Source organism: Saccopteryx bilineata, chromosome 5, assembly GCF_036850765.1.
Source record: "Saccopteryx bilineata isolate mSacBil1 chromosome 5, mSacBil1_pri_phased_curated, whole genome shotgun sequence".
Classification (NCBI taxonomy): Eukaryota; Metazoa; Chordata; class Mammalia; order Chiroptera; family Emballonuridae; genus Saccopteryx; species Saccopteryx bilineata.
In genome coordinates, this window is record NC_089494.1 from 20,074,787 (window position 1) to 20,133,202 (window position 58,416).

General features: G+C 50.2%; 1 protein-coding gene across 2 annotated transcripts; it reads right to left on the bottom strand.

Annotated features, from left to right (window-relative positions):
* Positions 1–9,920: 9,920 nt before the first annotated feature.
* RPL37A (ribosomal protein L37a) lies at positions 9,921–56,389 on the bottom strand. 2 transcript variants are annotated; one of them, XM_066233833.1, is made up of 4 exons: positions 56,329–56,389; positions 55,810–55,938; positions 55,186–55,268; positions 9,921–9,999 (listed from the first exon to the last, which is right to left on the bottom strand). In XM_066233833.1, exons 1-4 carry the CDS (start codon positions 56,329–56,331, stop codon positions 9,942–9,944), a joined length of 273 nt encoding a protein of 90 aa, XP_066089930.1. In that variant the 5' UTR covers positions 56,332–56,389; the 3' UTR covers positions 9,921–9,941. The 2 variants fall into 2 exon arrangements, with proteins under 2 accessions (XP_066089930.1, XP_066089929.1); XM_066233832.1 differs by lacking the exon at positions 9,921–9,999 and adding an exon at positions 53,666–53,801.
* Between the last annotated feature and the right edge of the window lie 2,027 nt (positions 56,390–58,416).

The window sequence follows — 58,416 nt, forward strand, 5'->3', positions numbered from 1 at the left end:
CTACTATTACATCTGTTCGTTGAGTTTTAAATTTGAATGAGTATTTTCTAAATTTCTAATTATTTGTTTTATTTTTAAAATCTGCTGTATTCTGTTCACTTTCCAGATAGTATGTTTTTTGAAGCCTTCTTCTATGCTAGTTGTCATTGTAACATACCTAGTTCATGTTCTCCCCTGATGGCTCTATAATCTAACATTCTAGGAGAAGTCCTATTGTTTGATGGGTCTCTGGGCTCCTGCTCATGGTTTTTCTTTGTGTATTGTGTGATTTCAGATTGCGAGCTCATCATCCTCAGGATGACTTTCACCTGGAGAAACCAGTATAAGCAAGTGTTTGCTTCTAACACAGTATCACTGGCCCAGACCGAATTTTATGTTATTTCTTAACTTAGGGGTTTCTAGGTTGTACAAGAGCTGTTTATTAAAACCCCAAGCCCACTAAGGACTCATGCCAGTGGTTTTGAATTCTTAAGGGAGACATTTCTCCCTCCTGACCCAGAGCTTAGTTCAAGAAAAACAAGCTTTCTCTCCGTTTTTCTCTGCTAGAGATCGACTATTTCTGGTCTAGGATTGTTTAAAGGATATTGTCCTTCCACAGTCTTGGCTTTCTGTGGAAGTCTCAGTGCCAACGCTTCACCTCCCAGAGGCTCCAGATCTTGTTTCTGTCCCTGAACAGTATTAAATCCAAACCCCCATGTAAATAATACTAGCTCTGACACTGGCTCCACTCCTCCACCCCCACGGACGCTCAAAGGACAGCCATACACGTACTTTCCTAGTTCTCAGTTCCCTCTTGGTTTCTGGTTCCTGGAGGCTTTATACACTCAAATTTGTTAATAACAGGTCCATGTCTCATTTGTAAGCACTCTGCACCACACCAAGTACTCATACGTATTAATTAACTCAGTTAACTCCAGTGACACACCTTGAGGTAGTGCTATTATCATCTATGTCGTTTCAATAAGAAAATTGAGGCACAGAGAGGTAAAGTAACTTGCCCAAGGTCTCATGGCTAGTAAATGAAAAAACTCAGCAACTTAGGTAAACTGGCTTCACAGCCTGTGCTCTTAATTAATACCCTACAGTGCTTTCATATCTAGGGTATTTAGGTGTTTTTGCAATGGGAAACTATTTAGACCCAATGATTGACTCTACAATCTTCATGCAACATCAGGGTGGTTAACTCTTTCTTGGACCAGCACAAAATTCCTGGAGGGCCAGTCCACAGACTGGTGGTTGAAAAGCCACTGCTTTAGACTCCATACTGCAGTTTCATGGTGTTCCTCCCCAAACAACCGCGCCATAAAAAGCTGCATGAATAGCCTGTGTATTCTGTCAGACAGACAGACAGACAGCCCAGTAACTCTTACTAGCTAAATCTTGTAAAGTAGAAGCTCCAGACTCTATCCTGGGCACTCTGGCTTGCTCAAAGCAAAGGACTTCTTACACTGGGAGAAATATTAGTACGTTAGAGTCACCAAGGACTGTGAGACAGTCTTTTCCAAAGCATGGTCCACGCGCCATCAGAATTAACCCCGACACTGCTTTAAAACGCAGGTGGTGAGGCACTCCTGCAAACCCAATGAACCAAAATTCCTGGGCTTGGGCCCAGGAATCTGCCTTTTCAACGTAAACCTCGATCAGGTTCTCGTTCTAATGCACATTAGCCTCTGAGAGCTGCCGCTCAGCATCTGCTTTGGAGCCTAATCTGGGTCCAGTTTCTCCTCAAGATGGTGACTATAACAGGTACATCAGAGCCCCCTTAACTTTCTTTCGTTCTCTGGTACCACGCACTCAATGCACAGATGAGGACCCATGGCACAAAGACAGCCTTTGGCTGGGTCCATTGCACTAGTTTCCTCCCGGTACACCAAATACGACCTGGTGGTGTAATTGTCTTAACTGCTTGGCTGCCTCCCCGTCCAGTCTGTGAAGACAGAAAATATTCTTTGGTGAGCTTCCTGTCCCCGATGCATTACCTGGGGCCTTAGATGTGGTAATCAGCCAATGTTTGTTGAATGAATGGATAAATTGAATTGAATTGCTCAAGAGAGCCACAGGCTAATCAGTGATGCTAGGAGGGCGAGAGCCCAGGTTTCCATTCCCCTGAGAGGCCTTTACACCTTCCAAGGCTGCCATTCCAGCAGTCATCTCCCTCACATTCTTTTCAGAGGCAGATGGAATTTCCTTTTCTGCCAAAAGGAGGTCTGAATGTGGGGTGGAAAGTCGTTCCTTCTCACCCCAAAGAGTCCCACTGCGACACAGGGACTCCTAGCCAGGTCCCTGGCTAGAGGGAGTGAGGGCAGGAAGGGGGCAGACCATCTCAAAGCTGTGGTGTGGGAATCACGTGGGAACACCGTAGCTGGACAGTGACTGGAAGGCCCCCGGCACCCTGCAGACAGAAAGTTCAGGCTTGTTGGTGTTTGAGGCAGGGGAGCTGGGCCGAGACGCCGGTCGGCTCCGACTCATCTTCCTCCTCCATACAGAACCCTTTAACTTAAAGGCTTGTTCCCTGTCTCTGCCGTTCCCGTGAAGCCTGGCAAGGAGACTCCGTGTCAGAGAATGGACCCCAGTTCCTGGTCAACACTCCCAGCCAGCCTGACCAGGTGGTGGCGCAGTGGATAGAGCATCGGACTGGGATGTGGAGGACCTGGGTTCGAGACCCCGAGGTCACTAGCTTAGCGCGGGCTCATCTGGTTTGAGCAAAGCTCACCAGCTTGGACCCAAGGTCGCTGGCTCGAGCAAGGGGTTACTCGGTCTGCTGAAGGTCCACGGTCAAGGCACATATGAGAAAGCAATCAATGAACAACTAATGTGTCGCAACGAAAAACTGATGATTGATGCTTCTCATCTCTTCATTCCTGTCTGTCTGTCCCTGTCTATCCCTCTCTCTGACTCTCTCTCTGCAAACACACACACACACACACACACACACACACACACACTCCCAGCCAGCTGATGTCTCCCTAAGACTTCTCAGTCCCCCTCCTCCCTCCCACCTTCGTGTGCCCCAGCATCTCAGTCCCGGGACTAGCCGGCTTGCTCAGGGTTGCTCCCCGAGAAGAGAAGGAGTCTGCTGACGTCTTTCGCATTGTTCTTATGCACCAGACCCTGTCTGGGTTCCTGGGCAGGTCACTGAGTTGAATAGGCCTGGACCCCACCCTGGCTGTGGAGAAGAAAGATATTCACACACACGCTCTACACCCCTTGCCAGGTCAGCATTCAGGGCAGTTTCAGGCCTCACCTTCTCTTGCCCGAACCACCTTCAACCTTTTAATGTCTTCATGCAGGTGCCATGTCTTGGGTGGTGTTGTTTTAGGGCTCACAGGGCCTACGTGATGAAGAGCAGCGACTCGGCGGCGGTGACCTGCACGCTTCAGTGGGGTGGAGGCCCAGCCTCCCGCAGCGCCCTGCTCCCCTGCTCGGACATCTGGAAGCAGCGCCCTGCCCCCACCTCCCCGGCTCCGACTCGGCGGTCCCTCCTGCTCTCTGTCCCACCTCTGACTCATGCTCGCCTGTGTGTCTAACTTGTCGCTCATCTAAAGCCTCCGTGGTTCTGTCTCAGAGGTGTTACAGGTAAAAATGCTACTGCCCAACCCCACAGAATCCCCAGGGGACTGAAGAAACTGGTGAGTCCCAGGACACTGGGACACCAAACCTCAAGTGGCCTGCTTAGCGATTTTTGTTCTCTGTCCCCAGATGCCTGCAATGTGTTCCTTGCGCTCAAGTGCATTTATTTAAGACAGAAGGGAATGTGCTGGCTCTGGTACAAGCTGAACGCTCTGGTCATGGAGCTGAGGCGTGATGCCGGGACATCATTTCCCCAGGGCCCTGACATCTGTCTCTTCATTGCTCAGCTCTGCTGACCCTGGCTGGCCCGTGTCAGACCTGCCGCCCCTGAGGTGACAGGATGGCCACAGTGGTCCAGGCTCCACCTCACCTCCATCCCAATTCCAGTGGGAGTGCCAGGGCTGATCTCATTGGCCAAAGTGGTCTGGAGTGGGTCATCTGAGCACCCTTTAACCTGTGACTGTTACCAGGAAGACGTGATTGACCCCCATGGCCACACCTGAGCTTCCTGCTGCTCCCTCTTGGGAGGACACAGGACCACACAGACTAGAAGAAAAATGGAAGAAGAGGGAATGAATGCCGATAACCAAAAATAGAAAATGTCTGTAACAACTAACGTTTTGACAAGGACAGACATTCCACGCGCATTATTTTATTTGCATCTATTTTTACTCTATATTTATATTTAATGATAAGAATTCCCAGTTTTTCCCCAACTAGTGAAGAAGGCGTGAGAACTCAGGTCTCCCTGATTTCAGAGCCATTCTCGTTCCATTTTGCCTATAAATCACTCCAGCTTACAAACCACTCAATCTTGAAAATAGTCTTCTTCCACCTCTCTTTGTCCCCTAGTCCCCCACATCCAACTGTCACCAGATCCTGTAGTTCCCACCCCACCCTTACTCACACACAGTCTCGCTCTACCCGTCCTCGCCCTGCCTTCCTGCGGCCCCCCAGCTTAGGTGGCCCTCTTCACTTTTCTCCCAAATAAAATCAGTCGCTTAGTGAAGGATCCTGGAGTCCCTACCACAGTATTCCACGCTGAGGAGCCCAGACTGGATGAGGCTCACCAATCTGCTTCATTTAGCATGGGTTGTTTCTTTTAAGCCAACATCTTAATATTGGAGCATTCCTCAAACATATCATTATTCCCAGCTTCTCTTAGAAAATGGGAAGATCTGACACTATTAAACCTGCATCTCCCCGTGCCGATAATGGATAAAACCGGAGACCGCTGCCTGCCGTAGAAAGGGGCTCACGCTCCGCACCACCCCTCCCCCACCCTTTGTCGTCTTTTAAAGTAAAATGTAACATTTGAAGATGTGCTTTATCCATAGCCAAATAGTTCCCCTCTCTTGTCGTCTTCAGAGATATTTCGTACATTAACAACCAAATAAACACGTGCGCACGCACACACACGCACTCTTTTCTCTTTCTTTTATTTTTTTTTTACAAAAATCATAACGCACTAAACTCCCAGCTCCTTACCTGCTGCTTTTTCTCAACAAGGTGTCTTGGAGATTAGTTCGTGTCTGTACAAAAAGAGCTTCTTTGTTGATTTTTTGTTTTGTTTTTAACAGCTGAATAGCATTTCATTATCTGGATATACCACAGTGTATTAATCAATAGTATTAATTAATGTAGTATATTATAGTAATATAATAATCCCCCCTTACCCAAGACCTCCAGTGGATGCCTGAAACCTTGGATAGTACCAAACCCTATATATATATATGCTACGTTTTTTTCCTATGCTTACATGTCTATACTTTAATTTATAAATTAGGCACAGGAAGAGATTAACAACAATAACTGATAATAACATAAGACGATTATAACAATATGCTGTGACAAATGTTATGTGAATGCGGCGTGACTGAGTGAAATACAGGTGACCTGACCACGAACACTGTGATACCACAACCGTCCACCTCACAACTGAGGCGGTTCCCAAGCGACTCACGGGCTAAGTGTGTGTACAGTGCGCAGAGACCGGACGGACGGACGTGGAGCTGAGTCACGTCCCAGCAGGAGCTCTCATCACACTACCCCGAATGGCAAGGAACTTAAAATTTATGAATTGTTTATTTCTGGAAATTTCCCCTTAATTATTTTTTAGACCGCAGTTGACAGTGGGTGACAGAAACCATGGGAAGCAAAACCACAGATGGGGGGAGGGGGGACTACTGTACCGCGTTTCTCATCATTTACTACGATAAGCATTCCTATAACAAGTGATTGCAGGCAGGTACTGTTTCACATGTGAGTAAGAACACATTCTAGAAACGGAATCGCAGGGTCAAAGAGGAGACACTAAAATGAAACCTGTAATTGCCAGGGACACAGGCTGGGGTCAGAAAGATGAAAGAGGGCTATTGCTACACTATACCGGCTAACCCATGTCGCTGCCTTGGCTCTTTCTCTTCCACTAGAGAATCAGTTCCAAGCAAGGCAGGGATCTGTGTTATTCGTCACTGCAACCTGGACACCCAGCACCACGCCTAGAACATGTGTCAGTACACTCTAGTGTCAGTAAATAAAATTGCTAGAGGAAGAGAGAGAGGAAGGGAGGGGTATTTTAAATAGAGGCTGTGGCTTGGGTGCCATGACTCTGGAGAGGTCCTGCTCACGCAAAGGCCCTGGTTCTGGTTCTATGACCTAATAGAATAAGAAACCGTCAGGCCCTTTAAAAAGTCCCCAAAGTCCACCAGAGGAAAAACTAAGAGAGCTCAACACCAAGGTCAGGCCGTCGGAGAGCGAGCATGCTTCCTTCTGAGACAAGGAGCTGTGTTAGATGCTACTCTCCAAGTTGGCCTGAGAACAGCACTGTGGAAGCCAGCCTCTCACTACTCCAGAAAGGAAAAGTTGAGCTGGAGATAGAAAGATGATCCACTGAAGTAAACATAATGAACCCTCTGACCTCGCTTGGTTTTAACGAGGTCCACATTTGCTCGCCAGCTTGGCAGAACCATGTTGACAAATGCATCTCCTTTCCATCCAGATATTCCCTCAGATGGCTTCAGGAGTCCCTGAACAGTATGCTTTGACACAAATTTACCCATAGGGTCTTATCCTTAAGCAAATTCAAACAAACTAAAGGAGTCCCTGACATTAGCTAGATTTTTCTCCAAACCCAACATTGAGGCCTGATGCATTTTCTTAAAAATGGAAGTCGCCAGTAGGCCCTCTGTAAAATGTGTTGAATCCATAATTAAATGAAGACAGAGTGTTGAAGGTGTAGGAGGATTACACTAAGGGTTTGAGAACTTCTTCCTTCCCAACTCAGTGAAACCAAGTTTGGGAGGAAGAAGAAGGAAGGGGAGAGGAGTCAGAGAGCGCTGCTCCTGCCTGGAGAGAGGTGGGTGAGTCTGGACTGAGGCAGAAGTTGTTTACACCCTGGGACAGACACAGACAGCGAGGGGGGGTGGAGGAGAAGGGAGGGAGGGAGGTGTGAGGACGAGAGAGGAGAGTTGAGTTGGGGACACATGAAGACCTACAAGGCACCGAGAGCCTGTTCTCCCCAAGCTGGGAAGAAGGATTCCATCAACTCCCCGGAACGCTTGCATGGAAAAGGCAGGTCTTCCTAGAGGAAGGCCCTGAGAGTCCACTGGAGGCTTCCTCCTGGGACGTTATGGAAACGGGGGCTGCAGGCAAGCCAACCGGAGAGGCATTTTGGCAACAGTTTGCTCTGGTATGTGAAAAATTTTCCCTACTTAGATAGTTGGCAAACATTTTAGAGGCAAAATGGAATTTATTAACAGGAAATATTTGTCAAGGACTGCTCTCTCCCCCCCTTTCTGTCCTTTTCTTCCTTGTCTTTCCTCTATCTGTTTTACCTTCCTTTGCCCCCGGTGGAGGACTTCAGCCACAGGGCCTTCTCCACCCCACCCCTGCGGCTTGGATCTGGGAGCCTGGCTCAGAGGAGAGGAAGACGGCTTTGGGGACATGATTGGCCCTCCGCCCACGGGATGGCTGCTTCTCTCCACACAGGTGTCAGCTTTCTGTCCCCGGAAAACGCTTAAACTGAGACGGAATTGGTTCTGCAGCAGAATTCCCGCTGTTCACCCTGAATGGGCCTGGAGCCCCACAGACCTGGATCTGACTCTGTCACTTACTGTTAGTACTGTGGCCTCATCTTTCTAAGCCTCCTTTTCACAGGAGCGAAGTGGGGCGGGAATAATACTGACCTCCTGCCAGTATCGGGATGGTGAGATAAAACAGTGTGTGTTAAGCGTGTGATACCAGGTCTGGCCCAGAGTAAAACCTCAGTGAGCGTTAGTTCTGTTCCTGCTGATACCGGAGAGACCGTGCTAGTAACCTGCTCACAGGTTACTGAACTATGGTGGCTCAGAATATGGTGGCTTTGGGTATCAGTTAACAGAGGAGAGATAAGACCCAGCCTTTACAACACCTACACTTAACCAGAGGCAGCAAAAATATTATAGAAAATGCTGACTGAGAGTTTACTCAGGACCAAGTGTTCTAAACACTTTTCTGGTGTTAATCAACCCACACAACTATTTTATTATTATTCCGAGGCTAATAGTCATAGGGTGGTTGAACCAGCATTTGACCCCCACCATCTGGTTCCCCAACCTACTTCCTTGACCACAGCGAATGCTCCTTCACTGCAGCAGTGAAAGGGAAACACGGACTCTTGTTCTAGAAATTGAACGGGGCTGGAGAGCTCAGCTTTTCCAGACCTCAGTTTGCAAAGGGGAATTCTCACTCAAGGTCAGGTAGCTGGTGACAGTGCAGCCAGGACTACCAGCCTGGCTTCAGGAATTTCGGGGCAGTGTCCTGCCAAGAAAGAGAGGGGTGCTCAGATCCACTGGGGAAGGAGCCTGCTGGTCGACCACACTGCCTTTGAGAACCACGGGACTTCATTTAAATTCCCAAGTGAGAACTTAACCCACCCCCCAAAAAAACAAAAACAAAAATTGCAACTAATTTTTTTTTATTGGGTATTGGCTACCAGGGAAGCATCAGGGAGTTACATGCCCTGGGGGCAACTGAGATGAAGGACCCCTAGTTTGTGGAGTTGGGAGCGGGCTTTTGGCCATGTTAATCTCATCTCTGATGAGCTGGAATATGACGACTGCAGAAACATGACTCTGGAAACCATTGTTGGGCTGTGTAGAGATGCAGAGAAAGAGTGACCCGTGCATGTCTCTTGAGGAGTCAGAAAAGACTCATTTGCAAAAACCCTAAGAACCTGGGGGCAGAGTTTTATTTTTTCCCACCTAGGCATAGCCCAGCCAGATCTGTGCACACGGGTACAGCCATTTCGGTTCTTAAAATGTTGAAAAGCATCTGCACCACTTGGTAAATAGCCACTACCCACTACCCACTACCCTGAGCCTCAGTTCTGCCCCTGGTCACCCCATTCTCTCTCTCTAGTCACCTTCAGACCTCCCCCAGGCTGGCGACTAAAGAGTTAACACGTGCCCCTGAAGAAGGCCTTTGGAAGCATGCTCTTGCCATCAGAGCTGGCTGCCTCTTAAGACTGGTCTAGGACTAAAATCATTCTTACTGTTTTTAAATAGTTTGAATGTTGCCCCCAGATGAAGCTACCCAAATGGAATGAGGCATCTAAACAGAGCCACCTAGAGTCCGTCTGGGAAGCACCCCTTCCCACCCCAACCCAGGAGAAATCTTCCAAAGGTAATCTGATGGGGTTAGAGATGCAATTCAGTGGCCAGGAAAGCAAGGGTTAGGAGCAAGGCTCTGAGTAAGGGGCAATCCTCTTGCAGCATCCTGGGCTTTAAAGGCAGGGCTCAGGCGCCCTGCACATCCTTCTGCCCTTGGCTGCCCTCTGGGCCCCTCCCAGGATGGGTTGAGGGCAGGCCCAGCAGCCAGCGGCCACTTGACTGACACTGCTTGATCTGCTCGGCTCCGTGTGGTTTCCCTGCCAGCCGCGCCCTCCCTCCCCTCACTGCGCACGCTCAGGGCTTGTGCTCCTAGACAACGTGTGCTGGAGAATGCAGGTCAGCACGGTCACAGAGGGCTCCTCAGAAACCCAGGAAACCCTCTGCCTGCCAGGATCCTCTAAAGGTCATCCAGGCAGGGCTGAGGAAAGGAGGCTTCCACCCGGGTCCAGACATTTTGCAGGGAAACGGTTCAGTAACTTCCGGGGGATGGTGTCCCATATCTTGTGACAGTTAGAAAAGGGCTCCTTAGTCTTCATCTCAGTCCCTCCTATTCAAAGGGTGAAAGAGCAAATCGGGACAGAGAAGAAAGGAGAGGGGGTGGGGGGGGACAAAGCCCATCCTCCTTCCCCTGTATCGCTGTGGAGATGCTGGGGCCAGATGGCAGCTCACCTTCTGGCTCTGGTGCTGGACTGTCCCGGGTACACAGCCGGGCTCTCCTCCTCACCCGCTGTCTCGAGCTCCGCAGGTCATTGCACCGCTCAGAGCCCAGTTTCCTAGTCTATAAAAGAAGAAGAAGAACGACTCTGGGTCCCTGTAAGGACTCAATGAGTTAGTGGATGGAAATTTTCTGCCTGTTGTTAGTTCCCTCTCTCCTTGGTCAGGTTAACTTGGGCAAGAAAGCAAAAACTTATCTCTCTAGCCCAGGGGTCTCAAACTCGCGGCCTGCGGGCCACATGCGGCCCGCCGAACAATTTTGTGCAGCCCGCAGACTAATCCACGAAGTTCAAACAATTTTGTGCAGCCCGCAGACTAATCCACGAAGTTCAAAATATTTTGGATAAAATTAAGTAAGCCTAGGGGCCTACTTGTATTTTTCATTTCTCTAGCATCCTAGCTAGATATTAGCTTAGTTAACAGCAGTTGTGATGCGAACTACAGTTTCTGGTCGTTTTGTGACACTGAGTAAACTGCATGTACCATTGTGCTTGTTGTACTGATTTTTTTTTGTTTTCAACTGCAGTGAGGAAAGTGTTGCGTAACAGTTGCCTTTTGTAGACCTAGTGCGGCCCGCCGAACGGCTGTGATCTTGCTCTGCGGCCCACATGCTGAGTTGAGTTTGAGACCCCTAGCCACTCAAATAAGCAGAGTAAGTCGCTACAGTCTTTCTGCCTTATCTTTACCTGGTCTTTGCTCCCTTGGTTTCCCGTGTCTGGCCCTCCCCGGAGAATGAAGGCGTGAGCGATGCCCAGTCAGTCAGGAGACAGCTCCTAAAGCCAAGCAGACATTTCCGAAGGGATGGCTTCTGCCGCTCTGTACCCCTCCCAGGAGCCGCCCAGATGTTCGATGTTTACCCTGGCACTTCCACTTCCAGGAATCAAAGCAAAAACACTCAAAGGTTTAAAGGTCTATGTGCAAGGATATACACATATATAACTGACACATATTTATTTGACATTTAGGTTGTGGTATATGTACGATGTGTCAAATAAATTACGATGAACAAGTTAAACAGATAACTAAACAAATTATTTATTTATGCTAGGACACTATTCAGCTAATAAAAAAAATTAAGTTTGGGAAAATGCTGAGAAAGAGAGACTCTTAAAATATAAAGTGCACTGAAAAGTCAAGAGAACTGTGTTTATGGCTTGATCTCAAATATCCAACAGAATATGAGTTCTGGTCAGTTCTGAGTGTTGGAATTGGAAATGAGTTTTATTTTCTTCATTACAAAAGTAATCCATGTTCACTGCAGAAAATTTGAAAAATGCAAAATGGTATAACCAGAAAAGGCTGATTTTAATTTTAAAATCTCTTGGAAGAAGAACAGTTGGTTTCTGATCAGCCCACCAAAAGTACCAGCATTGAAATCAGCTTCTTTCCTGCTTGCTACCCACCTCCACCATTGGCAACACCATCCTCTCACCTAGCTGCACACGCACTCACACTGCATACACCATGAACATATACATACCCACATGCACACACATGGCACACCCCCAGACATCACCAAGCCACGTGGCCACGCCCCTGGGGGGTGTGGGAGCCCGAGGGGAGAAGCAGGTGCTGGAAAGGGAGAAGTGCAGAAGGGGGTGGGGAAGGGGGCTCCGAAGGAGGTGTGGAATGAGGACGGAGGAGAGAGGAGGAGCAACCAGGCTTTTCGGAATAAGTTCCTACTCATCGTCATCTTCCCTAACAGAGAAGAGCTGAGTCTTTCCCAGAGGAAGCAGGGGTCCCCAAACTTTTTACACAGGGGGCCAGTTCACTGTCCCTCAGACCGTTGGGGGGCCACCACATACAGTGCTCCTCTCACTGACCACCAGTGAAAGAGGTGCCCCTTCCGGGAGTGCAGCGGGAGCTGTATAAATGGTTTCAGGGGGCCACATGTGGCCCATGGGCCGTAGTTTGGGGATGCCTGGGTGGTGTGATGCTGTTTTCAGAAAAATACAAGCGCGTGTCCGCGAGGACTTGGGCACCCTGGGCCCCAGCAACAGGCATGCCCGTTGCCTGTTGCCCGATAACAAACAGCCCTAGGAGTTCGTTGCTTAATACAAGCACCATTATATCACACGTTCGTATCTGCATTTGGGCAGAGCTCGGTGGGGCAGCTCATCTCTGTTCACATGCTGTGGCTGGGGAGGCTGGGTCCAGGGTTCCAGGACGGCTCACTCACAGGGCGGGCACCTCGGCGCCGGACACTCAGCCGGGGCCAAGGGCTCCGAGGTCCGTTCCTCCCCACGTGGCTTCTCCTCCCCACAGGCTGCTCTGGCTTCCTCTCGGGGTGGTGGCTGCATTCCAAGGCAAGCATCCCAAGAGACAGGAAGTGCAAGTGCCAGTTTGTGAGAGCCTGGGCCAGATGTTGGCACAAAACCTTGTCTACTGTATTCATTCGTTAACTAGTCACAAGGCAGTCACAAGGGGAGGGGAGACGGATCCCACCTCTCAAGGGGAGGAGGCTCAAAGAGTTTGTGGGCCATGTTTTAAAACTGCCACAGAGGGGCACAGACAAAATCAATTCTTGGGGGCTCCTCCAAGCCGAGCTGGTGACGCACCGCAGCACTCACGAGGTTGGATGGGGGAGAGGTCTGTAGGTGAGCGTCACGCCCTCCCCATGAAGCAGCGTCCTGCACGGGCCTGGGACAGGAACGGCCAGTTTCTCTCTCGGGCCCACCCCCACCGCCAACCCGTCCCACAGCACAGCACAGACAATCCGGTCTCCGGGCTCTCTGTCCCTAATGACTCTGGACACCCTCCTCGCCTTGAGAGTGCCCAGGGTGCGTGTGAGCCAACGGAACGTGCTGTGACTCCTCAGAGCCAGCTCTCACAACCAGAAGGTGGCAGAAACCGCTCAGATGTCCCTGGCAGGAGGCTCAGGCCACTTTCTCTCCATGGAAATGACAAAGGGGAAGAGGGAGCTGGTCGTGCTTTGTGTAATCAGCGGGTGGCCCTGTGGGATTGGTCTTCTCATGAGCCTGTAACTCCCACAAGCCTCTAAGAAGGGACCCCAAGAATGGAGTCCAGCCCCCCGCACTCAGAGGCCTCTGAGATGCAGAGCAAGGAAGAGGCTGGTCTGAGGAAGCTGAGACTAGACCCCGGCTCTCCTGACCCCAAGCCCGTGCCCCTCTGCCAGCCCACTCCTCAGTGAGGCGCTTAAACATGTGGAGGAGCTCATTTTTGATGAGAAAATATTTCCAATCCAGCTCCTCCACAGAAACCCCCAGCAGGGCGTCTGGACTTCTCCTCTAACGGAGCCGGACGCTGCGGAGAGCCCGGGGAGCCCAGGCCATCTGGCCCCGTTCCCGAGCTCAGAACCCCCTCTCTCCCCCACCCAGCGTGAAACTTCTCCGAGGCCACCAGTGCCATCTGGTCTGAGGGTGAGGGCTATGCTTCCTGTGACGTGACACAGCCAAGGCTGACATGCCACAACGATGCTCCCAGAGAATCGCCATTCAGTGACAGGGACGACGTGGGAAGCTGTGACATGTTTGTGGGGCGGCCACTCGAGCCCTCTCCTCACACACATACCGCCCCACGTGCCCCACGCCAGGGTGAGCAGCGCAGCTCCCAGGCAGGGGAGGTTGCAAACTCACTTGAGCGTTGTGGCCGGTGTAGGGGTGGGTAGGAGGGTTGGCACCTGAATCCAGGTGTCTGGGCACAAGAGCCAAAAGCGTTCAAGTTCTCCCGCAACAGTAGAGCTCATCCCCCGGCCTCCCCACTGGGCTGCACAAGTCATAACCTGCCTCAGGGCACCCAGACGGAGGGGCAAGAGAAGGCTGACATTCTTCCTGGGACAGACTTGCCCAAACATGTCCCTGCATGCAGCAGGGACCCTGGGCTCCTCACCCGTCCCCAGTGGCAAGCAGAATCTCCTTTCCCCACACTCCTGCTTTATGACCGTTTAACTGACACCTATTTATTGAATATAGACTACAGTTAGCCCTCCATATCCCTGGGCCCCGCATCCATAGACTCAGTCAAACTCAGATTGAAAATACTTGATGGTAGAACATCAGCTCAGCATATGGAAGTCCCGGGTTCGATTCCTGCCCAGGGCACACAGGAGAAGCACTCATTTGCTTCTCCACTCTTCTTCTTCTACTTTCTCTCTGTCTCTCTCTTCCCCTCCCGCAGCCAAGGCTCCATTGGAGTAAAGTTGGCCTGGGCACTGAGGATGGCTCTGTGGCCTCTGCCTCAGGCAGGAGAATGGCTCCAGTTGCATTGAAGCAACGCCCCAGAGGGGCTGAGCATCGCCCCCTAGTGGGCGTGCCAGGTGGATCCTGGTCGGGTGCATGTGGGAGTCTGTCTCTCTGCCTCCCCCCGCTTCTCACTTCAAAAAAATACAAAAAAACCTTGAAAAAAATGTTGCATTGTTGCTAACCTGTACCATGTAAGCTAGGCCTATGATGGCTGCATCTGGACTGACCACGCATGGACATTTTTTCTTGTCCTTATTCTACAAAGAACATGGTATAACAACCATGAACATAGCATTTGTGCCTGGCCTACAGTCCTCGCTCTGCTTCCCCTGGTGCCTCATTTACATTGTAGTTGGTGTTATATGTAATCTAGGCGTGATGTGAAGTATACGGGAGGATGTGCCTAAGTGGAATGCAAATACTACGTGGCTTTGTATAAAGAACTGGAGCCTTGGAGGGGTTTGGTAGCCGCGGGGGTCCTGGAACCTGTGCTCCACAGATGCCGAGGGCCAGCTGCGCAGCGCGTGCCCAGAACTGCTACACGCACTAGAAAGAAAGTGAAACCCAGGCAGACAAAACGCCTGGCCCGTGAAGCTGCTCTCCTAGGAAGACACTATGATGTCAGGGGTGGTGAGGGCCATGCTGTCAAGGCCCATACAGGGACCTGAATGGAGGAAAGGAGCCGCGAGGAGACCAGGGGACAGCAAGGCCCAAGCCAGGAGACATCAAGCAGCAGTGCCCTCAGAACGGAGGGTCTTGGTACCTGAGTAGAAGGAGAGAGGGAGGAAAAGATTCGGCAGCAATAGCCAAGGCTCCCGCTCTCTCCACCCTGGGGAAGAGCCTGAGGAGAAAGATGTGCCAGGCCTTCGTGTAGTGGCCGCCAGGCGTTAGTGTCAGGCCTGCCTTACTTGGTTCTCAAAACCGCCCTAGGTTTGCGCGTAGGCTCAGAAAAGCTCCCGGTTGCACAATACTTGCAGTGAAATTGGGATGTGAACCCAGGAACATATGATTTCACAACCCATTTTGTTTCCATTGTGACATGGCTTCTGTGAAACAGGCTTTTCCCCTTAGAGAACCCAGGCACCTTTATCTCAGCAGTTACTGGACGGGACACAGTGACCTACCGTCTGAGCGCTGGACAAAGCCGTGGCGAATTCTTGCCCTTCGGGCTTCGATCCTGAGAAGTGCCAACAACAGAGACTGCTGCTGGCCTTAGCCCTCTCCCCAAGGAGGACTGTGGTCCGGGAGGCCGGGAGATGCCCAGAGGCCAGAACGGAGAGACTGGAGGCTGCTAACAGGTCTATGGCCTCACCTCCCCTAACAGGTCTACGGCCTCACCTCCCCTAACAGGTCTACGGCCTCACCTCCCCCGGGTTACTGAGAGGGCAGGCGAAGAGGTACCAGAGGCAGAGCCAGAGGGGCGGAGAGCACGTGCCATTTCTAGAAGTACAGAGGGCTCTGTGGCAATTCTATGGTGATGTCCCAGAAACCTTTGTTTTTTTAGAGTAACCTTTGTTTTTTGAGATTCAAGGTCAAGAAACGACCCAGTTCACCTCAATACATTCAATTTAATAAAAGAGAAAGAAAGGTAGAGGAAGGAAGGAGGGAAGGAAGGAAGGAAGGAAGGAAGGAAGGAAGGAAGGAAGGAAGGAAGGAGGAAGGGAGGAAGGGAGGAAGGGAGGAAGGGAGGAAGGGAGGAAGGGAGGAAGGGAGGAAGGGAGGGAGGAAGGGAGGAAGGAAGGACGGAGGGAGGAAGGGAGGAAGGGAGGAAGGGAGGAAGGGAGGAAGGGAGGAAGGAAGGAAGGAAGGATGGAGGGAGGGAGGGAGGAAGGGAGGGAAAGGAGGGAGGAAGGAGGGAAGGAAGGAACCACTGAGTGACTGAGATGAAATTAGTCAGCCATATCCTCTCTCTTCCCCCTCCTGTGGAAAGACCAAGGGATAGGCCAGAACAGCACTGGAGCTGCCAGGGAGCCCAGGTCTTGATCCATTGTTGGGCAAATAAGTTTGTAAAATGTAATTGTTATGCTCACTTTGTTAAAAATGGCCGCTGCTCACGTGATAATGCTGCCACGTGATACAGCTAATTACCTTCCTGCATGGGAGGGGGCTCTGTTGTGCTAGTGTGTGCTAGGGAAGGGTTTTCCTGCAAAAAGGTTTTAAGAAGAAGGAAGAAGGAGGAGCTAGGAGGCCTTTTTGGCAGAAACCGTGTTGTTGCAGAGGAGAAGCAGCCAAGATGGCCGAGTGCTGAAGGAAAAGCCAGCTTGTGCAGAGTTTGTGCAGAGAGAAGGAGATGGGGAACAGAGGTGAATAAGGCTAATGGGGCCTTTGATTCTAGAAAAACTAGGAGAAAGTCAGTGGCTTTGGGAGCCCTGAATGGAAAGGGAAGTGTTTTGCCACTGTGTGTATTTACTCACCCACTGGTGTGAGCTAGAATAAAGAAATGGCCCTCCAGTTTTGGGCTCTGTTGTTTTTTGTGGGTTTTTTTACCATCTACCCGAATTCAATGAGTACCTGCATGTATCTGGCGGCTGTGACAGCAGCCACAACTGCTGGCCCTACACCCATCTAGTCAGAACGTTTCAGAATGGCAGTGAGCAGCAAGCACAAGTTGAAACCAATTACTTTAACTCAGCCTAAAAATCTCCAACCCCCAGGCCCTGCTTCTGCTGTCGGGGGATGAAGAAGGATTTGGGGAGGGCTGTCGCTGAAGACGGAGTTGCTTCCTCCCCAGTTCTAAAGATGCACCGTGTATTTTCCATCCACTCAACAGGGAAAACATGCTACGCGCTTCTCTTTTTCTTTTCCTCAATCCCTCTTCTTCCTTTTTTTCTTCCTAATCCATGTTTGAGCAGGGTGCTCTCCTGCTCACCTCACCCCCTCTCCCTCTTCCTAACAATCCAGTGCAAATGAAGAGTTTGCTTTGGGGGCTCAGGAGGGGGTTTCTGCCCCCTGGGAACCTGGCTGAGGTGTGCGTGTCCATCATACCTGCGTTCATGGCCTCATCAGCCTGCGCCCTTGATGACAATCTAATCGTATGCAAGGGCCCAGCCTTCCGGGAGGGAGACCTGATACGGGCTACCACAGCCTCTCCCGCGGGTGTCTGATGTTGGTGACACCAAACATCCCAGGCCACTTCTTACCAAGCAAAAACATTAGAAGAACCATGCTTCCAGCATAATAAATAAGACATTTTTAAAAATGGACATCAATCATAAAACTTGCTCTTAGCTTCTTTTGGAAAAGGAAAAAAAAAAAATGAACATCTGAATAGACCAATCTGAGATTTGAGCGCTTAGAATGGGGCTGAAAGAAAGCCTATGAGCCCAACGCTAGCAGTGACTGAATCGAACGTCAGCTTCATGGGTCACATTGGTTTTCTGATCTGGTGTCTTTCTGAGCGCCCTGCGCCCCACCTTAGCACGGAGACCTGGGGCAGTGAAAGCTGTTTTGGTGTCAGGCCACCCTGGTTTTGAATTCTGACACAGCCACTTACCAGCTGTGGATGTAAAAATATCTCTCTGAGCTTCAGTTCCCTCTTCTACAAATCAGAGACAAAAATCTCCAACTCTCAGGATAGAGAGGACTCCAGATAATGTTTTAAAGCTCCTATAAATGTTCACTTTCCTATTTCCACACCACTGCCTTAGGTGCAGTAGAGAGATGATTCAAACAGGTATACGACACCCTTACCATCAGACAGATTCCAACCTTGTGGAAAAGACGCTGCTTAGTAATCTGCAATAAACTGCCAAATCAGTGCCTGGCTGGGAATAATCGACACACGACTAGTAAGGTGGTCCGGGGGGCTGGCCTGGTTGGGGACGCTTCGCGGAGGAGGGGGGCCTGGGAGGATTGGGTGCCGGGAGCAGAGCTCAGGCTGGTGTTCCAGCCCTGGTGTGGAGGGAGACTTGGGTGAGGAGGTGAGACGGGAGAGGAGAAGCTGTGGAAGGCTGCCGCACAGACCGGCAGGGCAGGGGGCCCGGGGCGCAGGGGCAGGGAGGGCATGGAGACAATGAACGACAGGGAGAGGCAGGTGCGGAGGATTTCACTAGAAGTGGGGTGAACTGCAGGTCCTGATGTCATGGGATCCGAGTTCTATGGAATGAAAAGCCGACGGGCGTGCAGGGGAGCGAGCGGAGAACTGACCCAGAAGGGAGAAAGGAGGCTGGGCGCTGGCGCGGACCGGAAGAGAGGAAAGATGGGTGGGTGACCCCTGGTTGGGGGCAGGACGGCGAGGGAAGTCAACTTTGGGGACAGAGGAGTTAAAAGGGGGCGCTGCCTGCAGAACAGGCCATTTGGTCAGTTTTGGACACGTTTAGGGAAAGTGGCTGAACAAGAGGCCTCTGTGTAGCTGTCTCCAGGGAGTGCGCACCTCTGGAGGGCGGGGCCTGGCTCTACTTCTGTGCGATTCCACTCCCTCTCACTCTATTCCAGTATCTGTCTCCTGAAGCCTCCCCCGCACTCCCACTCAGGTCAGCCAGGCGGCAGAGGTTGGGCAGGCTGTGCGGAGGAAGCCAGCCTGTGCTTCTCACCTGTGCCCCCCACATCTTAGATGGCCCTCTGAGGTAGCCAGCTTATGGTCCCCCAAATGTTGTGCTCAGACTCCCTCATCTTTTAGCAAACGAAAAATAGGAGTTTTGAAAAGAATATGACTCCCTATCAGGCCAAGTGTCATGTCTTAGGGACAGCCAATGCCACAAGGAATCTTAGAAGGCTAAGGTCACATGATGCTTTTTAGATGCTCTTCCTGAAAATGTCCTCCCTCAATTTGGTGTGTGCCAAATATCTCCTCTCCGAGGGTAAACTGTCTGTTCTCTTGCTTTATGGTACCCTCTGATGACCGGTCAGAGGCACCCAGGATGGATCCTCTTGCCCGTGCACTCTGCCTCCGGGAAGCCCGCTCTTACCCGCTGAGGTTGGCCATGGCTTCAGCCGGCGGGGCGATGTGGATTCTGGGAGCCAGCATGGCCCGCGGGCCCAGAGGCCACCAGCCCCATGGAGGAAGGAGTTCCAGAGGGAGGCCGTGGAGTGTGAAGATGTTTGACCGCAGGCCAGCCCCGGGGTGGGCTGCGGGGGCTCGGAAGGCCCTGAAAGGTCCCAGAGAGGGGAGCAAGGCAGTTAGGAAAGGCCAAGAGCATCAGCACGCAGACCCAGAGGGACATCTGGCACTCAGCACCTGTGTTAGTCAGACTGGGGAATTATAGACTCCCCAGGATTGCCATCCCCTCAGCCTAAGAGTCCTGTGTCGCCCTGCAGCTTCCGGCCGGCATCACCAAAGCAGTGTGTCGTGGACAGACATGGAAGTCCGCCACAGCTCCTGCGGCTGTGCATTCGAGAGCCCCTACGACCTCTATTGCCTTCGTGCAATGGCAAGAAATCCATCTTCAGATTTTTCTAGGCATCAAGGAGGAAAAGGAGCCACCCAGAGGCAATGATTTACATCAATGAAATGGATAAAAGTCAGGGAACAGAAAGAACTCCGGAGTCTGAGGGGATGGGAGGTACAGACTGCACTCTCAAAAGTGAGTCTCACTGGGCAACCACGCTGGGCCTCAGTTTCCTCATCTACAAAACGGGGAGACTGTTCTCTGCCTTGCCTTATTGATATCGCAGAGAGGAACGCCCTCCTGAGACCCTGACAACCTTGACAGAGTAGATGACCTTTCACCCCTAGATCTCCTTCTAGGAGCACGGGATGAGTGACTGTACCACTGAGTACAGAGCCCTGTGTAAGGGGCTCCCAGACAGCTTCATCTGCTCACGCGCACTCCCCTCCGTCTCTTCTCCACCCAAGTAAGCTAACGTCCCCCACGGCTGTTTCTCTTCTGGGTTACGGAGGGCAAACGCTGCGCTGCTCTGGAAGGGGAAAGCTGGGCAGATGAACTTGGGAACATTTAAGAAACTAGGTTGGCACTGGAGAGGAAACAGCCCGGATATGCAGCTATCCATCGCATGCGAAGGCCTTATTGAGACAGAAATAAGCACTGTAGGAGGAATCTCAAATATTTTTCTCAGCAGTCAGTTCTGGCTTTGCCCGAACCTGGATATAGAGCTAGCGCGAAGCCTAGGACGGAAGCTGAAGGGTTCTGTGTGGGCTCTGCCTCACCTTGGGTACAGCTGTTTGCAACGTAAAGCTGGTGACCCCGGGGGTAGGGGACTGTCCTACCTTCCATGGCCCAGAGAGCAGGACACCCTCTTTTTAGGCACTTTCCAGAATCCCCTACATTGGAGGGACTCATCCACACCTATTCTTTTTATTTTATTTTTTTTGTGTGTGATAGACAGAGAGCGACAGAGAAAGGGACAGATGGGGACAGAAAGACAGGAAGAGAGAGAGATGAGAAGCATCTAGTCCAGGGGTCCCCAAACTACGGCCCGCGGGCCACATGCGGCCCCCTGAGGCCATTTATCCGGCCCCCGCCGCACTTCTGGAAAGGGCACCTCTTTCATTGGTGGTCAGTGAGAGGAGCATAGTTCCCATTGAAATACTGGTCAGTTTGTTGATTTAAATTTACTTGTTCTTTATTTTAAATATTGTATTTGTTCCCGTTTTGGTTTTTTTTACTTTAAAATAAGGTAAGTGCAATGTGCATAGGGATTTGTTCATAGTTTTTTTATAGTCTGGCCCTCCAACGGTCTGAGGGACAGTGAACTGGCCCCCTGTGTAAAAAGTTTGGGGACCCCTGAATTCTAGTCTTTGTTGTAGCACCTTAGTTGTTCATTGATTGATTTCTCATATGTGCTTTGACCAGGGGACACAGCAGAGCAAGTGACCCCTTGCTCAAGCCAGAGACCTTGGGCTTAAGCTGGTGATCCTTGCTTAAACCAGATGAGCTCACGTTCAAGCTGGCGACCTAAGGGTTTCAAACCTGGGTCCTCCGGGTCCCAGTTCAACGCTCTATCCATTGCGCCATTGCCTTTTTCTTTTATTTTTACTTTTTTTCATCCACACCTATTCTTAAGTGCCACCATATGTCTGAAATATTCTTACCATGAGCTTCAAACAAACATTTCCATTCCATAATACTCTTTAAGAATCCTGCCTCGGCCCTGGTCGGTTGGCTCAGTGGTAGAGTGTCAGCCTGGCGTACGGAAGTCCTGGGTTCAATTCCCAGCCAGGGCACACAGGAGAGGCGCCCATCTGCTTCTCCACCCCTCCCCCTCTCCTTCTTCTCTGTCTCTCTCTTCCTCTCCTGCAGCCAAGGCTCCATTGGAGCAAAAGATGGCCCGGGCGCTGGGGATGGCTCCTTGGCCTCTGCCCCAGGTGCTAGAGTGGCTCTGGTCGCAACAGAGCGACGCCCTGGATGGGCAGAGCATCACCCCCTGGTGGGCGTGCCGGGTGGATCCCAGTCGGGCGCATGCGGGGGTCTGTCTGACTGCCTCCCCATTTCCAGCTTCAGAAAAATACAAAAAAAAAAAAGATACACAGCACTCCCCCCTACCCAGAGGCAGAGGGATGATCCCCCCACATTGACAGGGGTGTGAGAACCGGCTCTTCTGTCAGGCCAGGTGAGGATGAGAAGGGCACCTGGTGGTGGCATAGGTAATCCCTTACAGAAGCCAGAGCCATCCGCTCAGTGTACACGTGTGCGAATCACAGCAAACATCTTTCCTTTTCATATTTGAGGTCATACTGTTTTGAATACAGTTTTTTTCACTTAAAACCATATCATCAACATTTTCTCATGTCATTGAGTATGATTTTACAACGTGATTTTTCACATCCATAAAGCATGCTCTCATTTACAAGTCAGACTTTAGCTACCTCCAACTGTTAAGCATTTAGATCGCTTCCTGTTACTATAATGCTACAAGAACCCCCTCTGGGCGCAGCCTTGTGTCCGTTTCTAATAATTTCAAGAGGCAAGAAGGTCCGGTGGTTAAGAGCCAGGGCCTGGCAGCTGTTCTCACTAAATCTCAATCTCAGCATCACCACGTTTTAGTCGTTAGGTCTTACTCGAATGATATTACCTCTCTGGGCCTCATTTTATTTATTCGTAAAATAAAAACTTATTTATACAAGGTTTTAATACCACTGTACTTATAGGGTTGTCCTGAGGATTAAATAAATGATTAAATGTACAGTGCTGAAAACAGTGCCATCCTTGACACCATCATTGGTTGAGAAAGTACTCAATAAACTTTAATTATTGTCTTCAGGGTTATTACAGTCTTTGAAAAAGGATTTCTAGGTTAGTAATTTAATAAGACATTTTTAAGGACTTTGGAACATATCGCACAAAAAAGACATTCTAAGGAATTATGCCAATTTACTTTCCCATAAACAATTTATAAAGACAATGGGTTGTCTACAGTCTTCCTGATCTTTTCTTTTAAAATACCCTAGATGTTTGCTTCTACCAACCTGGATTTCTCCGCTGTGGTAGGATTTAGCACTATGGATCCTTTTTTCCTGAAACCCTCAATCTCCTGGTTCTCTCTCCAGTTAGGGGGTTATCCTTTGATACCTCTGATCTTTCCTGTTTATTTTGTCGCATGTCCTTTCCTGGGACCATGCAATGCAAGATGCTTCTTCAGGTCAAGGCCTCAGCAGTCTCCTCTTCTTTCTCCACATCCTCTTTCTCAAAGACCTCGTCCACGCCAGTCATCCCCTCAGCTTTCTAATGGACACCTCTGCTTCTCACTCAACACTGCCGTCCCAATCCTACATCTTCACGTGTGTGTCTCACCACTCAGATCTCCGGGTCTCACACCAACCCACCATGTCCCGTTCCCTCCCTCCCACCTCCCTCAGGCACTGACGCTGGAAACCTCCAAGGTCCCTTGGATTCCTCACCCTCCAACATATGCGCAGCCATCAGACCGACGCATTACTTTTCTCACTTCCCCCTGGAGAGTCTCTCCCTTTCCATTTCTAACACTATCCCAACGTTTATCAGAAGGAGATCCTCCCGCCAGCCAGCTCTCTGCTCCTGCACACAACTTCCTGTGATCAGCTTTAGGATGGCTCTCTCTAAAAGCCCAGCCAGGTCCCCATGCCCATGCTGCAGTTCTCTTGGCCTGAATAAAGCCCGCACTCCCCCACTGGGCATTCAAGGACTTCAAAGACCTGGCCCCACTCTGTATTTCTAGACTAGCCGGCGTCTTCTGGACGTCTTCTTCTGTAATTCCCTTTGCCTAGAATGCCCATTTGCCCTAAATCCTATCCATCCTTCAGATCATTCTCTTCCCTGAAGATTTTCTGATCACCTTAGCCCACAATAACAACCCTTTTTATTAGTTAGGACCTGAGCTACAGGTAACACTTTGAGAAACACTCAAACTGGCTTCAGCCCTAAGGATATTTGCTGCCTCTCATCAAAGAAAATCTACAGGAAGAGTAGCCAGTGGAGTGAACTACAGCAAACCCTGTTGCTAACCATCCATTTCTCTGTTCCTCTTTCCCAACAGAACTCCAATTGTGTTCAAGTCCCCACCTTTCCTTCACACAGCCATGCGCGCCAGGGGGCCTGACCTCATTCTCAACTTGGATAAGTAATGATAAAGGACACAGGTGCCGTAGCCTTAGTTTTGCTACTTTCTAGCTGTGTGCCCCCTGGGCAAATTAGTTAAACTCTCTGTTTCCACTTGCTCCTGTGTAAAATGAGGATACTAATAGCACTTCTTCTAGAGTATTACAATACCTGTAAAGCACTTAGCACGGTGCCTGGCGTATAATAAAAGTTGTATAATGGAGCGTTTGCTGTTTTCACCCCAACTAAGGTAATAAGGCAAGAACGGCATTCCCAGGCCACTCGCCACTATCTGGTTTGGGGGTAGCCAAGGGACCCAGTGCTGGCCAAAATGTCGTGAGGGCCATCTGCCGGGGACCTTCTGGGGTGAGTATTCTAATTCTTAAGAAGGAGACACAAGGCTTCCAGTCAAGATGGCGGCACAGGTAAACACGGTACTCAACTCCCACAACCACATCAACAATACAAGTAAACTACAGAACAGCCATCACTCAGAACCGCCTGAAATCCAGCAGAACGGAAGTCCGATAACTAGGGATATAAGGAAGAAGCCACATCGAGATAGATAGAGAACGTGTTGATGGTTGCCAGACGGGAGGGGGTGGGGTTGGGTGAAAAAAGAGTAACAATAGCCGGGGGATTTAAAGGACAGCACAGGGACTATAGTCAATAATACCCTAATAACTATGTCTGGTGTCAGATGGGTACGAGATTTATCAGGACGACCACTTAGTTGTATAATGTCTAATCACTGAGGTGTACACCTGAAACTAATACTATATTGTTTTTCAACTGTAATAAAAAATAAAAAAAATTATTTTTAAAAAAGGAGACACAAGGTTTCTGACCCTTTTATTTTCTTGACTGTGCCATGTCTGAAGGCAGAGGTCTGGGATGTGCGGCCTGAGGGACTTGGTTGAGTGATGTCACCAGAGACTCAGCATCTTGTCTCTTCTTTCATGTGGCTCATCTTTCTTCTACGTGGAGGCTTCTTCCAAGCAGCACGCTGGCTTCAGTGGTCTCAGTCATCATGTTCCAGGCACAACAATCAGAGGGATGGCCACACCCTCCCTGTGGCTCTTTAGGGACAATAGACGGTTTCCCATGGGCTGCCCAGCAGACCCCCATGCCTGCCTCATTAGCTAGAATTGCGTCACCTGGTCCCTCTTGAACCAATGAATGGAAAAGGGAACAGAATTTCCTATAGCCCAATCAGGGCAAGCCTAGAGCTGGGCGTTGGGAACAGGGAAGCTTCCAGAACATCCCCTCCAGCTCCACTGGCCAGGAGAAGTGATGTCATGATGAAGGATTTCCACACAGGGTCAGAACCCGGGCCTTGGCCCTGGCGCTGCTGCAGGTTAGCTGGGTGGTTTGAGCCAGTCACTCAACCTCTCTGAGTTCGAGTGCTCATCTTTAAGGTAGGAATAGTGACCTGCCTTGTTGTAAGAATCAATGAGAATATGTGAAACAGCATTTTGTGAACTTGGAGTCTCTGTAAAGGGTGTGAACTCGAGGGGGGTGTTGTCCTCCTTTAGCAATCACGCTTAGCCAGCAGGACCCTCGAGCCAGCAGCCAGAGCAGGGTGCAGGTGAGGAGTCTGTCTCCCTTCCGCGGCTCTTCCGGGCGGCCTCACCTCATAACCCCCCCTCACATCAGCAGCCCCACCACGAGTCGTCCGTCCAGCTCCACTCTGGCCACCCTAGGCCTCTTCGGGACTGGGGAGCCTTCAGGGAAGAAAAATACCCTGCCCCTTTGTAGCAGCCCACACCGACCCGCCTCAAAGTTCACCGTCAGGAGGGCTGAGATGTTGCCCTTGCATTGCAAAGCTCTAGGCCCCCTTTCTGTGATCCAGTCTCCTGAGGTCTGGAAAGGCCAGGCAGAAAAGGGTTTAAAGAGTCGCTGTTCAAAGCGTGAGCTCCGAAATCAGGCTGGCTCTGCGATGGAATGTGGACCCCCTTGCTCAGTCGCTGATTGATCTATGCAAATCATTTAGCTTCTGAATCTTTTCCCCACTTAGCCTTGTGCCCAGCAGGTAGCAAGAACCCGCGAGCAGAAGCCAGGCTTCCTACCGCATTTACAGCAACTCTTGGGGAAAATTCGAAGAACTTAATTCTAGCTTCCGTCAAGCCCTGCAGCTGGTAGGAGTGTTGGGAAGAGAATAGGAGATCTGGGTTCCAGTTCTGGGGCTACCAATGTGCACCCTGTGATCTCGGTCACCCCCTTCCTGCCGGAGCTTGTTTCCGGATGTGTGCACAAGCAGGGGCTGCCTGGGGTGCATTCTGAGACCTCTCCCTATACAGATGTTCGTGAGGTGTATTTGTGTGGCCTCCAAGTATTCCCAAAACGAGACTTTCAGGCTCTCCTCCTGTCCTCCTCTCTAACTGATTTTTAACATTGGCTCCCGGGACTGTCTGTGTCCGGGGGTGGGAGCTCATTACCGTATCCGACAGGGTCAATGCATCTCCAGGGCCGCCCTGCCGCTGACCTTTCACTTCCATCCGGGCTTCTCCTGGGTATCCTGGGTACCCCGTAATGCCACCCCCCACCCCCACCCCCCCCCCATCGCCCCAGGGCTCTGTGTCCTCTCACTTTCTTGTCTCCTGCCAGAAACTCCTGGCTCCCTGAGCCAGGGAGCAAAGTGGTTTAGTTCTCCCCATGTGGGACTTTCTCAGAACCTCCCCTGCCTCTGGCACATTCTCGTGTGTGAGCAGGACCCAGAGAGCTAGAGGACGCCTCTCCCGTCTTCGCGTGGGTCCTCATGTTGGCATGCCAACAGCCCCAAATATTTAAAGCAATCATGAAAATGAGCTCAGAGTCTCATGCCGGAGCCTTGAAAGGAATTAGGCTAAAAACAGGACAAAAGAAGAGGTGAGGCTGAACGGAAAAATGCCATGAAAGTGGCTGCCTAGCACAGCCACGGCCCAGAGCCCCCCTCGCTGGCTTCATTCACCGGTAGCCAGGCCCGGTGCTGGGCGCCGGGGGCGCAGAGGTAAATGCACCATCGTGCCTGACCTCAAGGGGTTCCCAGTCGAGCCAGGAAGCTACACTAACAATCAGAGTCCAGGATGGTAAGTATGGAGAAGATGCCATCCGAGGTACAGCAGAGCCACCAAGGAGGGGGTCATCAGCTCAACCGGGGGAGGTCAGCAACGCATCTCACAGAGCCTACACTCAGGCCTGACTTAGGACAGGCCCTCCCCAGGGCACGAGGCAGAAGACATGCTTCCAGGCAGAGGGGAAACAGCAGGCACGACAGCACAGGAGCGTGAGACAGGGCAGAGGAGAGGAGAAAAGTGCTCATGTGTCACCGCCGTGTACACGGTGAAGACCCAGCCTCTCCATGGGGCACGTCTGTGCACATGTAACGCGCAGGACAGAGAACGGAACCAGAGCCAGCCTACAAGGTAACACTGTAAAGACTGCTGACAGCGGTGGACACCTGGATGCACGAGGACAGAGGGTCTTGAGCGGGAGAACCACATCTCCTGTGTGCAGGGAAGGTGGCGGGGCTTTGTGTCGACATGGCAGCGCCTTTCCTGCCACCCACCCAGAGAGACTGAGCCCAGGCTGGAGGGCGAGCAGGGCTTCCCAGGGCCCTTGCTTGCCGGGACAGAGTCAGAGGCAGAGGGGAGAGCTGGCAGTCCCCCGGGTCCCTGCACAGCACAGGGGGAGGCACTGCGGTCAGAAGCAGTTGTCTGAGTGAGGGAGCTGTGATCACAGGAGCCCGAGGGCCTCCTGGTCACCAGGAGGAGATGGAAGAGGGTGGCAGGCTCACTTCAAATTTCTCACAGCGGGGAGTGCAGAGAGCTTTGACTTGAATCTTGGGGTGCCAGGCAACCACAGGGAAGCCTCTTTTGGAAAGAAATAAGTAAAATGAAAGTGACATGAGGAAAATGATCATTGGGTGCTGTTAAAAAAGGAAACCTGTTATGACCAAGACAATTTGGTCACTACCATCAGCACCACCACCATCATCATCATCTTTACTTACTGAAATGGCTCTAACATTCCCTAAGCATCTACTATGAGCCAGGCTATGTTGAGCCTCACAGACACAGAACTGGAAGACACCCAGTTTCTGTTTTTTGAGCCACCCCGTCTACGGCATCTATCACGGCAGCCCAAGCTGGCTCAGACAGGGAGTGGTGGCCCAGGAGTGCCTAGAGGAACCAGGAGAACTGAGTCCGCAGAGAGCACAGGGTGTTCACGCAGGGGAACTGACCACACACGCCTTTGCTTTGTCCTTGACTGCAGGGACCCTTAGCATTCCCAGCTGTGCTCTGTGGATGACAACAACAGCGTGTTTGATGGCTTTAGCCTTGACAGGACCAGGACTTGAAATCAGTGGAATGACAAACTGGGGTTTATAGAGATTAGAACACAAAACCGAAAACAAAGCAAAGCCATCATACTCTGTAGACTTATACTCTATAGGCTTTTACAGCCCAAACCTCCCTGAGAGGTGGGGTCACAGGGGCAGGCCAGTATTTCTACCGGGCTTAAGAAGCAAAACTGGTGCCCTAAAGTAATCCACATTCCCGTATGAAATGGACCCGAGCCCTGAGGACGAACCCCAGCAGAGACATTGTTAGGACGGGTCAGTAACTAGGTCAGCAGCCACTCCATCTGGGCTCTTGGATTCCTGGAAGCCAGCTCATTAGTAAAGGTAAGGAGCAAAAATATAGTCTTAGGTTTGGTCAAAGTAAAGTTGGTCTAGTCAAAGTGGGGTAGGAGAGGGTTCCAGAAGTTCCAGCCAGCCCCTGGGGGTGGAGGTGACGTGGAGACTCAAATCACCATGGAAACTGCCATCAATATGGAAGTCACCGGAGGCCCTGGCCGGTTGGCTCAGTGGTAGAGCGTCAGCCTGGCGTGCGGAAGTCCCAGGTTCGATTCCCGGCCAGGGCACACAGGAGAAGCGCCCATCTGCTTCTCCACCCCCCTCCTTCCTCTCTGTCTCTCTCTTCCCCTCCCGCAGCCGAGGCTCCATTGGGGCAAAAGATGGCCCGGGCGCTGGGGATGGCTCCGTGGCCACTGCCCCAGGCACTAGAGTGGCTCTGGTCGTGGCAGAGCGATCCCCTCCCCATGGGCAGAGCACCCCCCCCCCGGTGGGCATGCCGGGTGGATCCCGGTTGGGCGCATGCGGGAGTCTGTCTGACTGCCTCCCCGTTTCCAGCTTCATAAAAATGCAAAAAAAAAAAAAAAAAAAAAAAATATATATATATATATATATATATATGGAAGTCACGGGAAGTATGGAAGGAATAAGCGCTCCAGGTGTACAGGGCAACGGGGCCTGGAGATGGGGGCGGGCACCCTGGATTTCTGCGTTGAGAGCAGGCTCTGCAAGAGGCGCAGGCCACTAGGACAAAGAGAAGGCAGCCAAAGCTAGGGGTCTGCGAGAGGGAGCCCGTTCCGGATGGAGAAGGCGCTCGGCCCGCTGGGCTCCGAAGGCGGGAGGAAATGGAGCTCCAAGGACAGAGGAAGGTGATTTTTCCCGTGGAAACTCCAGACGGTTCAGAGGACAGCAGGCAGGAAGAGTTTACAGCTGGAAGGGGCGCGCCGGGCAGCGCCCAGGAGGGTGTGTGTCTGTGTGTGTGCATGCATGTGAGTCCTGGGACTTGAATGGGGAGAGTGATCTGGTCAAGCATCTCCCGGGAGAAGTTGGGTAACAGAGACCAGCGCGAACAGTGACTTGGACAGAGCAGGGATGGGGGGCAGGGGGACTCAGCAGGCCCCTTCAGCGGTAAAGGGGCGGCAGGGACTTTCAGTCAGACCTCTGCTGTCAAGTTGCAGTTCAAGTGATATCCAAATGGCTTGTTTTTCTATTTTATCATTTCCACACTTACTTTTAGTATGCAGAGCATGCCATCTGCACGATGTTGGGCCAAAGAAATAAAACACAAGAGGAAATTGCACTGCGGCACGGTGTAATCGGCCCAATGTGACTGGCGTGTTAGCCAAGGCATGTGTGTCCTCACTTATCCAGGGAGGAACGTCCGGAGGGCTCCGAAGCAGGACAGGCCCTCTGGGCCTGGCTGAGAGGCAGCTCGCCCCGAGGCGAACCACGAAGGGGCAGACCCCCTCCCTCACTGCACTCTGTCCCCGCTGCTCAGGCACATCCACCCCGTCCCTGCACAGGGGCCCCGTGTGCTGACAGGTTACACAGCTCGGGGCGAGACACCAGCAGGAATCCAGGTTTGAGCAAGAACCAAACAGTGCAGAAGGGCGGTAACAAGAGATGGATGTTAAGTGACAAGGGGCAGGGAGGGACCTGCCCGCTCTTCTCAGCCGTCTCCCTCTCGGGCCTGCTGACGAGTCCTCGGCAGCCTGTGGGAGCAGTGGCCCTTCTCAGGCAAGTCAGGCAAACTCTTCAAACCCTTGTTTCTCCCTATGACAAGCGGGCTTAGTAATACCTACCTTGGAGGGCTGTAAGGAAGGTGGCGGTGTTACACAGGAGCTCCCACACAGCCCCGGGAACACAGCGTCCGTTCTAAAACTGGATGACAACACTAACAGGGGAAACCTAGAGCGCCCTTTGCTTCACGCCAGGAATGGCTGTAAGCACTGTCTGTCTAGGCTCAGTTTACTCCTTCACGCCCCTGTAAGGCAAATTCCATCATCACCTCCACTGTACAGAGCAAGACACCAAAGCACGAGGAGGTTCTGTAATTTGCCCGTGGTCACAGAGCCGGTAGATCTGGGATTCCAACTCAGCCAGTCTGGCTCCACAGATGTGACTAAATGATGAACTGACTAAAAACTTGATGCACTGGTGGATGGATAGACAAAGAACGTGGACCCCCAGGAGTTCCAGGAAGGGGCGGGTTCTCTAAGTAGCGCTGACAGCTTGGAGGCTGGAAGTTCTAGTCTCGCCCCCGGGGCTGTCCTGTCAGTCACCCACCTTTCCTCCGCAGTGGCCTCGCCTGCTCTGAGCCGGGGCGCAGAGTTCCTCCTCGCGGAAACAGGAATCGCATACCATAATTTGGAAGGTTAGAAGTGGAAGGACCCAGAGATCACCTAACCCCGAATTTTATGTGCGAGGGAAGAGAGACAAGACAGGGGAGGTGGCCAGCCCGGCGTCACCCAGAGCCTGCAGAGACACCCGGCTCCCATGCCCTGCACTGTTTTTCGGTAAACGCCCCCGGCCTCTTCTTCGCACCAGGAAAGTCACATCTGGAAGTCAGGAGAGGAATTATGGACGGACAAAAGAACAAGCTTTAAAAACTGAATACATTGCATGGCAGAGTGTTTTACAATGAGACCTTTTTTTTGTTGTGGCAAGAAGTTCCTGTTTATTTCAGGGCAGTGAAGTCATCGGGCCTTGCCTCTTCCCTACCCCTCCTGATGGCAGAGGGAGATCATGGAGGGGTCAGGACACATACAGAACGTACCCTCCTTGGGCCCAAGAGCCCACTTGCTGTTCCCCAAACACGCCAAGAGCATCGCACATTCCTGCCCAGGGACATCTGCTCACACCTTTCCCTCTGCGTGACTGCTCCCAGTCACACCCCTGTTCCCTCATCAGCGGCTGGAGAAGCCCTCCCCAGCCTCAGGGGGGCCGCTCAGTCCATGCTGGCTGTGATGGTTGCGGTGAAGCGTCCCCAACCATTCTGGGCTCCAGAGACCCCTCAGGCCAGCTGTTTGAGTTCTGGTCCCCACATGAGGCAGACCTGGGTATAAATCTCCGTTCTCTGTTCGCTCGGGTGCGACCAGTCTCCCCGTCTCCACTTTCCCACTTATTAAATGGGGATAATACTAATCCTCTCCCTATGGTCTCTATATCTGGCTGAGATGAACATGTTAGCATGCAGCGGCCGGCCTGGCGCTCAGCGCCTGGCAGGCACGACCGCCTCCCCGGAGGTCGTCTTCCACATGCCGTTTTCATTTATGGTGGTTGGGTTTGCAGCTTAGTTCTCCTCCTAAGGAGATACCTACCTTGTCAGGAGCTAGGCCAAACCTTTTCTCCCCACTCTCCCTGCACCCCGGGCCCTGCACCAAGTCAGTGCGAAGCACGCGAGTGTTCAGATGAACCTGCTGCGAGCAGGACGAGGTAGCTGGAGCGGAGAGCGCGGGCTTCCGGCTTTTATACAAAGCCTATGGTGACTGCCTTTTCCCAATAGGCTTCAAAGGCTCTGGGTGTAAAGTGAAGGTGGGATACCACTCCCAGCTCTCATTACAGATGATAAAAGCAACAATAACAACCTCCGGGAAGCGAGGACTTCAAATTGTTCATGTCATTGACCCCATCTAATGTCCGCTAAAATCCTGTAAGGCAGATAGATACTGCTATCCCCGTTTATGGACAGAGAGACCGAGGCTCGGTGAGATGACGTCACCTGACCACGGCCAGATGCCAAGTTAAAGCTGAACTGGGGTTTGAACCCAAGGCTGCCTGAAGTGGGGGGTCTGAAAACTCCCTCCCGCCCTCTGTCCTGGTTTCTGTAAGGCTATCAAGCTAAGAAGGGTTTTGACACTTTTAAATAGTTGATGGAGAAAAAAAAAAATGAAAAGGAGACTAATACTTTGTGATATGCAAAAGAACAATACATGAAAATCAAATTTTGGCATCTGTAAACAAAGCTTTATGAGAACATAGCTACCTCTGCTCATTAATGTATTGTCTGGCTGCTTCTGTGCTATTAACAGAAGAGTGGAGATATTTGTAGGAGATGCTGCACAGCCCGAGAAGCCTAAAACATTTACTATCTGGCTCATGACAGAAAGTTTGCCGAGCCCTGCTCAGTGCCATGCTGCTGGCAGAGGGAGATCACGGAGGGGTCAGGACACATACAGAACATACAGAGAAACTTACAGAGAAACTTCCCTTTCAGAAAAGTCATGGGACAGAAAGGGCACCCAGCCCCACAGCAATCAATCCTGGTGTCAGGTTCTGACGTTCCCCTGGCACGCGGAGCCAGCCCTGGGCAATCCCCGCTGTCACTCGGCTCCCAGAGAGAGGTGAAGGGCGGGGCCGAGGGTAGCCTGGGCCTCCGCCAGGCAGGGGCAGGCCGGAGCAAGCCTGGCGGAGTGGGGACGGGATTTACACCCAGAAGTCAGCTCTCCTGCTTTTAACGCCTTCACCCCTTGATTCATGGTTTCCTGCCACGTCTTGTTGGGCTGTGAACATGTCTGGGCCCCTCGCAGGGACAGGCAGGCTGGAACGCATGAAAGCACAGGGGCCTCAGGCCCCTCGAGGCTTCATCCAGCCTCCACCCCAGCTGGCCTGCAGAGGCCTGGCTCAGCAGAGCCTCCTCTGGGGGTCCTGGGGTAACTCCCTCCCCATAGGAGCCTCAGCCTCCTGATCTGGAAAACCAGACGTTGGCCTGGCTGCTCCAGGTGCTACCTGTCTCCCAGTCCTGCAGAGAGCAGGCCTTGCCCTTGAGATCGCGTGCACGCTCCAGCATTCTACACCAGCCTTTGCCCCGGCAGGGGGCGCGTGGCGGGGGGAGGGGGGGTGTTCCAAAGAGCACATTTTGCTATTTGCGGCATTCCTTCATTCAACAAAAATTTTTGAGCACCGGCTGTGCGTCCAGCTCTGCAGAGACACAAAGGAAGCAAAGGTAAAAAGAGGGCCTTTCAGTTTGTTTCAAGATACAAGCTGTACCTAGCGGGACGCTACAGTGTGGTCCCTGCAAATCCAGAGTCCTGGGCCGGCCAGCGGGGAGTGCGCTGTGTCTCCCGCAGGCTGCAGGTGTGCGCGCATCCACGCTTGTACTACAGCCCGGCACAGTCCTGTGGCCCGGGCATCCTCAACCCCCCTTCCAGAGGCAGAAACTGAGACCCTCAGAGATTGCTTGAGATCAAAAGATGTTAAGAGATGAAGCCACGCTCACTGCAGGTCTCACTGGTTCTAAAATCTGTGCATCTTCAAAAAACGACAACCCTTCCCTCACAGTCGAGTGCAGCTGGGTGCCTGAGTTGGTGCAGGATGGGGATGTAAAGATAAATTTCTTAGTGAAGATAAATCTGAACTGAGCACTGGGCCAGCAATCAAAACTTCTTCCAGCCTTGGCAGATAGCTCAGTGGGCTAGAGTGTTGTTGGACCACTGTGTAGAGGTTAGGGGTTTGATACCTTGTCAGGGCACACACAGGAAAAGATTGGTGTTTCTCTCTCTCTCTCTCTCTCTCTCTCTCTCTCTCTCTCTCTTCCTCAGTCTCTCTCCAAATCAATATATTTAAAAAAATTTTTTTTAAAGATCTATGTCATTGAAAATATCTTCTATACCAAGCTCTGCCTTTTACCAAGCCATATCCTTCCCAGGCCTCAGTTTCCCCATCTGCCACACTGCAGTGAAGAAGCCGGACAGGGTGAGCAGGAAGCGCCACCCACTCACTGCGGCTCTCTGGCCGCCACGCTTGGGCACAGGGCTCATTGTCTGGCTCTGGACCTGAACTGCAATGCTCAACCAGGTGCCTGCATCAGAGATAAAAAGACAGAGAAGCAATAAAACTCAGAACAATAAAACTCAAGAGTGCTGAGCCCTATGGGTACAAACCACAGCGGTGAGATAGCAGGCACTCAGACATAAGCAGAGCAGGAAGGATTGGCCAGGTACACACGGTCACCTAGAGGACTGTCTGGGTGCCCAGCAATGAGCAAAATTGGTAAAACAATGATTTACAGGGTGGGACCTCACCCCAGAGTGACCTTTCCTCCCCTAGGCCCATCCGCTGAGCTTCCCTGCCCCTCCCCGGCACCACACTGGTCAGGCGGGAGACACCCCCACCCCGCCCCCCACGAAGGAAGGACAAGGGGGCCAGAGAAAGGCCTCACTGCCTCTCCGTAAGCCCTCGCACAGCCACTCCCGTAAGCATCACGCCTTCAAGAGGAAGAGGTTCTGACACTCATCAAATAATCTTAAGAACAAAGCCCCAGGTCTGTTGACCACAGAGACGGAGTTTGGGTCACACTAGAGATAACATCTCTAGGCCTCAGCTGTGTGTCAGCTCCAGGCCCAGAAAAGCAGCAGAAGCAGACAAACTGCCGCCCTGGCTGACACCGGGACGGCTGCGTGACTAATGGTCCCCCGAGGAGACACACCCAGAAAACCGATGAGCGTTCTGTTGCAGATGAAAGCCCTTCCAGGGAAGAGCCAGCGTGCTCTGTGCTCTCTGAGCACCCGGCAGGCCGGCCCTTCCTCCCCGTTTCTTCCCTCAAAGCCTGTACCTTGGCTCTCTTCCTCCTAAGCTCCAGGGGCCCCTCTTTTGCCTCTTGTTTCTCCTACCTCTGTAACATTCTAAATGAACTTTCACTTGTATTTGATTTCCTTGGCTCTGAACCCTTTTCTTAGCTGAACTCAAGGACTGAGGGCACATGCAAGGATCAGCCAATGAATGCATAAATCAGTCGAACAAATCGGTGTTTCTTTCTCTCCCTTCCATTCTCTCTAAAATTAAAAAAAAAAATTTAAAAGTGATCAATAATCAATCAGTTAATAGGAGCCAGACAGAGGCTCCCCTGGGAGGTAGTTGAAACAGCTGGGCAGTGCTCTCTGCACCAGCCACTCGCCTGGGACCTTGGTGACCACACTTGCCTAAATTCTTCCCATCCTCCAGGCCGCCTTCTGCCACCCCTCCCCCACCCAGCTTCCTGTTCAACACCCCTGTCTTTAGTTTCCTCCACAGGAGGCTCTGAAAACTCAAACTCAGTAGAGTCCCCAGTTACTCTTGGAAAGAGAATTCCACAAAAGCCAAGCAGGATGGAACTAGGAGGTGAAGACAGCATTTACATAACATCTTTCTGCTCCACTAAAACAAACAAACAAAAAAGTCTTGTTAGTGGGGAACAAACAGCACCAGGTGTTAGAGCTCACTAGCACTGTCAGCATGGCAGGTGTCCTGCCCGCTCTCACTTCCACAGGTGCTGCTGAAGCGTGGAGGTGATGGGAGCCTAGCCCCACCCCCTACACACACACACACACACACACACACACACACACATCATCCCTGAGCTAACCTGCTGGGCAAGGGGCTGCCCCTCCCTCCTGGCACCTCTCATCAACCCTCTGGCAACTCCATAAATCACCCAGGCCCTACACACAATCCCCTTCCAAGGTTCCCCAGAAAGAATCATTAAGTAAAGCAAACAGGGGCGGGGGGAGCTTCTCGAAGGCTGAGCCAGGCCATAGAAAGAAACTGAGAGTGTAAGCTAGGGGCCGCCAGTGATGCCAACCAGTTTGCCAACCAGGCCTTTGTTTTCCAGAACAGAGCCCAGCTGCTATCTCTCTCTTTTTTTTTTTTTTTTTTTGTATTTTTCTGAAGCTGGAAACAGGGAGAGACAGTCAGACAGACTTCCGCATGCGCCCGACTGGGATCCACCCAGCACGCCCACCAGGGGAGACACTCTGCCCACCAGGGGGCGATGCTCTGTCCCTCCGGGGCGTCGCGACCAGAGCCATTCTAGCGCCTGGGGCAGAGGCCAAGGAGCCATCCCCAGCGCCCGGGCCATCTTTGCTCCAATGGAGCCTCGGCTGCAAGAGGGGAAGAGAGAGACAGAGAGGAAGGAGAGGGGGAGGGGTGGAGAAGCAGATGGGCGCTTCTCCTGTGTGCCCTGGCCGGGAATTGAACCCGAGTCCCCCGCACACCAGGCCGACACTCTACCACTGAGCCAACCGGCCAGGGCCCCCAGCTGCTCCCTGGCTGCCCTGTTTTCCTTCCCAGTCGAGGTTGGGGTGGGGACGGGACAGGGAGACCGCTTGGTGCTGTGGGCATACAAACAGACGAAGGTGAGTCACATCTGGAAGCAGCCAGATGACCAGGGTGAGAAGTTTCCCTGTCATAGAGTCACAGCTTCTTTCCTTCCAGGGGCCCAAGGGAGGACTGCTGGGCAAGACCAGGAGTCTGCTACACAGGATGTGGAAGCAAAGAACTGTGGTGAGACGGCTGCTACCCCCCACCCCCACCCCAGCGAGCACTCAGGAGACAGAGCCGCCCAACTGCACGTGCACTTACCTGTCCTTGGTTATAGTGTCAACGCACTACTCATTAAGATCATTCGTTATCCACTTAATTAATTTCTATAGCTGCTCAGTGCGTAGCCTGTGCTCCTCGGGCTAGTTCAGTCCAGGCCCCACGAGCAACCAGAAAGCGCTGGCCTTTGCTTAGTCCGGAGTCAGTGATACTGGTGGTCATAACAGCTGCTAACCCTCAGCCCTCTTTCTTGTGCCAGGCGTTTTGCTAAGCACTCCGATCTTAACTCATTTAAATCTCAGAGCTCTTCACCAAAACAGGGATCATTATTATCTCCATTTTATAGATGGGGAAACTGAGGTTTGGAGAACTTAAATCTCTTCCCAGAGTCACACAGCCAGGGAAAGCCAGAGTCGGAAAAACCTAGGCCGTTGGGCTCAAGCCCACCCGCTGAACCAGCCCCTCTCCTGCCTTATTAAATGACTCCTGGTTGCTGCTAACGCGGAGCTGGTGAGCCCTACTCATGCCCATCACGGGGTAAAGTAAGAGTCCTCCACTGGCGGTCATTGGCGAAGCACCTGTCCGCAGGGGCTCCCCACCACTCGCTCCCCTGTGGCTTTCCACAACGTGCAGCTGGCACTAGCTGAGCATGGAAGCCACGCTACCAGGTGGCAGAGCATCCTTTCTGCCCGCGCTCAGCACCTGGGGGAGCTGAGCACGACCAGGGTGAAGAGTCCTGTCAAAGGTCACGAGAAGCACGGGTAAAGTTGGAATTGGAGCCCAGTTTTCTAAAGCCAAAGCCATCTCCTTTTGCTGCTGTTGTGTCTCAAGCTCGTGATGAGGAAGGGAAAGAGACTTCTCTGGGGCTCCTGGTCCTATGGCTTGTCCCCCTCTCCCCAGGGGTCAGAAAACAGCTCTCTGGGATGCTCCCCGATGACCGGCAATGTGACTCCTTCCCACTCAGCACTCTCCCTCAGTCCTCTGTTCTTTCTGATCCTGTAGTTCTCAACGTTCCAGTGTGCTCCAACCACAAACTGTGCCCCCGGGGAGAGTGACACACCAGCTCGCTCAATCCATTCACCTAGAGAGAGTCCACAGTCCCTTCAGGACAGAAAGGAGACCACTGAGCTAAGAGTTAGCCTAGGGGACAGGGGGAGACAGCTGAGGGGAGGTGAGAAGGACTGCAGGCCACAGAGAATCTGATCATTTCGCCCAAGTTGGTCCAGCACGCTGTAAACAGCCTGCTGACTCAGGGAGCAGGAGGAGGCGTCCAGGCATCCATCTTCTGAGCTGTTCTTCGCTCTGCACGTTCTCTCGCTCACACCCACCTGGATGGACTTCTTTGTTCTTGTTGGCCTAGCACTGTTAAAGGATGCCAGCTTCCGAGAGGGGGGCCGAGGGATCGGGGTGGGGCTCATGGAGCTTTCTTGGAGGAGTGAGTTCTCTGTCAGAGGCAGTCTGGCTACAGATGAGACAAACGATCCACCCAGGGTCCTTAGACACTCGCTAATAAGTGAGAAATACCAGGAAGTCTAAAAGGACGTACATTTTGTCCTCGGTATCATTTCACAACTTCAACCAATTGTACGATTCCCACCCCTCCTTAGCAAGGAAATTTCAGCAACACCAGCCTTCCCACATGAGTTTTCCTCAGACTGCCAAGCTTGGGGAAGGGGCCCTCCTTGTGGTCCACAGTCCCAGGCCACACCAGTGCTCACTTGAAAGGAATAATCCCCAAGACGAAATTCTCAAAGAAATCCCTGTTTTCAGAAGAGCTGGTTTACCAACCACCTTCTGGAACCTTTGGGCAGATTGCTGCTTCTCTTCAAATGCAGCTTCCTCAACTGCAGAATGAGGCTAGTGAGACCCACGTCCACAGTATTGACACTAGAAGTCCTTTGTGAATTCTGAGCCAGCAGAACAATTGTTATTCCTCATTCACTGAAAGCTTGACCCCTAATTGGCTGTGGCACATAAAGTGAGTACCCGATTCTACCATTAAATTGTTTTTATTGGGAGAGATAAAAAGGCAAGACAATTAAAACACACACACACACACACACACAAACTTGTTAGCATAAGAGAGTAAGCTTGGAGAGGTGGTCCTACCCTGGAGTCCACAGCAGCCGGGACAAAGACATGCCGAGTCCTCCAACCTTTGCACCCCACTTCAAAGGCCACTGGCCGCTGACTCACAGGTAACGCAAATATTTTTTACTCTAATGTGCTTCTGCGCTCAATATACTCGCCCCATTTTCCCCTTCCACCTTTATCAACATTACTGCTGCCTTTTAAGCAGCAGCCACAAAATTTTGAGTGTAAGAAGATTATGATGGGCATTGGTTTAAAATGCCAGTTTCTGGGTTCCACACCTAGAGACTTTGGTCGGCCCCGTGGTGACCCCACACCCACCCTTTCAGAGCCTCCGGGTCAGGTTAGTTAAGTCCCAAAGGGCATGGAGTGTGTTGTTTAACCGCCTGATATATCGCCAATGCTCACTCCACAGAGAAGACGCTTGCAAATAAGGGAGAAATACCAGGAAGTCTGAACACTTGCTTCTCGAAGAACGTACGCTTTGTCCTCGGTATCATTTCATAACTTCAACCAATTGCATAATTCCCACCCCTCCTTAGGAAGGAAATTCCAGCAACACCGGCTTTCCCACACACGCTTTTCTGCCAGGCTCGATGAAGGGACCCCCTTTGGGTTCCACAGCTCCCAGCACAAACCAGGGCTTCCTTTCTACGACTGTGCTGGCTTTCCTGCTAGTCTTCTCCCCCTGGTAGGAACATGCCCCACTCCTGGAGGACAAGGCTGTGTCCCCTTCGCTTTCCACCATCTAGAGCCGCGACCAGCACGAAGCCAGCAGTGGTTAATGGCGTGAACCCCGAGGGTACACAGTGAGGGGCGGGCGGTGAACCCTGTAGGATCCGGGAGGGCAGTGCACCCTCTCACCCTGGGTGAGCCACGTGACGGTACTGTATGTGGTTGTTTCTCAAGGAATGGGGGTTCTGACCTTGTCTCTGGTTTGGGAGTTTTGAGAAATTATTTCAAGGGGTGGGCACCCATCGATACTCCTTTTAATGCTGTGGAGGGAGGGGTCCCTTTGCTTTTTTTTTTTTTTTTTGGTATTTTTCTGAAGCTGGAAACGGGGAGAGACAGTCAGACAGACTCCCGCATGCGCCCCACCGGGATCCACCCGGCACGCCCACCAGGGGGCGACGCTCTGCCCACCAGGGGTGATGCTCTGCCCCTCCGGGGCGTCGCTCTGTTGCGACCAGAGCCACTCTAGCGCCTGGGGCAGAGGCCAAGGAGCCATCCCCAGCGCCCGGGCCAACTTTGCTCCAATGGAGCCTTGGCTGCAGGAGGGGAAGAGAGAGACAGAGAGGAAGGAGAGGGGGAGGGGTGGAGAAGCAGATGGGCGCTTCTCCTGTGTGCCCTGGCTGGGAATCGAACCCGGGACTTCTGCATGCCAGGCCGACGCTCTACCACTGAGCCAACCGGCCAGGACCCCCTTTGCTTTTCATACCTATTTTGACCTCATAGGGCAGGTGTTTCAGCTGGCTCATGTCAGAGGATCACTCACACTAAGATTATCTTAGTTATAACACAGATCGTCATAAAATGTTTAATTCTTCACCCATATCTGGTTACCTGCTGCAAGGGGATCATGCTTATCCACATGGTTAGACTCCCATATGGCCATGTGGCTCGCTTTGGTCGAGAAATGTGGGCACACGTGATCAGAGTCACTGCCAGAGGGGTGCTGTAGGAAGGATGACCAGGACTAGGCCAGAGCCCCAAGCTCACCCACAGTGCGCACAGAGGTGGGCAAGCAGTGGACGTCTCTGCTGTAAGCCCTGTTGTGTGGAATTGTTACTGTAACATAACTTGGCTTTTCCTGGCCACAAGTTCTATTTTTTAATCAGTGAAAATGTTCACATACAGCTAGGCCGGTTTTGTGATTTTAAGAAACTGTATTTTTTTTTTAACTGATCTCAGTGGGAGAAGACAGGAGAGAGGGACAGGAACACAGATTTCTTCCTCTTTGTGCCCTGACCGTGGATCAAACCGATAATTCTGTGCTTTCAGACGATGTGCTAACCAACTGAGCTAGGGGCCAGCGCAGGGTTATAGCTGAGAAACTATAGCTCTTCCAAGTACCGCTGTGGGTTTTCGCTGCCATGCTTTTAAAGTGAGGAAAAACATTATAACATACTAACGCATCAAATGTTAATTGAATCCTTATTATGTGGCAGGCTGAGCCCTTTAGAAAAAGTATCTCATTTTCTCCTTACAACAACCCTGTCTGTCCAGTAGGTATCATTGTTATCCTCATTTTAGAGGCAAGGGAGCAGAGGCCTGGAGCGGTTAGGAAAGCTGCCTAAGAAAACAAAGATACTAAGAATAAGCAAAAACGGGGTGCAAATGGTCTGACACCAGACTAGTCTCTTGACCTCTGTGCTACATCTGTGGGGTCATCTCTAAGAGCCTGTCCTTCAGGACCCTCTGAGACTCTGCGACATTGCCATACGGCCATAGCTCCCCTCGGTCTTCCATTCAGAAACCAAGATCTATTTTCAGCCCCAGCCCGCTGCTGCGGGGTTCAGGCAGTCCCTAGTGCCGGTGAGCATCTGGAGGAAGGCACTGGAGCAATGACGCGGACGCTCCCCCCCCCCCCGTCCAAAGGGGAGGCCCCCGGTCCACAGGGGAGGGCCCCCCGGTCCACAGGGGAGGGCCCCGGTCCACAGGGGAGGGCCCCCCGGTCCACAGAGGAGGGCCCCGGTCCACAGGGGAGGGCCCCGGTCCACAGGGGAGGGCCCTGGTCCACAGAGGAGGATCCTGGTCCACAGAGGAGGGCCCCGGTCCACAGAGGAGGATCCTGGTCTACAGGGGAGGGGCCCGGTCCACAGAGGAGGATCCTGGTCTACAGGGGAGGGCCCCGGTCCACAGAGGAGGATCCTGGTCCACAGGGGAGGGCCCCGGTCCACAGGGGAGGGCCCCGGTCTACAGGGGAGGGGCCCGGTCCGCAGGGGAGGGCCCCGGTCCACAGGGGAGGGCCCCGGTCCACAGGGGAGGGGCCCGGTCCATAGGGGAGGGCCCTGGTCCACAGGGGAGGGCCCGGTCCACAGGGGAGGGCCCTGGTCCACAGGGGAGGGCCCAGTCCACAGGGGAAGCTGGGCCTTAGGAGGTCCCTCCAGCTCCCTCCCTCTCCCAAGTCGCTGTCTTGCTGTGCGAGAAATGTGCCGTCAAAGCAGAAAGCCTTCCTGCTCTTGCCAGGACATTTTTGCACGTGGATGAAACCGCTTACAGAAGTGGAGCCCAGGCAGGGAGATCGCTCCTGGGGTGGCTGGGGGTGGGGGTGGGGGTGGGGGGCTCGGATGGGGCTCTGGACTCCGGCTTGCAGCCCCAGCTCCTGGGGAACTTGGTTCGTTTTATCCCACTAACCCTCACAACAGGCACCCCTGAGCCCTGTGGAATGAGCAGGGCGGAGGAGTCTTCCCAGGAGTGGAAGCGAGCGCCTCTCCTAGACCGCCCTGGCGGAACACAGCCTCTCCCTATGTGTGCCCACTTACATCCTGCAGTGCGCGGCCCGCCTGCCTGCACCTTCCTCTTTTTATAGGCCATCTTCACTCCGTATGTCCCTGTTTCTTAATGGCCTTGCTCTTGAGAATGATAAAAAGCTCGAGTCCAACTGACCCGAAAGACACTGGTTCTCTCAGAGGAACAGAAAAGTGGAGTGGAGAACCTGCAGAGTGCCCCAGCCCCGGGTCAGGAGGAATCTCTCGCCCACAACAAGCCTGGGCTCCTCCCGGGCCAGGTTGCAGCTGATCCGAGTTGTCATGGAGAGAGCCCTGAATTCGGCTTTGGCTTGGAGCCATCCCATTATGGGACTGCAGGCAAGTCACCTCCCTGCTCTCGAGCTGCACCTCCTCCTCTTTAAAACGACGGACTCGGATGAGACGACCTCCAAGCACACCGCCAGCGACATGATTCCAGGATGCCGTGAGGTCTGTGGCTCTGCAGACCACACTGGCACAGCTGTCCTGCCTGACGGTTAGCGAGAAGAGCACCATTGGTTTACCTCTGTCCATCTACTCCCTCCCCCCTGTGATCGGAAGGCTGATTTCTCTGAACGTCTGTCACTCTACCTACCTGCCACCAAATGTCATCATCCGCCTTCTCCTCATCTTTCATTAGTAGAGTTCATGGGGATTTGGTTCCATTCCGGCCTCTCTAACAGGAGTAAAAGTAAAGCACAAGAGGGACAAGACTGGGATATCGTAGGCCCCGCAATGTGACATGAGCAGCCAGCCTCTTGTGTTTTTCTACAACATAGCTCTCCACCAAGAGCCAGCGGTTACCATCAACAGGTGAGCTCCCAGCTCAGGATCCTCTGACCACAACAGCATGCTCTCCGTTCACACGCTCCTCGCCATGTCTTCTTGTGGGCCACTGGACTCCTACCCCCTTCCCAGAGTCCGCAGCACTGCCCCGAACCCCAGCTGCTCTTGGCCCTGACTCGTTGGTGCTGACTCAACAAAGAAAGCTAAACGGTGGCCCTGGGCCAGACCTGGCAGGAGTGGCCCAGCGAGAGGGCAGGCAGAGGCGGGAGCCCATCCATCAGCCTGTCACCAAGTCTTTGCTGAGCCCCCCAAGGACTTGGTTCCCTGCCGAGCTGCACAGTGGGGTCCCAGAAGGAGAGAAGACGGGAGTCTTTACTTTGTAGCAACTAAAGATGTGAAGTTCGAGCTCTGTGGTTTTGGGGGTCCCCAAATGTGCTAGTCCAGCATCACTCACAGGGGGAAGTTTGAGTACTGTTACTAAGGGCTGCACAGTAGAGTGTAGGGGAGGTGGGGAGGGGGCAATCAGGGTCGGATTTTGAAGTTATTTTTGCAAAGCTTTAGATGTATAATTAAGACGTCAGATATTTATAAGAAACAGGGAGAGGCCTGATGTGTGGATAAAGTGTCAATCTGGAATACTGAGGTCACTGGTTCGAAACCCTGGGCTTGCCAGGTCAAGGCACATACAGGAAGCAACTACTACGAGTTAATGCTTCCTGCTTCTCCCCCCCCCTTTCTCCTCTATCTAAAAATCAATAAATTAAAATGTTTTTTAAAAAAAGAAACAGAGAGGAGGCAAATAGAAAATACAAGGGATTTTAAAGCTCAAATCCGCACCCTTGGTACAGCCACTGCCACCAGCCCTCACACTTCTTTCCCACTGGGCACCTCCTCTGAGTTCAAGCATTGGTTGTTTTTTTTTTCCTTTCTTTTGTATTTTTCTGAAGCTGGAAACGGGGAGGCAGTCAGACAGCCTCCGCATGTGCCCGACCGGGATCCACCCGGCACGCCCACCAGAGGGAGATGCTCTGCCCATCCGGGGCATCGCTCTGTTGTGACCAGAGCCACTCTAGCGCCTGAGGCAGAGGCCGAGGAGCCATCCCCAGCGCCCGGGCCATCTTTGCTCCAATGGAGCCTTGGCTGCGGGAGGGGAAGAGAGAGACAGAGAGGAAGGCGAGGGGGACGGGTGGAGAAGCAGATGGGTGCTTCTCCTGTGTGCCCTGGCCGGGAATCGAACCAGGGACTTCCGCATGCCAGGCCGACGCTCTACCACTGAGCCAACCGGCCAGGGCCTAAAGCATTGTGTTTTAAATGTCCCTGCTAAAAGGAACCAACTTTGCTTCTCTGAGTCTTTTTTAATCCCATTTGTAGCCAGGACCACATTTGCAGAGAAATACAGGCCAGAAGACTCAGGGGCTCAGAGGAGTGAAAGTGACTGTGGGCAGAGGCAGCTGCACTCTGGGCTCCCCGAGCCCTAAGCACTGGAACCTGAATCATCTGCTTCTCAGCCGTGTGACTGAACTGGGGCAGCTGTCCGGTTCCTCTGAGGCCCGGGCAGCAGCAGCCTCACAGGGCCTTGTCAGAAGAGGCACAGCTTGCACGTCACAGACACATCTTTAGGGAGACGATACACTCCTGAGAGGAGTAAAGATGAGAATGGGCAGGGAAATAAGTTCGTGGTGGGGGAGCACCAGCGAAAAAGCCACATTCTCCTTCTTCCGAGCCCAGACTTGATGAGCAAAACTTATCAGGGGCTCCCTCTGCTGGCCATTCTCCAAACTCACCTTCCTACATAAAGGCGCCCAGATTCCTTAGTCTGTGCCCTAATTTAATCAGTGGGGTCCTGTTTGTGCTTGTTTACATTTTCCCTCCAAAACACGATTTCCTTTCCATTCGGTTGTTTCCCTCTAATTTTTTGCCGTTATCCCTTGCCTAGGTTATTATTCCCATCATTAAAATCCTTCACAATATGCCACTATCAGAGAACCTCTTTATCTGTAAAAAGAGAACAAACATCTTCTGAAGTTCAAGCCAGGAAATGACAGAGCTGAAACTGGATAACTTCTTCCTCCAAAGCTCATCCTTTCCCCACATCATGGTCCCTCTCTGAAGTGTGTGACCATAGACAAAACATTTAACTTCTTTAAAATGGGGGGACCCTATTAATCCCATGAGCTGGGTGTGAGGATGAGGGGTACACTGCAGGAGGAATGGAGTGTTGGCAGTGGAGCGAGCACAACCAGTACTAGCTGAGATCTCAAAGCACGGTGCGTTCCAGCAGCAGGCAGCTCCGCATGGTGGGGCTTCAGAGGAGACGGGGCATGAGGACAGGGACACTTGAAGGGAAGCAGGAGCAGGCACGTAGAGCCCTGTAAACTCTGCTCCCACAGTGACCCCGTGCGGGGCCGTCCTGAGGACTGGGTTTATACAGGTCAAGCCCTTAGAGCACAACTCTGCTCCCACAGTGACTCCGTGCGGGGCCGTCCTGAGGACTGGGTTTATACAGGTCAAGCCCTTAGAGCACAACTCTGCTCCCACAGTGACTCCGTGCGGGGCCGTCCTGAGGACTGGGTTTATACGGGTCAAGCCCTTAGCGCACAGCCGGGCTCACACGAGCTGCGTGTGTTAGGTTTCCTACTAAAACCTTCCCCGTGCTCATCACGACGTGGAAGCCAAAGCAGGGACACTGAAGAGCAGAACAGCCTTTGAGGAGTCAAAGAATAGTTGCTTGGGAGATGAAAACTAAAATAAAGGAACATCAGGAAAGAGAAGTGAAAAGCCACATCACCCCTATAATGTTGGCCTTTGAATCTCAACAAATGACACCATGTCACACGCATGCGTGCATCACACACACATACACAGCTCCCCCTGGAAGAGAGAAGCCCGCTCCTGCTGGCTCCCTCCAGGTCATGCTCACTGAGCACCCACTGGCTCTGCCCAGGGGGGGCACCATTAGGGCATCTCCCTGCATCGGAGTAACCTTTTGACCCACTTTTGGGGGGCCGCACTCTCACTTAGCTTCCCTCATTGGTTCATGTCTTCATTGCTCTGGTTACTCAATTACAAAGCCCAGTGTTTCAATTGTGTATTTAATACTTTCCTCCTTTACTGACCTTTTTCAAAGAGAAAAAAATTCCTGAGGACTCTGAAAATGTGGTCAGAGGCCTGTAAAGCCTAATTAGAGAAGTGCTTGATAAACAAAATCTTATTCAATTAAATATATATTTTAATGGGGTTGTGTGTGTGTGTGACAGAGAGAGAGACAGAGACAGAGACAGAGAGAGGGACAGACAGGAAGGGAGAGAGACGAGAAGCATTGATGCTTTCTCATATGTGCCTTAACCAGAGGGCTACAGCAGAGTGAGTGACCCCTTGCTCAAGCCAGTGACCTTGGGCTCAAGCTGGTGAACTTTGCTCAAACCAGATGAGCCCACACTCAAGCTGGCTACCTTGGGGTTTTAAACCTGGGTCTTCCATGTCCCAGTCTGACACTATCCACTGCGCCTGGTCAAGCCAACTAAATATATTTTAACGATGCATTATCACTGCAGAAGAGTTTGTTTTTACAACCAGTAAAAATAAACCTTGATATTATTACCAAAATGAAAAACACAATATTCAAATTTTCTCTTCAAACTAGCAGACCCTAGAAAATACATCCAAGTACATCTAATTAAATATTGGCAGTTTGTCTCAAAAGATCTATCATTATTAACTCCTTTTGGCCTCCTTCTTTCTTTACCTTAGTCTGCTTGGTCATATTATGGAAACTTAGAAATAACTCGGTACTTACTAAACTGTAATTTTACACAAGCTCTCAACTATCTCACCCTCAAGATGAATCTGCCAAACTTACACTTAATCAGCAGGCCATGTTCCGTTCTTCTAGTTATACTGCAGCGCCCCCTCGTGTTACATATGATGCTTGCAGCCAAGACTTGCTGAAAATTTCTCTGCTTTGTTGAAAGAGTAAGTTCTTTCCTGGTTTACCAATTAGGTTCCCAAAGAATATATGTAAATCTACTGGGTTCAAAAGGAATATGTATAGCCTGACCAGACGGTGGCGCAGTAGATAGAACGTTGGACTGGGATGCGGAGGACCCAGGTTCGAGACCCTGAGGTCACCAGCTTGAGTGCAGGCTCATCTGGTTTGAGCAAAGCTCACCAGCTTGGACCCAAGGTCACTGGCTCAAGCAAGGAGTTACTCAGTCTGCTGAAGGCTCGTGGTCAAGGCACATATGAGAAAGCAATCAATGAACTAAGGTGTTGCAACAAAAAACTGACAATTGATGCTTCTCATCTCTCTCCATTCTGTCTGTCTGTCCCTATCTGTCCCTCTCTCTGACTCTCGCTGTCTCTGTAAAAACAAAAAAAAAAAGAAAAAGAAATATGTATAATGTGACATCCTATGAAGGTTGTTTTCCAAAGTCAGTACACAAAGTCAGTAGTGAATATAGGGGTAGCCACAATTACTGTTTTCCCTGCGGACATTTTTAGGGATACATCCATGTTTCTAGGAAACAGCAGTGCAGCGGGTTGCAGGAACAGGGCAAACCACAGACAAAGAGGCGGCTCCAGTTCAGCTAGAAAGGTTTAGTTGATAGAAATGATTAGCATTTCCGTTATATCTTGAGCTGCTAAAACATTTCTTGATATTTCAAGTATTTGTTTCATAGAAATAACTATTATTTAGAGATGAACAAATTCATATTTTTCCAGTTTATCAGTCCAGCTTGCTGAGTCTTCTTGGATATCCACACTGACTTCGTAGAATTAATCAGCTCTCCCTGATTTTCTCTAATCAGTGTTTCTGTAAGTTCTTCAATTAGTTCTTCAATTTGCTCCTCAAGAACATCCTCAGCCTGGGCTGTGGTGGTGCAGTGAGTGGATATGGTCGACCTGGAATGCTGAGATCACCAGTCTGAAACCCTGGGCTTGCTCGGTCAAGGCACGTATGACAAGCAACCAATGAACAACTAAAGTGAAGCAACTACGAGTTGATACTTCTCGCCACCCACCACCCACTCGCCACTCCTTTCTCTGTAAAATCAAGAAATAAAATCTTAAGAACAAAAAACATCTTCAGAGCCATCACCACCTACTTACTTATCTAGTGTTTCATATCTTCACCAATGGCTCAGAAATGCTGAAAATTCATGTACACACTATTTTCTATGTTTAACATCACAAGTGTCCCTGTCTCTAGCAATGCTTGTCTGCCTTAGTCCACGGGGTCAAACATTATACAGCTCGTTTCATGGATTAGTGTTTGCAGGCTCTATCTCTTCTCATCCTTTTAAACTTTTCTGTATCTTTTCTTTCAATGTGTTTGTATTTTATTAATCTTTTATTATTTCTATTCGATTCCTTATTCTTCAGGTATGTCTTTAATCTTTATACAGTGTGTTCATAAAGTCATGGTGCACTTTCGACCGGTCACAGGAAAGCAACAGACCATAGAAATGTGAAATCTGCACCAAATAAAAGGAAAACTCTCCCAGTTTCATACCTATTCAGTGCAGTTCAATGTGGGCTCACGCACAGATTTTTTAGGGCTCCTTAGGTAGCTATCCCGTATAGCCTCTACAGACTCGTCACTGACTGATGGCCTACCAGAACGGGGTTTCTCCACCACGCTGCTGGTTTCCTTCAACCGCTTATCCCACCGAGTAATGTTATTCCTATGTGGTGGCGCTTCGTTATAAACGCACTGATATTCACGTTGCACTTTGATCATGGATTCAAATTTAGCGAGCCACAGACACACTGAACTTTCCTCTGTACGGTCCACATCTCGACTGGCATGGCCGTGGGCTGCTCCGCTGTATACATGGTGTTACATCATCATCTGTGCATGCACGCATGCTGCCACATCATCCTACAGAAACTGGGAGGGTTTTCTTTTTATTTGGTGCAGATTTCACATTTCTATCATCTTTTGTTGCTTTCTTGTGACCGGTCAAAAGTGCATCATGACTTTACGGACACACTGTATTTTGTGTATGTATGCTAATTTAACTACCTTTACATTTTAACTGAAGCATCTATTTATAGGTAATGTTATTACTGACATGTATGTGTACACACATATATGCTTAATCTACTGTGTTCCTATGCACTTGTTCTGTCCCCATCCCTAATTGAGTGCTTTTCAATTCTATTTCCATTCTATCAATTTGTTAATACATTGTATCAAGAAATGTTTTAGTATTATTTCCTGTTCTTTCATGATTACCAGTAATTACAACATATACTGGATTAGTAAAATTACCTCTTTCTGAACAATGAAAGAACCACAGAACATTTTAATATATTTATCCTCTTCACTAACATACAGGATGGGCAAAAGTAGGTTTACAGTTGTAATGTACATATACAAAAATTAGTAAATACAATAAACTGTTTCATATACTCACAACTGTAAACCTACGTTTGCCCACCCCTTATATGCTGTTACTATAATACATTTTAATATTACACCAAATATTAATATTGCTGCTATTTACAGTCTGTATTCGTTTATATTTATTTACAGATTTCCCTTCTGTTGGCTTTCATTCCTTCCTGCATCTTAATGCCACCTCCTTAGGTTATTTATGTCCAGTGGGTGGATCTGTGGTGATAAACGCGAGTTTTCTTTTTGTTTGAAATTGTCTATTTCACTTCCATATTTTAAGACTATGGTTGCTGAGTACAGTTTGAAGGCCTTTGAAGATACCTCTATTTTCTTGTAGAATCTATTGTTAAGAAGTCAGTTGTCTTAATGCTGCTCCTGTTTTTCTACTCACTGCTGTTAAGATACTCCTTTTGGCCTTGGTATTCATACTATTACATTCTTCAGTGTGATTTTCTTATTTCTGTGCCCAAGGCTTACAGCAGTGGTAGTCACCCTGGTCCCTACCGCCCACTAGTGGGTGTTCCAACTTTCATGGTGGGCGGTAGCGGAGCAACCAAAGTTTGAATAAAAAGATAGATTGAACTAAGTTGTTTTATAAAGATTTATTCTGCCAAACTTAGCGAAAATCCGACATCAAGTACTTGGTAACTAATAATTATTATTATATGCTTTAACTTGCTGTAACTCTGCTTTATAAATTTTATAAAGTAAAGTTACTTCCTACTTTATAAATCACCATTACTGTGGAACCGGTGGGCGGTTAGAAAATTTTACTACTAACAGAGATACAAAAGTGGGCGGTAGGTATAAAAAGGTTGACTACCCCTGGCTTACAGGTTCTCTCGAATGTGTGGCTTGGTAATTTTTATTGATTTTAGAAAATTCTGAGCCCTTATCACCTCTCCTTTCTGTCCCCTCTGGACTCCAATTACACATAACTCTTCAGGGTGGTTCCCTCTTACACTTCTCCGTCCTTTCCATTGTTTCATGCTTCTAGATTTATCTATCTTTCTAGTCACTGATTCTCTCTTGATCTGCATCTAAGTTGCATCAGGGCAACTTCAGGTTATCTTAGAGGCAGAAAGCCATGGTCTCTTGGGGTACTTCAACTGAGACTCAGTCCCAACCAGCCACCTCTCTGTGACTGCCCAATTTTAAAATTCCTAGAAGAAATAATTTGTTTGACCAATTTGCTGTAGCAGTTTGTGTCACATGACTGTCCTCTTGTGGCCAAGGGGAAGAATCCTATTATTGGTAACCCCACTATAAGCAAATGGAATGGAGGTAAGTAGCTCAAAGGAGGAGATTTGGGGAGACAAAAACAATGTCTTATTGCTGAACATAAGGAAGAAGGAGGAGTAATAGAGGATAAAAGATAGGAAAAATTCAAATATGATTTCTGCTCCAGAAATGTCAAAACAGCTTTCTATGAAACATCTGGTTTGTTCAGGGTCCTGGCAAAAAACCCAGATGGGACACTCCAATAGGGTAATTAAGGGAAATGGAATAAAGGGACTAAGTTCTCGTGTGGTCAGGTTAAGTCAGCAATGGCTGAAGTCCTCCAGGACTAGGAGCAGCAGGATGCCATTACCACCCTAGACTACAGGAGGAAGGGGGAGGAGATACGAAATCTTAGGAAGAGTAGCTGTAGGTATACAGAAAAGCTGCCTACCAGAGCTCTGGTCTTCAGAACAGTCAACCTGAAACAGGTGCCAGGAAAAGCAGGGCAAGAAACAGCTTGACTCCACTTCCTCATCTGCTAAGTCTCTGCTGGTGCCTTCCCAGTACTGAACCTGACCCGAAGCCAGAGAACAAGCGACCCTTGGCCACAGCCCACACAGGGCAGGGCGTCTCCTGGAGCACAGAGCTTGGTGGTAAAGGTGGTATTTCTGGAGAGACTCCCCTTTCTGCTTGTTGGATCAGTAGCATGGAGTCCAAAATGATTGCACAACTGTCTCAAGGTTTCAACTTAAACAGAACCCAAGGGTGTGTGTGGATCCATCCAGAAAGTACTTTTTCCTCTCCCATTAGCGGACACTGGGAACTCTCCAGTGTGACCGACTCAAGGAGGAAAACTGAGGCAGGAGCACATGCCTATATATACTCAATCATGTCACTAGGGTAATAAATCAGTATGATCTTTATAAAAGATCAACATGACCTAGACCCCTCAGGATATGACAAGAGTATGAGCTGGCAGACCTCAGGTAAGGCCATTACAGCATACTGCTGACCCTGTAATTTTAGTTTGTGGGTAGGGATGAGGGGAGAAAACATTTGAGGGTATAGCATGTCAGGGCATGATATTGTCCTCCAATACAGAACTACACTCAGAATCATAGCAGAAATTGGTTATCGTGGGACCACTGCTCACAACAATTTCAGTCGTCTGGCGATACCATTAATCTGATTGATTCTTCAGGGATTCCTTTTGTTTTCCTATCTTGGTGTGAATTTGGGATGGAGTCAAGTACAATTCTAGAGGTTTGCACTGACCTTTCCAAACTTAATAGCCCTTGTTCCATTGGCCAAAGGGCAAATGAAGGGACTTCACTAGTAAGTGTATCTAACCTCATTTTACACTGTGGGAACGGGGTGAAAAGATGAGAGCTGCCATTCCACATTACCCACTGATGGCTGGATCCAAGACCTCGCCTGTCATCTGACCTGCAGAAGCTCCTGCTCCAGCCATGGTCTATGGCCTCAGGTCTCCATGGGGAAGAGTTGGGAAACAATTCAGCATATACTTCTGGCCATGTTGTAGTGTTCTTCCATGAGTGTAGTAGCTTACAGGGTGGTTTGAGGGACAAATTGCACTGTTACTTTTATATTAAATGGTTCACATAAAATTTAGTAACACAATCCAACTAATTCAATTTTGATGTTAAGGACACTTGCCCTCCTAAAATTATAGCCAATTTTGGATTTCCTTTTGGAGGTTTTTCCTGTTGTGTGTAGCCTTGGTGAGACTAAGGTGCCAAGGGATGAAAATGTATCCCCAATCAGGCCAGCTGGACGCTCCCTTCATGTTTCTCATTCCTAAGTGTCAAAACGAAACAGACGTGACCCACCCTGCAGAATCCTTAGGGGACCGTGGCTCAGCTTTCCCCATTGATGCTGTGAAGATGCCCATTTCTCCCCCTTAAAAATCAAGTCCTCTTCTATCCTGGGAAGTCCTTTTACCCTCCAACAAATACCTCTTCTGCTGTAACTAGCTTGAATCAGTCTATTCTGCATGCAACCACAAGACTGTAGCTACAACAGGTAGGAACTGGGACAGTCCCACGCCCTCCGCAGCAGTCCGTGAGCTTTTCCCCAGGCATAGTGCTACGTATTAGTGTAAAACTCAGCTACTTTAACATTCAATTCAAATTCTCTTCCTTTTATGGTTTCTGAGGAGGCAGCCAACCCATACTTATTTTCTCCACAGCCTGAAACTGAAGACTAAGTAACCTACAAAGACTAAAATACCTATGTAAAGCTTATTCAACTTCCTCTAAGGACCGAAATCCTAGCCATTCACTTGGGGATTCCTGAAGGCCTGTCAAACTGTTCCACAATCCTGATTGTGGTCCCACACCTACCAACAGTACTCTATGATGTATTACAGTAGTCAGTCAGCATTATTTTGTTACAACATTGAGATCCATACACACACACAGTCACACATCTACTCATCATTTAAACCTACAACGAGCAAGGAATTATACTAGGCACTGAGGATACAACAGTGCACAAAACATTCAAGGGAACAATAACCCAAACAAAATACTTATAGGTACTATTACTGTCTAATAAAAGCCTGGCCCAGGGTTGCTAGTTTGACAGTGGGCCAGAACCAGTGCTGAAAGGAGGGCGTATCTGTGAACAGGCCTTACAGAGCATTCAAGATGGACAGAATCAAGCCAATGGAGAAATACTAATCATAATCTCAACTATTCACAACTCTTAAACACCTACAAGGAATTTTATTATTTCTTTGACTTTTAAGAAAGGGGGAGAGGAAGTATTGATCGGCTCTGTACGTGCCCTGACCAGTAATCAAACCTGCAAGCCTGGCACACTGGGACAATGCTCTACCAACTTAGCTGTCGGGCAAGCAGGGGCTTTGCGATTCGTGTGACCATCTATAGCAAACTGAAAAACGGAGAATGGTACAGATATGTACAAAATCTGTCTGAAATTCTAATGGTTTCACAATGTTTTCTTAAGGTGGTCATAATACTGGTCAGACAAAACACCAAAGTTAAGAGAAGTGAATGTCCATTCTACCTTTAGAAACATTCTATCATTTGACTGCAGAAAAGTTGGAAGGATTTTAATTTCCACGTCTTTTTTTGAGAAAGCAAAATACACTGTGAAGCTGAACACCTAATCAATAAAATTAACAAACCAAAGTAACTTTGTTACATAAATTAACCCATTTATTTTATTTTAGGCTAGCAGTGCTTCCAATGGAGGAGCTCCTTCCTACTGGTCTTTCAACTCCTTCAGTCTTCTGATGGCGGACTTGACTGTGACTGCAGAGGTGGTGCTGGAAAGACAAACACATTTGGTCCCAACACAGTTAACTGTGCTGACGTGACCCGGCCTCACTGTTACATCACAACCCTGATGACGCCGCCGCCATGAAGGCACGTCATCAGACTACTGCAGAATGACAGGCAATCTCATGCATTTGATTTCTCAGACAAAAGAGCATTAAAAAATTAACACAGAAGAATGGTTGCCAAGAGATGACCTAAACTCATCAAACAAAAACAGAATGTAAAAAAAAAAAAAAAATGAAAATAAAAAACAATTTGGAAAGACAGCTATTAAAATGTCTATAATGACTATGACTCAGGCACTGAACCCAAAAAATGCGTAACCACCCTACCCCATATCATGGGTGTATGAACGCTCTTTCATTTTACTATCACAACCAAGAGAACACCCTACTCCCCACCTTCCCTTCGGCCTTCATAAAGCCCCACAAGGTGATTATCAATATATCCATTATAATTACTTTAACATTTTTCAATTTTACAGTGCTTCATTTTAAAACCTAAACTAAAAACCCAATTTTCAACCACACCTGCCCAATCATTTTATGTGGAGGTGACCGTATCTGGACAGCACAAGTCGAGACACTGGCTAGAGGAAGAAAACCTCAGCCTCCGGGTGAGCAGCCAATGCCACGATCAGACCTCTGCAGTCACCAAAGAATTCCAACTTCCAGAAGTGAGTCTCCTTAACCCTCTGAGCAGTACGAACGTTCATGTACGTCCTCGCGCCTCCTGACCATCCAGAGTACGATCATACATGTGTAAGCCAACATTAAAAAAAGACAAATGTACGTTCTTCTTGTTTCCATAAACTAGTTATCAAACAAACATTATTTTAAGTTTAATAAAACGGGAACTGGAACTAGTCTCATTTTGAGATTAAAAAAGCTCACTCCCCGGGGTCAGCAAGCATGAAAAAGACTCACTACTCAAAGGGTTAAGAGGCCACGCAATCGAGACCGGCAGAGAGTTCCTCTCAGTAGCATCACCTGGCCCGGTCAGGGTCACAGTGGTTCAACCAGCACTGCTGAGGGGTAAAGGTGTGGTGGTCCAGACAGGCCTCCAGTTTCCACACAAAGTAACAAGCTAAGTGACCCGCTAATTTTTATAAAAACAGCTTGCAAAGAAAGTTCAAAGTTCAGTCCAGATTCAGTCCCGCTAACAGACCCGTACAGTATCAGGACAGCACTCACTACGGGGACCCTGCCGACTTCCCTTACTCTCTCGGTCCTGCAAACTGACAGCAGCCTACACACAGTGTTAAACCTGGACCCATGACTGCTCCACGCTGTCAAACACCAGCCCACACACAGTGTTAAACCTGGACCCATGACTGCTCCATGCTGTCAACACCCGAAGAAACGAACTCACTTGTAGGTCCACGCACCCCCCGCGACGGTTTTCATGCAGGATCCACAGTGCCAGATGCCCACGGCCCGTCTCTTCATCTTGGTCTGCAAAAGACAATCAACTGTACCTAGGATCCAAGGAACACTTTTATCTCAGAAACACCCAGGAGTCTATCTTACGCGAGAAAACGCAAACTGGCATATTTACTGAGGTTATGTGTTCCTAACAACCATAAGTTTTATAATGCAAAGTTTGCATTCCCCACGGTGATATACTGCCAGATGTGAGGCCCCAGCCCCACCCCCACACAGCAAAAACAAGGGCTGCTGCGATGAGTACTTGTGCACCCGGGAGACATACAAATGTCTAAAACTCCAGCGGACAGAACTACTTTCTCCACCAAGTGGGTCTGGCTTAGGCTCGGACTCCGCCCTAGTTTTTTACCCGTTAGTTCCCAAGCGGTCTTCGCAAGTGAAAATTTTTGTCGAGATCTGAAGTTAGCAACAGTGGCTACTGTAACTGCTCGTCCAGTGTGTGCAATTCTCACTGCTCAGCAGCTCAGAACCAGCACTGTCCATCAACCTCAGAAAGGGCCGCCAGGGGCAGAACCCCCCCACCCCCACCCGACCCCCGAGCCCGACGTACTTTGCCGCAGAAGGAGCAAGTGTACTTGGCGTGCTGGCTGATTTCAATCTTCTTCACCATCTTCCTGAGGGAGGCGCCATAACGGGTGCCGTATTTACCGACGATGCCCACCTTCTTGGTGCGCTTGGCCTGTTAAGAGAGTTAAAAAAGGAACCGGGAATATTAGGACTCAGGAGCGCAGCCTGCCCCTACTCCAAGTATCTGAGCTTCCGTAACCATTCCTTCACCCACCTAGCCCCTGCCGGTGACTTATCTCACCCCACTCCATCCCGGCGCGAACTGGGCCCAGGGCGAGCCCGGTGTTCCGAGGGCTCTCTCTTAACCCGACCCGAACAGACCAGGCCGCGACAAGCCGCCCCGCCCCTCCGCTGCAGTCGGCATCCGAGAGTAGCGGCGAGGAAACAGAAGCCGAGGACACGGGGCAGGGCAAGCGAGCAGAGGTGGGTGAGGAAGCAGAAACCGGGGGAAGGACAGATGCGGATGGATAGACGTCTAGGCCTCCCGAAGACAAGCACTCACCATGTCGCCACAAGCTATGTCGGAACCCAAGAGGAAGCACGGCACTGCGCAGGCGCGGCTGTAGGCCGACAAACGGAAGTAGTGAGTGTGAGGCCCAGCTAGGATCTCAGCTCTGTGGTTCGGAGGTTTCCTCGAACGCGGGGCCTCCTGGGGAGTGAGTGCTGCAAGAACGGGTTTATAGTCGAAGCACCTTCACACATCCACATTGTCTTACATCTCACAAATCGTGCAATGCAGGTACCATTTCTTCTATTTATGGACAAGGAAAGATTCAAATTTAAGGGACTTGCTCACTAGCTGTTGGCTTAGAGAAGAAGTGCTTAACCATATGATTACAAATCGCAATTTTTTCTACATCATATCGTCTAAACTTTAGAAGGCAGGTCCTCTGCAGGGGGCTGGCACACTGGTGACTAAAACACAAGGCTCCACTCTAATGTACCTTATTAATGTAAGATGTTAACAACAGGGGAAAGGTAAAATGTTAATAGTACGGGAACTGTCCGAAGTATCTCAAATTTTTTTCTATAAATCTAAAACTCTTCTGAAACAAGTCTATCTATCTACATCTATATATATATGCAATACATATATATAACCTATGTAAACACAATAAATTAAAAATATATAGATAGATATATAGATATAGAGAGATAGATATATAGAGAGATAGATATATAGATATATAGATATCTCTCTCTCTCTCTATATATATATATATATAAAGCCAAATCTCTCTCTCTGTGTGTGTGTGTGTGTGTGTATATATATATACACACACACACACATACACACACACAAAGCCAAAGTCACCACAAGTCAATTCCTTGAGGGCAGGGCCTACGTGTCTACCTCTGCATCTGCATCCCAGTACCCAGCAGAGAGCCTGGCATGTCTGTGGTAATGGATACTTGTTGAATGGGAGGTAGTATCTTGCGTGGTGTGATGATGAGATGAATTTGTTTGTAAAGGGTTTACTTTGTCTGAGTCAATCCACTTATGTCAGAACTAAAACAGGCTTTAGAGATAATTACCCCAGAATGGAAACTGAGGCCCAGGGAGGTCAAATGATTTTCCCAAGGTCATACAGCTAATAAATGACTTCCAGACCAATGCTCTTTCAACTGTTACACGATTCAAGCTGTTTCCTCAGCTGCAGAGTGAGTATTCCATACCTCTTTCAAAGTTCTTGGGAGAATAAAATAAGTTTTATGAAGTGCCTGGGGAGTATTTCTAAGTGGTGGTTATTATTGTCAAGATGATGGTAGTAAGACATGACTTCAATGTCTCTTGGTGCCTCTTCAATGCTGTTTCCTCTTCTGCCATACTTAGGGGACAACGGATCTACTTCCTAGTTTCCCTTAAAAATATGCCTATCACTTTTCTCCTCAGTTCCTTGACACTGAACAAAATGAACCTCCTACAGTCACAGCTATGCTACCTTGAGGTCCCTTAAGGGAGTGGGATGTGCTCAAGGTCTCTTAGTTCCATCACAGGCTTTATGTGCCCTTTTTCTCTTCAAGGTGAAGCATAACAAGGGGCCCAAGGAGCAAGTCCCTCCTTTTCCAGTAAAGAAACACACTGCGTTTGGAGGATGATTTCTGGAAACCTTGCCACCAAAACTATGCCCTGACCCCAGAAAACTTATTAAAACAACAATGTAGTCAGATCGGTGCAAAAACAGACTAGCAGAAAGAGCGTTAAAAAAAAATAAAATAAAATAACAAGCCTGACCAGGTGGTGGCACAGTGGATAGAGCGTTGGACTGGGATGCAGAAGACCCAGGTTCGAGACCCCAAGGTCGCCAGCTTGAGTGAGGGCTCATCTGGTTTGAGCAAAAGCTCACCAGCTTGAACCCAAGGTTGTTGGCTCCAGCAAGGGGTTACTCTGTCTGCTGAAGGCCTGCGGTCAAGGCACGTATGAGGAAGCAATCAATGAACAGCTAAGGTGTTGCAACGCGCAATGAAAAACTAATGATTGATTCTTCTTATCTCTCTCCATTCCTGTCTGTCTGTCCCTGTCTATCCCTCTCTCTGTCTCACTCTCTGTCTCTGTAATAAATAAATAAATAAATAAATAAATAAATAA

Bases quoted from the DNA above. Each gene is read 5' to 3' on its own strand.
- RPL37A (XM_066233832.1), bottom strand. The intron at 55,269-55,809 runs GTACGTCGGGCT...TGTCTTTTGCAG, and splicing joins CTTGCTCCTTCTGCGGCAAA to ACCAAGATGAAGAGACGGGC. The intron at 53,802-55,185 runs GTGAGTTCGTTT...TTGTCTTTCCAG, and splicing joins GGGGGTGCGTGGACCTACAA to CACCACCTCTGCAGTCACAG.